Genomic DNA, 61,682 nt, shown 5'->3' on the forward strand with positions numbered 1-61,682 from the left:
AGAGCTATGTCAACTGAAAATAATTATTCAATTTGATACCGTTTTTAAATTACATATTTCCACAAAACAGACAAAATGTAAATCAAATAAAAACATTTACATGTAAAAATAATTGATACTAAACAATACAGTGGACTCAGTAACTTAAACTACAAGTTAGTTTAAAAAAAAATGCTTCCCATTTTCTTTTTGACTCCTTCCCGTTATTCTCTAAAATAAAATAACTAATTATTTTATTTCTCCTCACCAAAATATCCTGGAACAGCCAAGTTAAGCCAGTTTAAGTAACATTGATGGGTTTTTTTACACCAGCTTTTTCTTTAGCTGTTACCTAGCTAAAGCTAACATTTGCAATTAAAAAAAAATTCTGTTTTTCTGGTAACAGCAGCAAAATAATTCAAACAAAGTTAACTGCTTAACTTCATTTAAATGGTCACATCAAACCAACATTTCTCTTTGTAACATTAGTGTCTTATGGTCATGTTAATCGTGTTCACATATTAATTCCTAGATTTGCAAAGATTTTAAAGATTTAAAGGTCCATAAACTTTCAAGTCATAAACACAATGTTGTTATCACAACGACTTGGAAGTCTGAAGTTCCATCTGAAAGGAAAGAAATCTGAAATGTAATTTTACATTTACAATTACATTTTTTACTTGTAAGCTAGTTGAAAAGTAAAGTAAAATTAGCCAATTTTCAACTTTTGCTTAAAAAAAATGTTAGACTCATCTTATTAAATTCTTCTCTTTTTAAAAACAATATTCAAAAAAATGTCAATCATTATAACTGCATGTTTTCTAGGAAAGCTTGTTTCTGACTTTTTTACTATCCATAAATTAAAATTTCAGGTTAGCTTCTCGAGAGGAGTCGACATTTGGAGTTGGGTATCTTGTAATTTCAACTTAAAAGTAAATCAAAAACTTTAAATAATACCGAAATTTTAACTTACTTTTCCCTGGCTATGTTTGTTTGTTATTTGTTAAAAAAAAAAAAAAAATCAAGCAATCAATAATGTTGCTTATTATATTCTTTTTCTCAAGCTAGCTAAAAAGTAGCATTAGCTTGCTAAATTTGATGATGTTAGCGACTATTATAAAGAAGTTTTTGTTTTGATTTTTTCATTTAAAATCAGTCCTGTTAAATTAAAAACCATAATTTGGATTCATTACCACTTGATTTGCTCTTGTAAGTGATTCGTTATATTTCACGCTGTTACTGCATTAACCACAATGTTACCACAGGGGACTGGTAAACGGGATCCAGACTGCATTTAAAATGTGTACCATTAAAACTTTCAAGGGACCACAGATCATGCTTTTCCATTCAATGCTGTGACTTATGTTTTCTATATATATTTTACTTAATGTCATTTCTCAGCAAAATAGTCACCTTTTTAGACAAACTGTATAAATATGCAGCACAGAGTGAACACTGCAAACCCCAAAACAGCATCTCTAGTGTCTCACAGGAAAGCATCCAGCAATACAAACGGCAGCAGTGAGAAAGAGGCGGTCAGACATAATAATGCAACCTGCTGAATTTTCTGGCTTTGATCAAAAGCAGTGGCAGTCGCTGCCTCACAGTGGTTATGGACTGTACAGGTAACACAAAGGCAGTGTCTTCCTCCTTGTGTGGGATGCGCCCCGCAAATATGATGCTGGAAAAAAGTGCCAGAAACACCAACTTATGGCTGTATATTTCAGACGGCTCTCATTTGATTTTGAATAGAGATTTACTATCCTTCATGAAACTAGCGCTCACTCTGTCGGCCCCCAAGCTTCACAATCAGAGGATGAAACAGAAACAGAGTCAATGAGGATTTCCGGGGGTGTCAGTTGTCACGGTTTGACTGCAGTGGCAGGTTCAGGACAGGCTGGGGTGGACGCTGGTGCCGGCTGAGCCAATGTGGAGAACCAGGTGGACATGGCCGTCTTGGCGCTGGTCAAGGCTCCTCCCACTGACTGACCTGAGAGTGGAAAATAGAGAATTTCACTTTACTTTTTAGTTTTTCCTACAGTGACACCAGAACGAATTCTTACAGTAGACATTTGATTACTTAATAAGGGCAAAGTCATGGTTACAGTTAGGTCTGTTTCTACAGTTTTTTATAAAACTTCATTCAGTTTGGTATTTAAACACTTAAAAGCATGCTGTGTTTCACAGAGATCAGGTAACAGTCTCTGAAGAATACTCAATTTCTTTACCCTTTAGAAACTCTTGGGTTGCTTTTGCGGTTTGCTTTGGTTCATTATCACTTTGTACTTTACAGCTTGGTGTTTACCTTACAATATAAATTCCCTTGAGAGCTACTCTTGTGGTAATTTGGCAGTGCATAAATAAAAGCAAGCTGAAATTGAAGTGAAGCTTCCATTTCCTGGTTCCATCCCATAAGTCAGGGGTGGGGGAACTCCAGGCCTCAAGGGCCGCAGGTTTTAGATGTGTTTGATCCAACACAGCTGATTTAAATGGCTAAATTACCTCCTTAACATGTCGTGAAGCTCTCCAGAGGCCTGTTGATGAACTAATCATTTGATTCAGGTGTGTTGACCCGGGGCGATATCTAAAGGACACTGGCCCTTGAAAGCCTGGAGCTCCCCACTCCTGCCATAAGTCTTTCAAGTCTTATGTGGCGTTCCTGTTTTTGAGTGTAACTGGTGGTTTTTGTCCCTTGTTGTCAACTTTCTGTATTTATATTTGCCTTTGACAATGATACGCACACCTCCTCAAAAGTGCTTCATTTGGTTGTATTTTGTAAAAGGTTTTTCTTAACCATGGAATCTGTGATCATCCACTTCAGTGGTTTTCCAGGCCTTTTGGTGTTGCTGAGCCAGCCCGTCTGCTTTTTAGGAATGTGCCACATTGTTGGATCTCTAATAGATTTATTTTTCAGCCTTATGATGGCCTACTTCACTTGTACTGTCATCTCTTTGGGGTTCATACTGAAAGCTGAATTAAAGCTCAAAGTTTGCACTTTAATGTTAACTGGTAACAGTCTGATCTGGGTTTAACTGAGCCGCTGCCTTACCGACTGCCTTCCCAGTCTGGACTACACTGCGACTGGTTGTCATCATGGCGTTTCCGATCTTCTTCCCTCGCTCGCTGTTCTGCACCGAGCTGCAAAGAGAAAACAAAAGGTTCACGAACGCCCAGAACAAGCAGTCTCTATTTTCATCTCCCTGTCTACAATCTGACACTAAAGGAATTCTTCCTCCTTTCCAGGAAAGAAACCACATAAACGTGCTGTTGCTAAATGTTGCACAAACCTGTTAAAGAGGATTATGTAACAGCAAAGCGACTGAGCATCAGTCACAGGTGGTGAATGTGATGATCGGAGCTGACCCAACAGCGGAAACGAGACGACTAAGTTTCACAACAAATGTAGGGCTAAATGCGGCCGCGCCTAGCTTTATCTGAACAGCAGCTTGGCGCGAATCCAGCATACAACCTTTCACGCGGATCCCCGCTGACCTGACATTCAGCAGGAATCTCGCTCCTGCATCATCTGGGCAAACAGCGGCGTTGTTAAAAAAGACGATGGGGATATATGTCAGCAGCTGCAGGGAGCAGACGTCTGTCACTCAAGCCTCTAATCAGCCGTTATTTCATCTGAACACAAACTCACTGTCGAGTTTACTACACGTGAAAATCAAACCAGAGGCCCGCAACACCGAGGATGCACTTACAAGTGATGTCGGGAAACAAAGCTACCACACATGAAGATTACATCACTGGATTTCAACACACTCACATATGTTCTGTGAGCCAACAAGTCTCAATTTGTCTTATTTATGTTTATGTTAAATAAAATGCTTGAGGAAAACAAGAAAATCTTTAAGACGGAGAATTTAATGAATATGAAGGCAGGTTCTTGCTTTTATTCTCCATATTTATGGCCATATTTAACCTAAAAGACTGCGATTCAGACTATAAGTCTGCAGGGACTTATTAAAAAAGGTTTTTATAAAACTTTTCAGCCTCATATAACTGATTTTTTCCCCCAAAATGTGTGAAATCGTGACTTTCTTCCTCAATAACTTGTTACTTTTTTATGCTTCACTTGACTTCTTTCTCTTCTAAAGTTTGAGGTTTTTTTTTTAGTTTTTTTAAATTGTCAATTTATGTCTTAATAATGATAAATTTGCAGTCTGGGAATTTTTCTTGTCCATCTTTGGTTTATTTATTAACTCATTTTTAAAAGTTCAAATATGTGAGTTTCTTTTCCTCATAAATTTGTGACATTTCTGTCTCCCGGGAGCTTGTCATGTCATTGGTAATACACATCAAAGGGCAGAGAAAAGAAATTAAATCAATGCAATAACTGTGAATATTAAAGCAAACATTTAAGATTTCCACTAAGAAAAACTGCTGCCAAGATTCAGAGTGGCTCTGAGAGGCCTGCAGGATGTAAAGTCTACATATGAAACCTAAAACCAAACAGAAGATGAGACGTGTGCGTAGTGCCATCATTCCTTCAAACCACACAGAGCCAGAGTAGCATCAACGTGACACCGCTCGCCGCAGAAGCAGAGCAGAGCGTCAACTTTGCGGCATCTTGGAGTCAGACGGCTGTCCTGCTGCGCCGTCGCCTGCAAGTGGATCTGCCAAACAAGCTGCGGTTGCTAAGCCCATGTTGCTAGGATCAATAATCCAGCTTTGTGGCTGCTCATTTCCTCGGCAGGAACCTCTCCTCGCTGTGCTTCTTTTTGGCTAAAGTAGAGGATCTGCTGACGGACAATCCCAGCAGTGCAGTTGGTTCACGCAAATTAAAAAGCAACCGAATATAAGTGAGTGTAGAAGTTTCCTAAACAAATAAAATAAAATCTGTTCGTTTTATATTTTCAGCACCCCATTTGTTACCATCACCGACTCAACAGTGCCACCAGTAGTCAAATTAAAAAAAAAGAAAAATCTGCAAAGCTTGCAAAATTAGCAGCTGTCTTTAATGTTTGGATGGTTGTTGTTGTTTAATCATCTTTTGTATATGACTGTAGCAGCACATTGTTCCCGGGGTTTTTTGGAGACCATATTTAGTATAAATCTAGAAAAATAAAATATATCAGTAAGGGTAAAATATATGAGTAAGGGACAAAAGCACCATTAATTTATTTATTTATTTTGGTCTTGCAAACATGTCCCTGTTAACAAAGGCTTATCCTGATGTAAGTGTCTAACGTCCATTAGCACTGCTAACAATTCCTGTCATGTTGGATTTGAGACTATTTTAAACATTCTGACACTAAACAACCCATATGGAAAAGAAATAGTAAAAACTACATGATTTACTCATGAAAGTGGCCACTTTCTCATTACTTTCATATATTGTTTTAGTAAGTATCCAAAACATACAAGTTTCATTATATAATTTTTCAAGGGATCTTATATCTGTTTTCACTCGTTTCACACAAGACAGATACAAACTTTATAAGATTTATATATATCTTTTCCATATAGGAAAGCTTTTTTTAAAAAAAAAAAACTCCATATAATCTCCTTTATATTAATGTGGGTTAATTTACCATCACAGTCGTCTGTTGACATGTGCTGTTATGACAATTTCTTATGGTAAAAATGTGTCCGAACAATAATTTCACAACTTTTACATTCGTTTCATGTAGAGAAACTGTGGAAATATGCGGTTCCTTTGTTTTGATATTATCGGCTTTGATTTCATATTAACAAGTATTCCTGTAGAAAATATGATGTCAAATTTGAAATTTTTTTTAAAGTCTTAACCATGAAATAATTGCAAAAAATTATTTTTTCAGAACTGCGTGTTTATTGAACCTTCCGATTGGTCTTTAAAATAAATTAGATATTAATTTGCATATATGAGTGTTCATTTGTATCATATTTGCTACAGCGGGCATTTTTTGTAAGTTAATAATTACAAAATATATTGTGGAATTTATTTTGGTTTTTCAGTGGGAAAAAAGAAAACCCAGAAGACGATTTGCTTTAAAGGGTTCATTTTGAATTTGTCACTTTTTCCTTATAAAATTTGTTACTTCTTTCTCACAAATAATAAAACAAAAGAAGAAACCTGTGATTTCTTTCCTCATAAGTCTGTGGCTTTTACCTTGAGAATTTCTGGCATTTTTCTTTTTTTTTCCCTTCCAGGAAAATGTTGCAATTTTTCAGTTAAAAAAAACAACAAACAAACAAAACTTTTTTTTTAAAAAAAAGAATTTGAGAATTTGTTACTTTTTCCTTGCAAATTTGTCTTTTTTTGTTAATTTGTTCCTTGTTTGGTACACGAACAACTGAATTCCTGATAAGTCACAAGTGATCCCATCTGGATATTTTTAGCCACTGAAGCCTGGTCGCTTGAGGGTTAAGGATGGCTCTTGACACTGGTTTAGTGGTTTATGTGTATTCATTACACATGATTAAGTAAACCTACTTAAGATCTTAAAGCTCACATATGATCAGAAATACATCAAAATTAGAGGAGTATTCGTTTAATACTAATGAATACTAATGAACGAGATCCAGAATCACGGTTTTAAATGTTTTGCTCGAGATGAACAGCAACACTGGAAAAAATCTTAACTTTGAATGTGTTCAGGGGAAATCTGGGTGAAAGAATGGAAAGTTTGTGGCTCACATGTAAACCTGCCACCCAGTTTCACACTGGTTTCCAGAAAGCCCAGAGCTTCTGTGTGCACTCTCCATCGAGCTGACTGACCCAAAAAAACAGCTCCTTATATAGCAGAGCGCGGTACGCCAACAGTAATGAATCAGTGTGTGCGTGTCTCTGCAGCTCATCACATGACTCTGTTTTCTGAGAGCATCTCTGCCACCGGCTGCTTTTTGTCCAATGCTGATGATGAGGGGACATGAAAAGAGTTGGCCTTTAGTAGCCCCCTCCTGGTGCTTCAATAATACACATGCAACACAGCACATTCACAAGGAAGTCAAGCGTGGCACTGAGTCTTTCTCTTTCTTTAATCCAGTGATGAGCTGAGTGGAGTGCACAGACTCGGCCTTCTTTTAAACTTTCCCAAGCAGTGGGATACATCAGGCTCGTCACCGTCTGCCCCACTAACCCCAGTCCCCCCCTCTTCCCCAGCCGTGATGTCTCAAGTTGCAGTAAAACAGCTCTGTGTTTACCGATGCAGGGAAACACAGGGGGAGAGTTTTCTGCTGATTCTCCAGCTGATGAGAAGCACCGAGGCAGCTCTTTGGGGTCAAGAAAATGTCCCGAGACTGACGGACACCAAATAAATAAATAAAAGGTCACCGATGACACATGTTACTAAAGAAAACAACAAGCTTTCTTGGTATGATAGAACATTTTAATATGCTGTTTTATTGGCTGGTGTGACTCATAGCTGTCTTGGCCGATAGAACGCAGCAGGTTGCAAAACACTTGTGACTTCTAATCTACTGATTCATGTTTCTCAATACAAATTGTCCTCCTGGTTTTGTTTTTTTTAATCTTTTATGCCTGCACATGAATTTCCGCTTCTTATTTTTCTGACTGAGCACAATTTTTCAGCTGCACAGTCTCATATGTACTGATATATGTTCACAAAATGAATATTTTCTACAATTAAAAGGAGAAACAGGAAGTTGGGGGGATTGGGTGGTGAAGTGTTCACACGGTTCACACCAAAGACCAGAGTTTGCGTCATTTATGTCAGAGGTTTTTGCATTTCTACTTGAAGTTTCCAAGTTAAAATACTAAAATTACTAAACATCTTCATAATGCTACATTTTCTGTGGGAAAAAAGACGATTTTGAAGACTTGGTTATGTATAGAAAAAAGTACAGCGCACACTACTCATGTTAAAGCTCTGTTTTCTTGGTTGCCATGGTGATACTAAAGCATCTTGACAACATGTGTCCTGCAGACACTAAACATACTTCCTATTGGAAGACTGTTTTTATTTCACAATAAATAAATAAATATAATGACACAATATGTTCTCACAAACACAAATAATTATCCTGTTTTTTGTGACTATTTAAATTTTTTGCTTTGGCTTCTTTATACTTAATATTTTATATTGCATGTGTAAAAATACTCGTTCAGTGTTTCTATTGTGTTTGTTTTTATTTATTTTCTACTAAAAGATAACTCGCGCGTGCTTAATTCAATAACTGTAATACATCGGTGACCTTTTTCATTTAGTGCCACTTGATATTTGATTCTGATGTCTTTACGGAAATAAACAGTTGCAAAGATTTTGTTCATAGTAAACGGAGATGTTCACAAATCTAAATATAGCAGCCGTACTGGAAGCGCTCCAGAGGTTAACGGGAACGTGATCCTAATCGGGACACCTGCCAAATTTAAATCAAGTCATTTCTATGGGCCGATTACCAAAACATCTTACTGCACAGTCTAAAGTCACTGCTCCGACTGTCAAAAAGTATTTTAAAAATTATCATTTATGATTTTTTTTAAATTGTAAAATATGTTTTATTATATTTTATGAATTTAATTTGAAATTTTGCTAATTTTACATTATTTTCAATTTATAAGTTTCATAATTTAAGACATAAGACAAAGTAAATGTGCTAAAAGTGCGCGGGGGTGTCTGTTAATCTAGTAGAAGTCTCCTGATTGGACGCTGTGCAGTTACACTAATCTAACCCTGTGCTGTTTGTCTATCTGTGTGTTTGTTTACTGAAGCATTACGACAAATTTCTCAGGGGCCATGTCACCGAACACCAGAGGGTAAAGCGAGAACACTGGGTATGACAGCCAAGCAGATCCTACCATGAAGCTAAGTTAGGGACCGTGTGTGTGTGTGTGTGTGTGTGTGTGTGTGTGTGTGTGTGTGTGTGTGTGTGTGTGTGTGTGTGTGTGTGTGTGTGTGTGTGTGTGTGTGTGTGTGTGTGTGTGTGTGTGTGTGGTGGGAAGGCGTTTATCTGAAGCGTAACCCTAGACGCGGCACTCCAGCTGTGGACGGAGTCGCCTTTCATCCACACTTCCTGGAATGAAACTGGAGCCGAGGCTGAAGAAGTCTCTGGCTCCGTTTTTGAGAATGAAACTCACTCATAATTAATGACTCCGGCTGATATGAGACCCTCGCTGCCACCGCAACCCCCGACCCGAGTCGACTCTGACCGCTGAGCTGCCATCCAAGCGACGCGCTGCCTGCTGCTCCTTGTCATATACTGTATTCATAAAGTATTCACAGCTGGGGTGTTTGGGTGCACTGAGCCTGACAGCCATTGGAAATTTAATCATCAGTGGGTCTAAAAACAGACGCTAAAATTTTAAAAACACATTCTTCAGAGCTGCGAGTCTCAATCTCCCATATTTTGACTTATTTTTACTTCATTTGGCATTTTAAGGAAACACTGTTTTTTCATTTCCAGCTCCATATTTTCATCCTTTAGAGTAACAATTGCATGATTCAAAGTTCAAAATAAACTTTATTTATTGGTGCAGACTCTCATATTATTGCTCAACAGTAGAAAACACTGAAACTGCGTTTAGAGGAATCTGAAGCCTGAACCTTTGGCTCATAGGGTTTACCTACACAAACGCTGGCATTATTATTTGTAACTTTGGCCCTTTTTTAAAAATAAACTGTCAAGATTTTTACAGTATAAATATATCAACTTTTGCATGTGTTAAAAATTAGACAGCTCCTTCAAAGTAAAAGCTAGAGGATTTAGCAAAAGTGGGAAGGATACCTAAAGCGGTACCTTAGGAAAAGAAAACGTCTGGCAGGGGGAACAAACAAGGAGAAATTATCTTAAAAATGCTCAGAATGTGCCTGGGGGGGCTGGGGGGGGGGGGGGGGGGGAATCTTGTATCACATCATTGAGAAGACAAGTGGAAGAAGACCTGAAGAAGGCACATGTGAGGAGAACCACTCCTAGGCAGACCCTGATACACCCGCCCAGCATCTCAGCATATATGCATAACATAATGGACCCCTATTGATCTTGTACCTAATAACACAAGCCAAGGTGTGAAAGTGGGTGTGCGTCACAATCAGCCAAGGTTTCGTGGGACCACCCTATTATGTGACAAGGCGGGGCAAGGCGGGGCAAGGTCTCACAATGATACTCCTGCATCCTGCAGGTGTCACTTTACAAACTCTGTGTTTGGTTTAATAAAAAGGGAAAGTTCTGCAGATAGTTTTTAAGCAAGGCTTTAAAGACAGGAGCCCCATACTCTCTCTGTCTCTCTTGCTCCCTCTGCTGCTGCAGCTTTGACTTCTTCTAACCACCACTAGAGGGCAGCAACATACACGCTCTGAGCTGCAGAAAACAAGCGATGGGGTGAAGCTTCACCCTGCATCTTATCTGCTATTAAAACTAGATACAAACTCCTGATTTTTAGAAGAAAAAGAAAATAATAATAAGATAACATGAAACAGCACTCACTGCGAGAGTCGTAGCTTTACGTCGGCTACGCTGTACTGACCCTGGAACGGATGTCTACAACGAAGAAGATGGCATCGTGAAAAACAAATAAGAAACATTCAAAAGCTGCAGGTAACAGAAGTCGGTCGCTCTCCTGTCCACCTACCCTGGGGTGACGGCGGTCATGCCGGGGTGCTTGTTGCTGTACCACACCCGGTAGTTGTGGGTGATCTTCCACGCTGTGATGAAAGGTGCCCCGTAATCTGCCAGCAGCCGCTCGCTATCTGAAAGGAAGAGATGGGAAACAAAGACATCAGTTACATGCAATATGGCAGCTCCAATCCTGACTAGTAAGGCATCTAAACAGGATTTTTTAAGTTGTACTAGTTGGAAATAAAGTTAAAACCAACTATCAGATGTGGAAACAGCTGGAAATGCAGGACAGATTTATTTATCCCGCTCGTCTTGTCTCTTTCGGGGGCATTTTCACACATTACTCTGTCTGTTGTGATTTAGTTGAAGACATTAAACCTAATATAAACGCCCCGTCCATTTCTAAATGCGTACAAGTGTTTTATGGAAGCGTGTGATTGCTTGTAAGAGCCTCTCTAGGTGTTTATTTTACAGATTTATTGTGAACAGTTTTGATTGTCTCACCTTGCTGTAATGCAGAAGACAGTAAGGAGTGAAGGTAGAGGGTGAACTGGGCTCTGATCCACTCGTCTCCACCCTCCCAGCCCGTCCCGTCCAGGAAGACATCGTCGCGGTTCTCCGTCACGTGTTTCACCAAGTAGTCGGCGAAGCGCAGGTCTGCAGTGGTCAGACTCACCATCTTTCTGAGCTCGGGGTCTTGGATCTGGATACGAGCTTCTTCCACCTGAAGCAGTGAAGTATTAAAAAAATATTAAATACTTACATTTTAAAAAGTTAATACAACAGTTTTACACACACGGGACTTACTTCGACGATGGCGTCACTGAGGTGCCTCTGCTGACGGAAGAGGATGTTGGTTGCTCCGGCGACAAAGCCTCGCACCGTCACGTCTGACAGGAGGTGATGCTGCTGCAGCGCCATGTAGGGCAGGCACAGGTAACCCTGGAAACAAGAAAAGACAAAGGTGGCTGTGTTTATGACAGCCGTACACCTGCTCGTCTCCACCCAGCTGTCTGGGCTGAGATTTCACTGGTTAATTATTAACCAATATTGATAAATTATAAAGTTGTGAAGAAGACATTTCTAATCAAACAGGTGAAACAGGAACAGGTGTAATCAGGGTCACGGAGAAAACTTCAGAAAAGACTCACAAGAAGACGGCAATCGGCAAAAGTCCTCTCAGATTTAGGTCTGAGGTTTGCACCACTTCAACGGAAACAGAATTTTTAACAGATTAATCGCTGCTGTTACCTTAGTGAAGATGGCAAGTGGCAGGCCGTACTGATCCTCCTCCAGACCTGACACCAGGCCCTGGGTGACCCCTCCCTGACCGGTGACTGCCTGCGGCTGCACTGTGATCGGCGTTCCGGGTTTGGAGTCAAATGTTTCCAGGAGCTCTGGCTCAGTCTCAGAAGGTGCCTCTTGCGGTCCACCTTCGTCCAGCACGCTGGGGTCCAGAGTCTCCCACTCGCTCTCGGAGGACTCGGGAGAGATGCGTGAGGGCGGCTTGAGGTGGTGATTGTTGCCCTCTGAGCTATTCCCAGAGGATTCTGTGGCAGGCTGGGCCGTCTCCACCCCGAGGTCAAGGGCGGAGCCATCGATGTCGGTGACGGACACAGAAACAAACTCTTCGGCACCCGAGACACTCTCCACTAAACTCTGGTCCTCTGACACGCTGCTCTTAGGTCTGTAGTGGGACGAGTCCACCAGGCCGTGTTCGATCATGCCTGCACGAATGTCACAGCAAACACGTTCGATCAGTCTACTACCACAAGTGCACCACAGGCTGCAAAGCCTTTCACACTGGAAGAGCACAAAGATATTTGCAGGATAGGTTTGCATAACATGAATGTGTCAAACTGGAACAAAAATAATCAATAAAATGAAACAAGAATCCAAAACACAAAAACAACACAAACAGTTTTGTTAGAGAACTCCTGTGCCGGGTGTCACAAAGCCCTGATTCAGAAGATCAGTGTCAGATCTGTCTTCCTCTTGGAGTTACTGACCTGGAAACAGCGATAACACTGTCATCAGAGCTCCTACTAGTCTGTTGACAGGAGACACGTAGAAAAGGACCTGAAAACACGAGCAAGAAGAAAGAAAAGAGGTGAAAAAAATGGATGAGCAGACATGAAGGCAAAACAGCAGAAAAACACTGAAAAATGTTTTTAAAAACACAACTAATACACACACACACACACACAAGATCAACAATTTAACATTTCATTTAAATTGAACAGGACTTAAATGGCAGTAATGGAATCAGCCTTAAAAACGTATTAAGTCAAATAATGGAGGGTGGACTTCACAGCAACTAAGATCATTAAATATTTAAAAATGGACGAGACACACAGAATTTAACAGGAAGTGTATAAAAGACTAAAACAATTAATAAAGGAGCCAAAGGGTCATCCCATGCCAATTCACAGTGGCTAAAAGCTTCCAGCAGACATTTCTTAATAGAAACTGTGCAAAACTTCAGGTCCCTGCTGTCAAAGCAAACTGGAAAACTACCTGAGCTCGATCCTTTAAACGTTTTAGGATAGATATCCGGTATGATGGGTCTATGAATATGGATGCCTAAAAAGATTTGTAAGTCTGATCTCGGACATCAGATTTGGAGACTTTTAGAAAGAAAAATGTTGCAGGTTTAAAGTAACTTGGAAGAGGAGGAAGAGGGAAGACGTGGGTAAGACTAAGTTTAAAATATACAAAATTTTTGGAAACATTTTTCAATGTAGGCACAGGAACTTTTCTCAAAAGTCTAAAAATAGAAATAACTACAAATCAGAGACATCAGAGATGCACCAAGCTTTTTCCAACGTGAATCTGTCTCTGTGATTATCTGCCAATACTGAGCACCACTCAACTTAAAAAGCATACTGATCAATATCTGAATCCCAAGTATACATTAACATTATATGGTTATATTTAGAGCAAATATAGTGGAAATGTTTGTCTAGAAAAACTGGGTCAGGACTCTCTTATACCTGAAAGGGACTGAAAGGAGTCGTCGGGAAGCTAAAAGAGCCACATCATAGAGGCCTCGTCTTCTCTTAGAGCCAGGAAATTACCAAATTATATGAAGAAAAGGGGAAGGATGCATCAAAGTTTGAATTCTCACCTTCTTTTCCAGCAAAATGAGCTTAAAGAGGATGAGAGCCTGCAAAGATTTAAAAATAAAAAATGTAAATAAACAGGATATTTTGTGTGGATTTTAGTGCTTAAAGTAATCAGATTTTCCCCACCTTGTGTCTGAAGTGCAGGATTAGATCTCTCGGTGACATCCCTGATGGGAGAAAAACAAAATGTTTATGAAAAGGATCAATAAAAGCTGAGATTTGTTGTTAAACCCTCCTGTTATCCGACAGATCTGGCAAGTACCCAGATAAACCTGTGATCCGTCCAGAGCTGAACCCCTCAGAGAGCTGTTCATGTGGTCGTACAGTTCCTGCAGCGAAAACAGGAGGTGAGCAAGCAGCTGACCGCAAGGTACAAATACGACTACCTCACTCAGACAGGTTTAGTCTGACTGTTTTCTCACCTTCAGGATTGAGATCTGTGAGAAGTCTTTCTCCTCGAAGTAGGCGTGTGTGATGAGCTGAAGTTTGGCTTGGAGCAGACCGTAGAGAGGCTGCGAGGAAATGCAAACACACCGTACGTGAGTGAGTCATTTACAGTGACCCATAAAAATCCTGCGAGGCTAATTTCTGCTTTATATTTATTTAGCATGGGTGGGGACATCCTTTGTCTCGATGCTTTTCCTTCTGCCTCTGTTTTTCTCCCCCACTCTACAGTTGGCACTGCTAAAAGAGGGCCTGTGGTCCCCTCCCTAAAATTGTCTTGTCATAGCAACATAACCATGTGTGGAAATCACAACAGGGACAAGGGGATGCTGATACGCTTTTTCTGGGAAAAACAGTGTTTTTCCCCCTCAATGAATCCCTGTAAATGATGTTAAATAATAGAGGTGGGAATCACCATACATCCCACGATACGATATTATCACAATACTTAACGCACGATACGATATTATTGCAATTTTTTAAAATATTTTGCGATATTCAGATTCTGTACATAAAGGTAAATTTTATCAATATTCATTTTATCTAATATCAAAGTCTCACACTCAGTCTTTCTCTCATTTCAGTTTTATTGTTGACAAACTGAACGGTTTGTATTACAGTCTAGTCCAACTTATATATAACTTATATTTATAGCTATTCTGAACTATGCAATTTATGAAAACTATGCAGCCCCTTCAGCAACTGAAGAATTTGAAAGTAAATTAAAACAAAATATAATTTTACATTAAATAAAAAAGTTTTAAACTTAATTAAAATAAAACATGTCTTAAATTAAAATAAGTAAACTGTCATGTTTATTGCTGCCATAAAAAAGTTAAACACATTTGGACAGTGAAGGAATGTCAGGATTCTTGCTCAGAAAAAGGATCAACATGCTCTGAAGTCAGAGCAAAAATTTGTAACAAAATATCGATTTCTGCTGTCCCTGTATCCATACATTATTAGCAAACAAAATATCACCATGCTACACAGTATCAATTTTTTCCCCCACCCCTATTAAATAATTCATTCCTATGTATGGGGAGAAAAGGAATACCCTGGTTTGCCTCTGATTATTACCTCATAAGAAACTGAAGTTTCTTATAAAGCCAAAAGACTTAAGGGTAAAACATAAAACATTATGAATCTTAATTCTCAATGGTGACACATATATAACATTCAGACACATATAGATCAGCAGACAGTGACTTTAGAGTCTAAATGAGGAGGCCACAGTGCGGGGAAATAAAAACATCCTCTCTACACGATTTCCTTCCACTTCTCCACGTGAGCTCACAGCAACATTTTACGGCCCACTGACTTAATTTAATTTTTAGACTGAAATTAAAGCTTATTAAATTAAGTCATCCAATGACTGACTCACCACTCGACTGAGGACACAGACGCTCTTCTGAACGGTCTCCCTGGTGACATCAGCCTGCCGGACCTTTAGGGCCTGAAAGACGAGCAGGAAAAAACAATCGTGAAACAAACTTCCCTCTTTATGCTCTGCTTTAAATTGATGCTGCAGTTACAGCGCAAACGGTTTGGGTCAGTTTTACTAGACTCAATGCAAACAACAGACACAGCTTTGGGTCTGAAAAGTGAAGCAAATGCAGAAACCTAATAATGCACATTTACATCCTATAATGACAATAATAGCCAACAGGCTGCTAGGGTTAGGGTACCATGGCTACCATTATTAGGACGTACGGCTTGGAGCAGAAAGGGAAATTGAGAAGAGAGTGTGATACGATCTGGCATGGTCCACAGCTCTACCCGAATGTTTGAAGTTATTAAATGTGAAACTACAGACCTCTCATCACACTTCACGTCACCCTTTTCCTGCAAACGTAGCAGCTCTGTCTCTAGTTTTAGCCACTTGGAACTAAAACAGCTCTTTCTTTCAGGCTTTTGGGACGAGGCAATTCAATTCCACTCAATTGTATTTGTATTGTGCCAAATCACAACAACAGTCGCCTCAAAGTGTTTTATACTGTAAGGTAAAACCCTTCAATAATACAAAGAAAACAGAAATAATCAACTTTGGTGGCTATTAAAGAAATGAGGAAGTTTAAGGCACATTTCAAACCTTGCAAACACCTTTTAGCAGTAGCTGCAAATGACATCCTACCAGGCTCTTACAAAATCAGTAAAAACATTTTAAAGAATATATTTACATAAACTGCCTGGTTCTCCACCCATGTCATGGGCGTAGCTTTCTGTCATAGAGCTGCTGCACATAGGTGCCTGCTCATTAAAGTGTGCCTACTGTCGTTCATAAACTGACCTTTGCTTCTATTTGACGATAACAGGACACTCCATAGACACACTTTGTGTCTCCACTGAGAGGCGGCAGGTGAAAATACACAGTGTCTGCAAACCAACAAAAAAACACAATCACATTATTATACCACATGCTAAAGGGCAGAAAGAAAAGAATAAACAGCATGAGAAAAATCACTTGTGCAGTTAGATGAGACTGATATGCTTTTTCTTTTCTGTGGTAAACAGCAGCTTCAGCAAAGACCATCGATACAATAAAAACCAGTAAGTTTAGATGTGTGTTTGTGGAAGGCTGCAGTGACTGACAGCAGGTTTTCAAACCAGCTGCCAAACTGGATAAACTTGAAGGAAGCAAACATTTACAAGTTGCTTGATGATAGTTGGAGAAAAGAAAAGAAAAAAAAGCCGTTCTTCATGTTCAGATTAACAGCTCACGAGTCACGAGTAAGAGTTTGTGCAGTTTACACTCTGTTTAAAAATGTTTGCTTTAAGTTTTACTTTGAGTTCATCAGTTGTATTTGTCAGAAGCAACGTTTAAGAAATTCAGAACCGGCTTTACAAGACAGACACCTGCACATAGCCCATCAGCCAATCACATGGCAGCATGAGGACACAGTTGAGACAACCAGCAGAAGTTCAAACTGAACATCGGAAAGAGGAAGAAAGGCGATTCGAGTGGCACTGGATGTGGCATTGTATGCAAAAGAGCATCTCTGATGATGTGCACACAAAAACAGCAGCAGAAGCCCACAGTGGGTGTGACTCCTGACAGCTAACAACATGAAACTGAAGCTACAAAAGCTCACAGGCTCATCAAAACGAGACACTAAGAGATTGGAAAAACATGGCTGCATCTGATGGGTCTCAATTTCTGCTCCAAGATTCAGAGAGTCGTATCAGAGGGCACAACAGTCATTTTAATATTTCAATAATCAGTTAACGCCATTCTTGCAAGAGGAAAAAAAGCATATTAGACGTAAATGCTTATTAATTGTGCTGCGTTTTGTGTTGGGGGTTTTTCAAACACAATTTTTGTTGCAGTATTTTGCAGAGTATGTTGTACATTGGATGGATTTCCTGCCATCTAATTGGACACCACAGAATGAAACTCAAGGCAGCAGATTAGGCACGGCTCTAACACTGAAGATTACATTGAGAGCACGTTGATAATTGTTTTATTAAACAACAATCAATAAACATTTTAGGGCTACTGAGAGCTGAGTATCAACAAGTTTTGGAATCAGCAATTTTTTAATGACCAGAAACAATAAATGAAGGATGACTGCATTTGAGAGTCATGTTGAACTATTTCGGTGCATTCAGGGACACTCTGGACATTTGAATAAATAAAATCTTTGCTGCACTAGACGTCCAAATTCACATCATCCTTTTAAGCATTTTAAAACTTGTTTGAAGCAGAGCAGCTACGGAGGCATTTACATAAACCATCTGCGCCCCCTGGTGAGGTCTTCATTGGATCCGCTGCAGTTTGCTTACCAGCCAGGCATTGGGGTGGAGGACGCCATCATCTACCTCCTGCACCGAGCTCTGACTCACCGGGAGAAGCCTGGAAGCACTGTGAGGATCATGTTCTTTGATTTCTCCAGTGCTTTCAACACCATCCAGCCACGACTTCTGAGAGACAAGCTGGAGCTATCGGGAGTGGACCAACACATGTCCCAGTGGATACTGGACTACCTCACAGGATGCCCACAGTATGTGAGGACACAGGGCTGTGTCTCTGACACGCTGGTCTGCAGTACGGGGGCCCCACAGGGAACTGTGCTGGCACCGTTCCTCTTCACTGCAGACTTCTCCATCAACTCCCCACGCTGCCACCTACAGAAGTTCTCTGACGACTCTGCCATAGTCGGCCTCATCACAGGTGAGGACGACTCAGAGTACAGACAGTGGACTCTGGACTTTGTTGACTGGCGTCAGCAGAACCACCTGCTGATCAACGCCGGGAAAACCAAGGAGTTGGTGGTGGACTTCTGGAGACGCAGACCCACCACACTGACACCGGTGAACATCCAGGGAGTGGACATTGAGATAGTGGACTCTTATAGGTACCTGTGTGTTCACCTGAATAATAAACTGGACTGGAGCCACAACACTGATGCTCTTTACAGGAAGGGTCAGAGCAGACTCTACCTGCTGAGGCGGCTGAGGTCATTTGGAGTCCAGGGAGCGCTTTTAAAGACCTTCTATGACTCTGTGGTGGCATCTGTCATTTTTTACAGTGGTATGTTGGAGCAGCAGTTTATCGGCAGCTGAGAGGAAGAGGTTGGATGAACTCATCAGGAAGGCCAGCTCTGTTCTGGGATGCACCCTGGACCCAGTGCAGGTGGTGGGAGACAGAAGGACTCTGACCAAAATAACATCTCTGATGGACAGAGTCTCCCACCCCATGCATGTAGATGTTGCTGAACTGCAGAGCTCCTTAGTGACAGACTGCTGCGTCCTCGATGCATGAAGGAGCGTTTCTGCAGGTCCTTCCTCCCTGCAGCTGTCAGACTGTACAATCAGAACTGCTCCCAACAAACATGTTTACATCTGCGCTGTAACTGCAATAATTTAATCAACCGATTCGCACTGCAAACTGGTTTGCCTCTTACCTGTAATTATTTTTATTTAATTTAATAACTGTACAGTACTCTCTGTTTATAGTAACTATTGTCCTTAATGTAAATATGTAAGAAAAATTGTGTATGTTTCTGTTCTGTGTCCTGTGTACTGTTTGTTTGTATATTTGTCTTTTTGGCTGCTGTTACAACCAAATTTCCCCTTGTGGGACAATTAAAGGATTATTCTATTCTATCTCAAGCCTTTTGCTTCCCAAAAAACACATTTAAAAAAATGATTTTCAAAATTAGCATAAGAGAACTTCAAAAACACATAAATTCACCCAAAAAAAACTCCAAGATAAATCATTATGATTATGGTTTATAAGGAATTCAAAAGGAGAAATTCTCATTACTGAGAGGTTTGGACTGGGAGTCCAACTTAAGGTTGAAAAATCATGTGCTTTACAACCTGATTCCTCTTCTACACTCACTGGGAGATATTTACCAATATAGAAACAACGTCAGTCATCAATCAAAAGCACAAAGATTAGAAACTGCAGCGACACGACAGCTGTCCTCTGTCATTAAGAAGATGATGGGGAAAGGAAGAGACTCCAATAAAACTTCAGGGCTCAACCGTTCATTCAGTCTGAGGAGGATTTCACAACGTGACTAGTATTTCCTCTGAACAAGACGACAGTGGGGTCACAGAGGTTAGACTGTGGACGTCACAGATTAAAGAAGAGGCAACGGCGGGGGCATCTGTGCAGAGGCCACACTCTCCGTACGTCAAACCCAACCAAGCAGCTCTGATATGCCAGGATCCAGCTCTCATGTCTCTGCTCAACACAGCAGATTCTGCTGCACTAGATCACCATCTTTCTTTTTTACTGACTGGATCTCCTGTGCGAGGATGCGACAGCTTAAGAAAGCTGCTTTGAAATAGTTTTATGAGACTGGTGATTTTCCCGTGCCAAACATGTGCAGGAGACTCTGTTTGCTTTTAGTGTTTCACAGAAGCAGCTGCTGTTGTTTCTTAATCAGTTCACAACACGCTGGAGGCAACAAAGGAAACGATCCACAGAGATTTCTCTACAGTGAAAACTGTGCGAGTGGAGCTCAGGCTGATATGTATTCAAGGGAGACTTTTTAGACTCGGGGAGACAGCAGGGGGGCTCACAGGAAGTCAGAATAATTGATCAGACGTAGCACCAGTGTAAACTGTCAAAGCTCATGCAGCAATGAGCCCTCCTGCATTAGTTACTCATTATGCAGCTGCATGTACATTATTACTGGATAATACTTATTGATTCATTAAAGCTGCAGCTGGAGATGATTGTAATTACTTTAGATACTGCTGGGCAGTTTAGGAAAGCCAAATGTAATCATGCATTCATCCATTATTTATTACACGCCTTTGGACTGCGGGAGGATGTCAGAGTACGTGGAGAAAACATTCAGGGCTCCAGTCAGGAACCTCCTGACTGTGATGCATCAGTGCTGACTACTGACCACTACACCACTGTAAACTGAATGGTACAGAGTACAAATTACAGTATTTGCTTTAATAATGTAGTAGAAAAAAGTAGAAGATGAAATAATAAGAAAGAAAAACATCAAAAGTATATTAAAGCTGTACTTCAGTAAAGCAGAAAGTACTTTGGGCTTAGCAGAGGCCAACACCCGCATGTTTGATGAAGCACAAATGCCTTTCTGATACAACTCACCCATTTATTTGGGCTTGGGCCTGGCACCACCCTTTGAGCCCTGAGGTTGTGTTTGTGTCTCCTCCCAGTCGCAAACTGGGGATTTTTCACATGTAAGTCACATGTGTAACACGCCGCATGACAAATCTGAGTAAATACACCCAGTTATGTTGCAGCAATGGTCCCAACCCAGTGACATTTGTTGGGGATAGGCCAGTGGCACTCTGCAGATATCTGCATACTACTTAAAATTTTATTTTATTAAACATATTTCAAAGAGGATGCGCCTCCCCAGGCCCTGCTCTTCTGGACACAGCTCTCGACTTGGGAAAAAACAACAATTTTTTTTATCCAGACCATATTTTAATAAACCTAACAAAGCAGTTTCTAATGATATTTAATATTAAAGTAAAGCAAGTGACCCCAGAATCCAAATCTGGGTTTTTCAGCCCTTTAAAAGTGATGAAAACTGAAGTCCAGAAACATAACTCACTAAATTAAATGTATTATTTCAAGCTGTTCCTTAATATCCTGGATACTTTTACCAATCAGTCTCGTTGTGTAACAGCAGTCTCTGTTACACGAAGCGCTCGTTTTTTCACTGCTGAATCACCGAGCTGACCAACAAACAGCTGACGGCTCTGAGCAGGAAGTGAGAACTCTCCATGCTGATGAGTGTAGTTTTTGAAGTTGAAACTACAGATTCTTGGCTCGGTTCCTGCTATTTGCCTTCACAGGTCAGCACGGGCCCGTCACATGACCGCAGCCACAACAGGCGAGCCACTCACTATCGCTCACACCCACCTCTCTGTTTACAGAAGTGACGCCAGCCTTTTAAAATCACCGGAGGACAATCATGATTTTATCACCTCTGTGAGAAGCACCTGCTGACTCATTCCCACACTTTGGAAATTCAATAACAAACTTCAATAACAGTGATTTAAACCCTGTTTTATTGGCATAATAACCAGCAGGTATCTGAAGCCTCCAATTATTCATGTTTTAGCACTTTATTCACACAAAATCTTGTCAGTAATTTGATGCCTTTTGATGAATATTACGGCCTGCTTCGTGGTACAGCCCGTCCGACAAACAGAGGACTGACACAAAGAGATAAACAACTATTCGTGTTCACATTCACATAACCAGTGACTGTAACACACGTCTTTGGGCTGTGCTAGGAAGCTCGAGAACATGAAAACTCTACACAGGCCCGTAAGCAAAGCTTCAAGCTTCAAAAGCACGTTTGAAGTCTCATCAGAAAAATGCTCCATTTGTAAACAATCTGTCAGCACTCTGCAAATGAAGTAACACCGGGATCTTTGTAAGACTTCATAAGACTTAATTACAAAGTGAGTTTGTGCCGTACCCTCCTGGTAGTTGTGTGCTCCGTCAGGAAGAGCCAGGAACGGGAGGTACTTCCACTCTTCTGGGAGCAGGTTGCTGTCATGACCCTCGTCTGGCATCAGTGGCGGGTAAGAGAATTCGACCTGAGGAAAGAACGGAGAAAGAATAACACCTCATTTAGACTGTTTTAGCTCACGCAGGTAATCTGCGAACAGACTGAATACAAATGAGGACGTTTGTCAGTTTGAAGTCATGGAAAATTTCCATCACTTGCACTGAATGACCTCACGTGTGTTTTCCTAATCATTTTACCCTCACCTCAAATGAAAACTTAATGAGGTGCAGGAGGTGCAGTTTGCCACGTCTTCTTACTCTGATGTTTTGTGCCGGACGTTTAGCTTCACTCAGGTATTTTAGTGACTGTAATCATCATAAATTTATACAGGGATGCTTCTCTAACGGCTCTAATTCTGTTTATCATAGTTATACTGTTTCCTGTATCTGGGACACATATTCTAAAATCTAATATCACTAATTATGAGCCGTTTGTGTATTAAGTACCTGTTTTAAGGCCTCTAAAGTAATAAATCTTCCTACGCCACATCTGTTTGGAGGGGTAAAGGTGGACAATGTGGTAAAAAACATCACTTTACGACAGCAGTTGGAGTTAAAAAGAAAGACGTGGCTTTCAAAGTGCTTCACAAAAGGAAAATAATTTATAGAAACCAGATTTTATTGTCATAGTGTAACATCTGTAGTTTGCATGTGGGCTTAAAATGAAAATCTAAAGTTACAAATGCATCTGCCTATTAGAAAGTTATGGTATGCAGCAGCAGCCATTTACATAATGTTGATCATTAATTTTCCTGTTTAGTTGGACGGTGCATGCTATTACCGTCTTTCCGTTAATAAAAGACACTTCAGTGTCTCTTCTGCTATAGGAGTTATTAGTAATGTGAGAATTCAGACAGCTGCTATAATGGCTCGATCATTTCACTCAGACAGGAAACCGTCCGAAGCAAAACTCAACCACAACTGTAGTGTCAGAGGCCGCCTAGAACATCATCCCAATGAAACTGATGGTGCAGAGGAATAGCCTAGAAACAGGCCTGCAAAGCAAATACCATGCACATCCTGGAAGCAGAGGATTTATGAGCAATCACTCTCCTCAAGCCAACTTGGTTTCACTGGAGTGGCAAAAAGAGATCCAACTAAATCAGAGAAGGCTTTGGATTAAGAGTAGACTCATGGGGGCAGTCAATAACAAAACAACAACAACTCAATGTGAAGAACACTGAAGACCCGATAAATGTAAAAGAAAGTTCGAAACAGATGTTTCTCACACCTTTTCAAATATTTTTGTCCAAACTTTTTGTCCAATTATTCCAAAATCTGGCCAAATGTGGTATTCAGGATAATTGAGTTTATTCCAACAACACTTTCCAGGTGATTTACTGGTCGGTCAACATTCACACCCTCACCAGCAGCCACAAGCTGTGAGTAGAGACCGAAAGAGTGTAGAGCTGTTCCTCCACATCAGGAGGATATATGACATGCAGGCATTTGACCCAGATGCCTCCAAGGTGAGCCGTTTCAGGTATGTGAGGAGACCTCGGGGGAGGAGCTCAAAACCAGCTCCTAGCATCACTTCGCACTGCCGCACACAGAAACAGCAGTGCTATCAGGTAATCAAAGTTAATTCTAATGACAAGAGAAAGAGAACTGCATGTCTCCAGCTCGTTTAATCAGCTTTGCTTCTTGCTCTACTGAGTCAGGTCCTAATTGAGGTCCCATATGTGAAAGCACTTGAAATAATTACTAACGCTCAGCAACAGTGACTTAAGTGTACCTTAGAAAGTTTCATATACACATCACATTTCCTTACTCGTGAAGTAATGAGAGAGAAGTAAAGTAATTTAACTACAAAGAATGAGTTCATTCAAATGCAATTGAATAACAAAAACAGCGGACCTGCACAAGTGGAACAGAAAACTGCTTAAAGATTAAAGTTAGATTACAGTTATAGTTTTCACACAGCTGAATAAACGACACACAGACAACTGATTGAGCAGAAGTGTGACATGTCCTGTTATATCTTAGATATCAAGGTAGCAGACGGCTGAGTTTATTATTAAACTTCACTGAGACAATCTGCAGATTTCATTAACAGTTTAATAAACTATCATCTTGTCTTTATTTTTAGTTAGCACAGACCTTAAACACTTCAAGCTGTAAGCTAATCATAGTTATATAAGAGCAGATGCTGCTGCTGCAATAAGCTGTACGTTTTACGTCCAATGGATGATGATCTGATTAGTCGACTAATCGCAAAAATAATTGATGACTAGTCGACTATCAAAATAATCGTTTGTGTCTATGGATGAAATGTCTAGTTTTGTCCCATCTCACAGTGGACCGAGCCCCACATTTTGTGGCATTTTCATGCAAATCTGTCCAAGAATTACTATGTAATCCTCCAAACAAACAAAGCCAACTGCAAAACATGTTAGGGTGCAGATTTTTAATGTATGTGCCAATGTTACTTAATGTACTGTTAAAAATAAACTTTGCAGATGTAAGGAATTAAAAAACTTTCAATGCCTTTATCAGGCTCATTTGTGCATTTTTATTTGTGTTTACATGCTTAAAAGTAAGTGGGAAAACATAAGTAAACATATTTCTGTGTGATGGATGTTCCTGCTGCATCACTAATTAAGGTTTCCAATAAAAAATACATGTAAAAGGCCTCGAAATCCTGCCAGGCAAGCAGATGGACAGCAGGTGAATAAGAGGAGGAGGGCGGTTGTGAAAGAGACGCTGAGAAACGGATTAAAGAGCCAGGAACCCAATCTTGTGCCGCCCAGCAGGAGATCGCTGACCCTTATCCGATAACCTCCACCACCTCCATCCCCGAGTGCAGGCCCATTAAAGGCAACAAAGACTGCACACTGGGTGCTTTATCGGGGCTCTGGTCTCATCTTTACATCAGGAAAACTGCTGTTTTATCTTTGTGCTTGAGCAGCAGCTGTTTGCAAAACCGCAGAAAGAAAAACAGATGGAGAGCGGAGACAACAACACCACCACTGAGGAGGAGGAGGAGGAGGAAGTTCAGTGTGTAACTGCACATTTAATGAAATTTGAATCAGCAGCAGAAGAAGAGGAACAAAACAACAATGAGAGAAAATTAGAATGAGTAAAGCGGGGGTGTTAAGCTCACTTTACATTAACGGCCACACAGAGTTTGGTCTTAGGTGATGATTTGTCAGACAAATTATTTTCACAATTAAACAACTGCTACAAATGTGAAATATTGTAAACCTCCCTGTTGGAGGGCCAAAGTTTCATATGTAGTAAAAATCCTTAAAAAGATAAAAATAAAATAAAAAGGTAAACACTGAGTGCTACTGCCCCTCAGCAAGCTTCTGGAAGTTAGCCAATCAAGAGACAGCAGGCTTAAACGGAAGGGGCTCTTTAAAGAGAGACTTTGTTTCAGGCAGAGAATAAACTGACAAGTCCTGTAAAGGGCCAGTGCAAGATCGAGCAGGAGTTTTTAAAACTTTTTAGCATGTAAATCCGCTCAAGTGCAGTCCTAGAATAATGAGTCAGTAATGCCTTCTGTCTGTCTTGTCAGCTGGGTACAAAACATATTTTTCACTTTTAAACAACAACTCCTATAATTGTGACAGTTTCAAGTGTCTTCTTTTGACCAAAAAGGCCCTAAATATTAAGTAAACAATGACATGAAACCTGAACTGATTGATTAATCGGCTTGTTGCTCCATTTTTGTGCATACCCAGATACAAGCAGGGTCCAGGAGCAGCGATGATGAGTATGCTGCAGCCTGTGATGAAAACACTGAACTGTTGGCAGCAGGGCTCGTGTTATATAACCCTGTGAGCCCACAGCAAACAGCTGATCTTAACCCCTCTTCACTGACAGGGAAGCCAGGCAGTGAGAAGTCTGTAGTTTTTACTGTTTTTATGTTTAGAAATGTCCGCATTACTGCAGGACTGTGCATGCGCTGTTTAAAAAACAAGGGCATAACAGACACGTAAGCTGACACTCGTACCGTACAGAAGTTTAGTGAAAATGCACCTTTACGTCAACTCGATGTGAGGACTCGGTTAGCAGTTAGCCGATGTTAGCTGGGAGCATGGGTTCACGTACCTGGCAGCCTTTTTTGTGGTGAAATCCAACCACCACGATGTGCAGCACCGGCCCCTTCCCTTCGTCTCTGCCCTGAGGCTCCATCCCCGCTGCTGTACCCGCAGTCTAGCGTTGTTTTAGCTCCGGAATTGGATGTAAACACAGCTAACCGAGGCCGACTTTTCTGTCTGTATCTCCCTGAATATGTGACACAGACAGACAGCAGCACAGCAGTGATGATTTTCTCTTCCGCTTAGTCCCCATTGGCCAAATGGGCAAGAGCATTCCCCGCAGCGCACTTCCGTTTTCGCTTAGCGAAATTTAAGTTTTAATTCGCTGTTGACCAATATAACATAATATAATTAGATAACAGTTAACAATTATATTGAGTGTATTTTTTTTTGTCTTAAGCAGGACAGAATGAGTTTAAAGGCTTTAAATGCAATCAGGCTAAAGTTCTTGTGGAAAAAGTAATGAGTTGACTAACATTTCCTTCATATTTTCCTTCATTTCAATCTGGAATTTCATTGATATTATCAGACAGCTTGCCCTAGAATAATGTCCGGATAATCTGCATTTAAAAAATAGATAGTTAGCTTAGTCTCTTGTGTTTCCCGCTCAACGACAACGTGTATGTCACCTTAAATTCCACCTGTCAAGGAAAGATAAAGCATAACTATCCGCGGTCAGATTTTACAGGGGTGAATTATCTTGATCTCTGTTCTGTTCTCTTTTTTAAACACAAAAATGATGTCATGTGTTCCTCGACACAATTTGCGCCATCGTGTGGAGATATACAGAATAATTTAATATCACCCTCAGGTGTGTGTGTGTTTTGTTTGAATTTTTAAAAAGTGTATTATATTTGGTTGCAACATTGAATGTTTGAATTTCTTAAAAAGGAGACTCTTTTGTTTCCCCAGAGACAAAATTCTTCTGGATTGATTGATCTTGTCTGGCTGCCCCACTACTGTTCGTCTGTCGATTACTTCTGGCTTTGTGGAGGGAAGTCTCTTGATTGAACATGTCGGCTACAAACCCGTCGCAGCTGCTCCCGCTCGGTTTGTAAAATCTCTATGATGCTGTGTTTTGTTCCTGACGTCTGTGGATTTAAATGGGGCTGTTCCGAGTCAGCGTGCGACGGCCGTAGTTTGAGCCGCGGCTCACTGAAAATCATTTTGTAGGCAGATGTTTGCTAGTTAGCATTAGCATCACGCCGGTAGGGAGCTAACGTTGCGGCTCTACTCTCTACAAAATGCTTCTTATTTGGTTTAGTTTATTAGCTGAAAATTTACAGATTACTGGATTATCGTCTATTACCCTATTGGCATCTTCAAAATAAATTTAAAAATTACATTGTCGGCTTTTTTATTCAATTTAGTTATAGATTATACCTTTTAAAATATGTGGTTGCATATTTGTAATCCAGTCAGACGCCTATATTGTTTTGATTTTTGGGGGGGATCGGTTTAATGTTACATCATGTGACTAGGAAGCTACTATTAAAACTTTATAGTATTTCAAAGGATTAACTGTTGAGTTCTTAACAAAGATAGATACCCGTTAATAAAGTAGGTAGGTAAGTGAAGTGTAAAAAGTAGAAACACTGACCTGAATTATAGGATGTGTAATTTCTCTGTATGTTTCCTTTTGCAGAGCTTGTGGACAAATGCATCGGCTCCCGAATTCACATCGTCATGAAAACTGACAAAGAAATTGTCGGCACCTTGCTGGGCTTCGATGACTTCGTCAGTATCTTTTAATTAAAACGTGTCCAGATAAGCGAGTTAGTGCACACCTAAACACCAACAATGTACAAAGTCTTACTGATCTTACTGTATTGTGCTGTACACACCATCGACTGTTTGAAGTCATCCATGCTGTGAGGTGGAGCCGATGCGATGAGAGGCAGTATGAGAACTATTGTGTTACTTTTTGTTTCTGTTTTATTTAGAAATGTGAGAGAGGACAGTTGCAGAAACCATTGGAATAAAAAGTGTGTAGATCTGTACAAACAAGGGACGAATAGACTGATCAAAAAATTTAAGGAAACAGTCAGTCATCACACTACAACACAGTTCAACTTCAGGCATGTCAATCTATCCAGGTAGGAGTAATAAACCATGGTAAATCTATTTCAGCCAAATTGGTGCAAATTAAAGTAACAACAGGTGTAGCAGATGGTGGCCACAGACCATTTCCCTCTGCTGTCAGATCTCATTCTGGTGCAGTGGGGCCTGGGTTCCTCCTGCTGTAGGGCTTCTTTCATTTTTACTCTTAAAAGTCTGATGGGGTATTATCATCACCTCAGTGGGCACCTTGGAAACCCAAGTTTGTGAATCCGATAACTTAAGAGGGAAGTCAGCTAGGATTTTCAAATGGATAACATTGTTGCATCTTCTAAAAATCTTGGAGTTTGAATCTGGGTGACCTTGTCCTCAAGGTCAGAGTAAGTTCTGTGAAATTCTTGTGAATGCAATAACTTGAGAATGAGGGGACATAGGATTTTGAATTGATACCTCCGTTGTGTCTACTAGGATGAGGAGTACGGCTGGTGGCCGCCAGTTAATTCATTAATTAGTTAATTAACTATTAGAGATTAATAGGAAGTAGAAAGGCTTCTGTGGATGGGCGCTGGTGCTGCTCACGTCCACGTCTCCACATCCTCCTGCTCGTTTGTGTAAAGCTTTTAGCTGCACTTTGATGTCTCTTTACTGTTTATTGTTGCACAGTTTGTCTTTAACTGTGTGTGTCAGACATGGTCCTGGAGGATGTGACAGAATTGTAAGTACTCCTGTTACATTTTTACTCTAACTACACCTTTTCTCGGGTTCACCGCTGACTATATTTATAAACAAATGTGTTGCAGTGAAATAACACCAGAGGGGAGGAGGATAACCAAGCTCGACCAGATCCTCCTCAATGGCAATAACATCACCATGGTAAACAAACAAACGCCTGATCGTGTCCCATAATCTCCCCCGGTGTTTTAAACCTTCACAGGCTGATATATGGCTGCATATTTTCTCTTCTGCAGCTCATCCCCGGTGGAGAAGGACCAGAAGTGTAAATGCCCGGAGGCCGGTTAACCTTCCTGTGTTGCTGTTCCTGACTTTATTATATAATTATTATTGTTGATGTCTTGTTTTTTCTTTGGGTTTTTCCTCCTGATCCTGAATGAGAAAGATATTTTTGTAATAAGATTCCTCACTGATGAGAGGTGCACATGCTGAAAAGTTTTTCTTTGTTAAAAATAAATCCGAGGATGTCACACAGTCTGAAAAACACTTTTCTTTATTCATTCTTTACCACACAACTTAAAATTTAGTGCAAATCTTGGTATAAAACCAAAGTGTTACCATGAAACAGCAGAACTAAAAAAAACCATCCAGTTGTTTATGTATTTATTTTAAATGTTTATCAAACAAAGAGCCGGATACTTGATTGATATTGAGTTTAGCAGGTGATCAATGCAGCTGAAGGTTGTTTAAATTCATCCCAGTGGCTTTTCCCGTTCCCCGGGAGCCTCAGTACATCGAGGGCTTCTCCTCTCCTTTTGGGTTGGTCACCTTCTCCAGGTTTTTGCTGATGATGTCATAAAGCTCGGCCTGAGGAGAATAAGCAGAGATGCAGATTAATAATTGACTTACAGCAGCTAAAAATACATCGTTAATGATTAAAAAACTGATTTTCAAACAGTTTAATCTTAGAAAAACTCATATTTTATTTAAGATCCATTTTTTCCCATGGTTTAAAGTATTTGGGGGGAAATATAAATGTAGGCTTCTTACGTAGAAGCCGCGGATGTCGAGGACGATCACTCTGATATCCGAGTAGATGGCCTCGTCCTTCTCGTGTACGAGTGAGCGGTAGTCCATCTGAGGGCAGAAGAAAAAGAGTTAAAGGCATTTTTCATATTTTTGTGTCATAAACTTCAAGGCTCGAGGCTTGTTGGGATGTTCAGTGATGAAAAAGACTAAAACCAGCTAGTGTTCATCCATCTCTGAGATCTTTGTGTCTTCTCTCAGGCTTAAAGCTCATATTCAGCGTATTTACCTTTGCAGCTCTCATCCACACACGTATTCAGTCTTGCTTTTACTGACTTTAATCCATTTTGAATGGAGTTATCTGACTAATGTAACTTGCTGTGTGTAACAGACAAGAAGTCTGTGATCGGGTTTTGGTGCATGTCTGGACAAAAGGGTGGCCAAAAACTAACAGTGGTGGCCAAAATGTTAAAAGTGAGACTTCAAACTGCTGCTATCATCCACCTTTTATACTGTTCAAATCTGATACTTGAAAGAAAATTTCCCAAAACTCATCCAGCATCACTTCCTCTGCTCCATGTGGTGCTCAGGATGCACAATATTAGAAAACTATGGGAACCGCTGCTCCAGCTATTATCTGAGAAAGACTTTTAAGGGCGTTTTTTACACCTATACTTTGTTATAACTTCGGTCCGAATCATTTGATGAGTTTGCAAACTTGTAGCTTTTTTCCTGTGATTTGGCTTCTTTCACCCAGAAAAGAATCCAAGTGAACTCCAAACAAACCAAAGCGCATGATTACAAAAACGTGAGCACATCCAGTCCCCGTATTGGCCAGATGTGCCTGAGGTGGGAGCGACAAAAGTACAAACAGGAACAAGGTGCTGTGTTCTGGAGGATTAGGTCCATTTCATAGCTAGTTGCTAACCAGTAAAGACCTTTGTCTACCTTGTCCACATCCCAGAATGCAAACCACATGTAGGTACAGGGAGATGTTCAGCTTATCTAGCAACGTACACTTAGCAGTTTAGTTTAAGGTCAGAGTGCATTCACAACATAAATGAACCATACAGGAAGAAGACTACCTCCTCCAAAGGCTCTTTATTACTGTGCTCACATGTGCACAAAAGAAACGCAACGGGGTGCAAATTAAACCAGAGTTCAATTTGAATGAACTAAACACAGCAGGTGTGAAAGCACCCTAAGTGTGTTTGAACTCTGGCGCGATGTTTGCAGCCTTCGTTCGAATGCAGAAAGGCCGAGATCATCACTCACCACATGAGTTTCCTTAGAAGCTTTGGCCACAGCGTCCCCCCTCTCTGTGAAGTACCTGAGGATTTAAACAGCAGTGATGAAAGGCTCCACTCTCAGTAAAATGACTCTGAAGTTGACACAAAGGCAGCTGCCGCGCTTTAAAGGAGGATTTACGTCCAACTTACTTGTTGATGTTGGTCTGAAAACCGTCGACTTTGGTTCTCACTGCAGCGATTCTCTCCAAGATTTTCTCCTGTGGTTTAAACAAAAACAAAAAACCTTAAAGATCAACGTATTTCTTTATCACATTAAGTTAAAATCAGTGGCTTTATATTCAATTAAAATGAACGAGCAGCCAATTAAACAGACGACGTATACCTGGATGGCGACTCCGAAGTCATTTCCATCCTCTATCTTTGGGATGAGGTGCTGAATCCAGCAGGTGACCTGCAGTTTGAACCCAGAGCATTAAATCATTCTCATATTGTTCCTGTCTTAGAGCATCAATCAGCCCTCAGAGCAGTGATTCACTCACAGTGATGATGGTCTCTCTAAAAGCGACTATCTCTGGTTTCACTCTCTCTAGCACCAGCGTGATCTTCTCGTTCCCCTTGATGAAGCCACACTTTGGGGCTGAAGAGCAGAGAGAACAGATGAAGCTTTTGTTCCCCGTCCCCACAGACATCACACGCTACCTTTCAGTTTTCACATGTGTGGCTACAAAAATGCCTTACGCTTCTTCTTCTTCTTCTCGTCGTCTTCATTCTTGTCGGTCTCCATCTCCTGAGAGAGACATTTTTTTACAGAGTGAGAAAAGATCGGCTTTACCGGGCGTCTTAAATCAATTAAAAATGTGAAAAATCAGATGTCACAGTTTGTGCACAGCCTCCTTCTTTTATAATCCTATCTGTGACCCCACAGCAACATGGCAGGGTGGGGTCATTTTCTGATAATCATAGCACATGTTTTGATGTCTCCATAGGTGCTTTACCCCTTTTTCCTCCTGCAAGTGAGGAAGCTGAATATTTGCACTCACATTAAACCAGTTAAAATTCATTCAGAGCCAATAAAGACACATTCAAAGGTCAAAGCAGAGAGATGTGAGTGTGTTGGTCGACTCTGCGTCAATTAATGCACTAGTGAAGAGAACGCCAGAAAAGTAACTTTCAGTATATTAAAAAATATAACTGAGATTTGTGGAATGCAAAGCTTCTGGTCTCTAATGTCAAAAGTTTTCTCAGAAAATTTGAGCTTAATTTTTGTGAAACTGTTCCCTTGATTTCAACAGTTTTCAGGAATATTATGTGCCTTGTATATGACAAGCTGCAAACCAAATATCAGTCCTCTACCTGCAAAGCGGGGTCTTTACAGGCCTCCAAATCTGCTGTCAGAGATCAGACTTTAAGCTTCTGTCACTATGTTATCCCGAACTTCACCCTGAGGTTTTATTTTAATTTGATAAACAGAGATGAAATGAACCAAAAGTTACCGACCTTCACTTACCCCAACTTCTGACCATAACTGACCTTTTCTTATTCCTTCTGTATGATATTACAAGATAAGGTGTTATAATAATGTAATTAGTAGCGTCGTCCTGAATCTTATCTGGATGTCCGGCTCATTATAGTTCACGAGCCTCAATTAAAGTTGTTCAAACCAACCCAGATTTATTTTAACATGTGTTGGTGCAGCCCAAGTTAAATAATATGTCTTATTACATGTGCATTTCAAATCACAGTGATTGTGTAAAGCTCCAGAAATATTAACTTCCACGCCTGTGTAGTAAAGTGAGGATATTAGAAACTCCATGGCACTTTTCATAGCTGTGCTGACAGCAGTCTACTAATCAAAAGGTCGGTGGTTCGATCCCCGCCTCCTCAAGTCTACCTGTTGAAGCGTCCTTGCGTGAGAGGCACTTGTGTCAGTGTATGGGTCAATTAGGGTTGCCGAATGACCCAGTTTTTCAAAGTAAAAGCCTTCTCACCGTTTTAGTGGACTGAAGCACATTCATATAGAGAGTGATCTCAAACACATTCATGTTGGTCATGTTCAGTGAAAGATGAAGCTAAAAGCGTGACAGGCTGCTGCGCTCTCACCTCGTCCTCGGGGGAAGGAGGGTCTGGTATGGGGATGTCCAGAGGAGCCCTAAGGGAAGCTGTTTCTGTGATGCTGAAGACCTCATCCTGACAAAACAATCAAATAAAAGACAAACACAAGGACAAGAGTGAAGAGCAGTTTTCCCAGGTCAAAGGTCACAGAAGCTGTCAGTTAAAATGCTTCACCTTGAGCAGAGAGTCCAGCTTTGTGATCTTCAGAGGGATGAAGTCAGAGAAGAGAGTTTCTGCCTGGAAACACACACACACACAAAGGGGGCCTCAAGTCATTATTAAGTCACAAAAGGTGGTTTATTTCAATATTTTACTAATTTAACGCAATCAACGTGTCAACTGACCTCCCGATACAGAGCCTGGCGGAAGTTGTCCACCTGTGGAGAAAAGGTGAGCAGACTAAATGAATCAAATAAAACACGGTTCAAGTGCTGACTCACGTTTGTGAAAAGCTTTACTTTCGTTTTCCTGCGGGGGACTTTCCGCTGCTTTTCAACTATAACCGACTGCTTTCAAACACACCGGGGCTCAACACTCACACCAAGTCCGCTTTAAAGTCACTGCAGGCCGCCGGGAAGCCGTTTAGCTCCTTTACCTCGCAACCTGCCCTCCTCAGAGAGCGCTTTCTCCCAAAAAGCTAAAGCTCACCGACTTACCTTCCCCGCAGTCGTGCGGCTTATTTTCAGAGTCGCTGCCTTTGACATGACTAAAGAAACTTTTTTCAGGAATATATTATCATAAATATACCCGCTGGAGCGGTTTAAATGAAGTCCGACGGCTGCAGCACAGGACAATATGTCTGTCTTGTGGATTTTTTTATTTCCTCATTCACTTTGCTTTCGATTTGATATCGGATGCGCCTCCTACTGACTCCCTCCTCCTCTCCTGGCACAGCCTCAGCTTTCAAACTTGAATATCCTGTACATGGCAACCCAGTACTTACGCTACAGATATCGAGAGGCGTTTACGGGATTCTTTAAGATGAAGGCGGTTGTCTGATCAGAAATAAATACACAGGCTAAATAAATAAATGCAGAGCAGAATAGTGATTTTATAATAAATACATTTTTAAATCAATTTCCAAAGAGTTTAAGAATTTAAATATATACTGTCAATTTAAAAATGGCCTCTTTTAATCTTCTGTACAGTGTAAACCTGTAGAATAAACAGTATAAAGCTGATTTCCCTCTTGATGATTTCTTTCACACCCCTAAATGACTTTTGACAAAAGAAACTGAAAAAGAAAATGAAACTGAGCCAATGAAAAAAAGTCATGTGGTTTAAACAAAATGTAATTACTTATTATGATCTTCATCGCCTCGTCCTGAACTCGTCTTTTGTCTTGTATTTGTATGAAGGAGCTTAATCTGCTGATGGAGTTCAAGGAGTCAACAATTCATCAGAGTTAGAGCAAAATTAATGAATGACGTTGGATGTAATATATATACTTCTTCTAGAAGATTGTGCTAAAATGAACGTGACTTTGCACAGTAGCTTCTTGTTTGATTGGTCAAGAAACTTGAGAAACATTAAATATATAAAACAAAGGTTTTTATGAGCTGACACATTTCTTTTAAGTCAAATAAAATAAAACTATACTTTAGAAAAAAGAAAAATAAATGGGAAATTATTTACTCACTTAAAATGAACCTAAATAAAAATGTGGCTGTACCTAATAAAGTGGCACTCACTGGTAGTACCAAGTTAGACCTTCTTTTGCCTTCAGATCTGTGGCATATCTGCTTCAAGGTTCGATGTGCTGTGCGTTCAGAGATGATCTTCTGCATGCCTTGATTTTAATGAGAAGTTATTTGATTTACTGTTGCCCTGTTAGCAACTTTAAACAGTCTGGCCATTCTTCACTGACCTCTGGCATAAACTCAACATTTTCACCCAGAGAACTGACTTTCACGGGATGTTTTCTGTTTTCCAGACCATTCTCTGTAAACCTTAGAGATGATTTTGTAGGGGAATCCCAGTTGATCAGCAGTTTCTTAAACCAGCTTATCTGGCAACATCAACCATGACGTAGTCACTGAAATCACCTTTTACACTATTCTCATGCTCAGTTCGAGTTGCTGCCATATGATTGCAATAACTAATGCAAAATACAAATTTGCATCACTGATGATTGTTTTTCAAAGATAGTAAAGATAATAAAATACCAGACTCAGACACATTTTTGTCTAAAAAGCTGGTAAAATGTGTCACAACAAACAAAAATTTAAATATAAGATAAGATAAGATAAGATAACCTTTATTAGTCCCACACGTGGGAAATTTGTTTTGTCACAGCAGGAAGTGGACAGTGCAAAAGTTATGAAGCAAAAATTAGAATACAATAAGAATAAATACAGTACACAACTGTACAGAATAGAATAAATAAAATACTATATACAGTAGAATAAAATATACAATAAGATAAAAATAGAATACAAATGCTATATACAACTGAGTAAAAAATACAACGATGCCAGAAAAGATTATTGCACATTTGTGGATGTGTTTGATCAGTTAAAGTCTTTATTGTGGAGTCTGACAGCAGTGGGGAGGAAAGACCTGCGAAATCTTTCCGTCCCACACCGTGGGTGCCGCAGTCTCTAATATGAAATATTTACAAAATTAATTAAATAATTAATTAATAATTTGGTCGCTGGTCATAATTAATTAAATATTTAAACAAAATGTAGGTATGATACAATTGGGAGCTTAATAAATAAATAAATAAATAAATAAATAAATACATACATACATACATAGTAAAGTTCATCATTTTCATGACCACTGTTACTGGTATAGGTATGGAAATTCCGCTTTTATTTTGAAAAGATCACAATCAGACCGGAAGTATGGAGGAGTTCCGCGTTTAAAGCATAAAGCTAGCTTCAGACAGACTGAAGCAGCTCACTGTTGGAGAGGGTCTAACCGCTGGCTTGAAATCTAAAACATGCTGACTTTACTGGCGGAAACGTAAATACTTTATTCGGAGAAGAAGCGACAGAAATAACCGTTAAAAGAAGGCCAGAACAGCTGAGGCGGTAAGTTAACTGATCAGATATGAAGCTAAGTTATGCAGCTGTGTTAAAGTTTCTGTTTTTAGAGTTTCGTTTTCAGCTGCTGTGAATTGTTATTGCTGAGACTTCAAGACGGTAAAAGTGACAAAAAAATCCACCGTCGGGTCCAGGTAATTTGATGTTTTACTGCACAGAAAGTAGCAGGGAGCGGATTTAAAGTGGCGACTGTGATGTGATACTGAACTGTTTACCTCTGAAACTATGATTAGCCTGGACTTTCCCATCAGATCACATGATTTATTAAAAGTGAAATTATCAATTATAAAGGTCACCGATGACTGTTTGATTTACCTGAATGTTGATCCTTCCTGTTGTTATCCTTCCTCTGCCACTCGTGTCCTTTTTCACTGTGGATTGGCCATTTTTGGATTGATTTTTAAAAGAATAAACAAGGTTGCAATTTTTGCACCTAGCTATTTTATTTATTTAAAGGTTGTGGTCAGGCGTTAATAATATGTAGTTGAAGAACGTCTAAAAATCAGGTGGTAACTCAGGTAATCACTGTTATGAAACCATTGTGTTTGCCTTCTGTGTATTGGGTCATTTCATCAAATTCCTTTTACTTGACCAGCTCACATAAAAAAATAAAATAAAAAAGAAACTATGGAGAGATGTCCTTCATAATAGGAGTTATGGGAAAGGTCCCTGCTGTTATTATACTTCTCAAAAATCATTTCTCAAGTGAAGACGAGGGCTGAACTTTTTTAGATGTTTTTATAGCATCATTTTTTGAGTCAATTTAAAATTTGTTATGTAGAAAACTACTTGACCTCGGTCCTACAGATGTTTTAGAGTAAATACCTGTTTTTGTGGCTCTGAGGTATGGAGTCTTGTTTTGCCACCATAATAAAGATTTCTACTTACTATCTCAAAATTTCAATACCTAACCCAAATTTTTGACTTACAAGTGGGTTTTTTTGTTTGTTTGTTTTTTTACACTGGCAGAAACAACTTTCCGCTCTTATTCCTGATTTAGTTTTCTGTGGGGAACCTTTGTAGAGCTTTTGTATAATTTCAGTAATCTGCTGACATTTTTGGGTCCTTATATTGATGCTGTGGTAATGATTTATATATTATCTTTATTTATCCTGATTGTTATTGTTAAATACAAAACAATGGCATCTAAACTACATGACTGAACTTTGACATAGTAGACACACCAATAAGCCGGACATCTTTAAACCTGCAGGAAAGCAGGGTAAGATAGACAGGAAACAGCCTGAGGCCTCAAACGTCCCTGCATAACAACGTGGAACGAGGCGTGGCTGGAACCAGCAGGGGACCTGCTTTCCACCTGCAGACAGCCACACCTGCAAAGCTTTATTACAGTAGTTTACAGATCAAGATCAAGACCAAGAGTGTCTTGGTCATCTTAACAAAACGCTATCAGAATTTTGAGGTTTAATGTATTTTGAAATTTGGAGGTTACACTGTGAGTTTATCAGCAATGTAAAAGTTCTCATTTCTTAAGAATGTATTAATTAATAGCAGTAAATGTCTGTTATTATTATTAAATGTTGAATAAGTGACTGATGGAAAGCTTACTTTTTTTTAGCTTTTTGATCTCCTCGGCAGTCTTTGCTAAGTCTTGCTGCACTTTAATGTGACTTATAGATTTTCCTCTAATCAGTTATTTCTTTTACAAAAACCAGTCTCACAGACCGAAAATAACAGCGAATTTGCAGTGATTTTCCAAACCAAATAAATCAGCTGATCCTCGATTTTGAAGCTCTGGAACGACCTCTAAAAAGTTCTCTTCTCTTTCTAACAGCAATGAGCAGCAGTCCTGCGTCCGTCCAGATGGACGAGGCCAGGGGAAGAGCCCAGTCTCTCCTTTCGTCCTCGGGTTCAGCTCAGGAAGTGAAGGCCGACGTTCAGACGATGGCCGCTATCGAGCTGCCTCTGTCGGAGAAGTACCGCCACGTCTCAGCTGAGGTTATGCTGAAGGAGAACTCGGCAGGTCGCAACAAACAGGAGGTAATCTTTTCTCTTAAACGATCGTTTTAGTGCAGTTTGATGTAACATTTCTGTCTGTTTGATCCCTAAAGGTCTACTCAGTTTTTTTTATTAAGGAAAAAAAGATTTTGTGACACTTCTCTTTGATTTTTCTGGATGAAAACAAAGATGAAGATATCCCCAGGGGAGTGAAGAATTATCTTCAGCACTGTGGCTTCTGTTAGTGAATTTGTTCCAATCTTAAACTCTGCTACAGTAGCTTTGCATTATTCATTATTCAAAATAATCCTTATGCATTTTACACTGGGACTTGACAGTTCATCGTCTGTCTGAAACGAGCTGTTAGCCCCTCCCCATTTATGTCAGCTTGTTTCTGTTTGGTTACCCCTCTTTAAAAGATTTTGAGAAGGCCAAATAGGGATTTCCCTCTCTATGATGTCACACAGAACCAGGAGCTTAAAAGAAAGTCAGTGTTTAGAGCATTTTTCTTTTCTAAAATCAAGTTTGAGTATCGATATCATGGGATATAGCACAGCTTCAGCAGCAAAACTGCATCACTTCAATGTCTATGACACAGAGAAACAGAAACAAGTATTAGTATCCTGGATGCTTGTATTGTATTGCATAGTAATTCACAGGAGATATGAACAGGATAGGATGTGAAAGCTCGTTTATAACCTACATTTGATACCAGCCTCATCTGCTAGCTGTGATTAAAGTTTTCTCACGGTGTCTTATTCAAAAGGCTATGACGGGGGTAACATCATTGTTGTTAACTAAATCATCACAAATAATTCCTTTGGATGGAATAAAGGAGGCAAACTGACAAACATCAATACTAATTTTTCCTCTCAAAAGGTCCTGGAGTCTTTGAATCGATTCATCAAAGCCTTGAGCATCCTGGAGAAGTATGGCTGTAACCTGACCTCTCCCACCAGACCCAGATACTGGAGGAGTGTCAAGCACAACAATCCTGTTTTCAGGACTACAGTGGATGCCATCAAAGTGAGGAAAAAAACTCCATTGTGTCCAAAGATTGTGCAGAAACTTTGACTGAGAACCTTTCGGGTTTGTTTAAAAGATAAGGATTGAAATGTGGGTTTTGGTCCACAGGGAGGCCGCAGAGTCCTCTATCTCTACGGTTACACTAACCAGCAGGTCGACGGCCTCAGCTTTCCCGACGAAGTCGAGGATCCGGATACTGAAAAAGTCGCAGCGGTGACGCTGGAGGTCATGACGCTACGCACGGAAGTGGATCTGATAGTAAAGGTTTGTATCGACTCCTAAGCAGATCTGATCATCGGTAACATGTGCATGCAGTTTTGATGTTCCATTTCCTTATGTTTGTTTGTTCAGGGCACTCATCCTCACCTAGAACACTTCAAAGAAATCATCCCATTCGTCATCCCAAAGGTGTGTACACGTTTCAAAAGGCCCGAAAAGTTCATTTAAGTTCATTAAAGATAAAAACAGGCTGAATTAAGATAATCTGTTGTTTAATATTTGTCCTTTTTCAGACTTCATTCATTTTGTTTGTCATGCTGATATTTATTTATTTATTTTTGTTAAGGCTCAGTTGGTGACTGACTCTGTGGCTAAGCTTCCCGTAGAGGAAAAGAAGCAGCAGCAGCAGGGGGACAAACCTCTGATCCTGCCTCTTCCTCCTAAACCTGCTCTGGTGCCAAAACCATCAACAGGTCAGCTACTGCCACACCTGATGGCCTGGGAGTTTTTATTTTATTTCTTTTTTCATTCCAGCAGTTTTTCTTCTTCATTTGATGCCACAAAGTTAAGAAGCTTTTTAGAAACTTTGATGTGCTCCTAAGCAATTTATAAACTTTGTATAGCATTGGGAGATCGTGGCTCAAGAGTTGGGAGTTTGCCTTGTAATCGGAAGGTTGCCGGTTCGAGCCCCGGCTTGGACAGTCTCGGTCGTTGTGTCCTTGGGCAAGACACTTCACCCGTTGCCTACTGGTGGTGGTCAGAGGGCCCGGTGGCGCCAGTGTGTCAGTGCGCCCCAGGGTGGCTGTGGCTACAATGTAGCTTGCCATCACCAGTGTGTGAATGGATGGATGACTGGATATGTAAAGCGCTTTGGGGTCCTTAGGGACTAGTAAAGCGCTATATAAATACAAGCCATTTACCATTTTGAAAACACACAGTTATGGTAAAATAAAAGTACACCCTCTTTCATTGTGGAAACTTTATCACAATCTAAAGTTTCCGTATCACAATATACTAAAAAAAAAGGAATCATCTGGTCCTTGTGCGGTGACGTATTACACTGCATCATTACGTTAAGAACAAAAACGAGTATTGCTTATTTAGAAGGGTTGCCAGGAGAAAGCCTCTTCTCTTTAAGAAGAACATGTCTTAACAAACCACAGAACTCCTGGAACAATGTCCTTTGGACAGAGTGGGCCAAACTCAGCATATCAGCACAAACACCTCATGACAACTACCGGGCACAGTGGTGGAGACACTGAGTAAACCATGAACTCTTCAGTATGCCAAAGTATTCTAGAGTCAAATGTAAGGCCATCTGTCCGGCAGCTTGGCCCAAACTGGCAATGACCCCAAGCACAGCAACAAATCTGCTGTTGCAACGTCCCAGTCAACGCCCAGACCTCAACCTGAATAAAACTCGCAGTAATGGGGCCTTAAGAGAGCTGTGGATAAGCAAATGATTGCAAGCCTCAATTGCAAAGTGGATTGGAGCAAAATTCCTCCATGATGATGTGAGACACTGATAAAGTCATAAAGAAAACTTTTTATTTGTTTTAATACACAGTGTGATATGTTGTGATGTTGTTTATCTGAGGATGTATTTAAATTTTGTGAAAAATGGCAACGATCTGATACATTTTAAAACTTTGGTGTGTTTCCTGTTTGTCTCCAGGCTCCGCTGCAGTGAGCGAGTGCAGTTTGTGCGGTGGAGACGCGTCTCTGTTTTGCTCGTCATGTGACAATCCACATTTCTGCGACGCATGCGATGACCTCTTCCACCGACACCCCAACAGAGCCAGTCACAAGAGGGACAAATTACAGCAAACCAAACAAAGTAGGCCGAAAACAAAAGTCAAACCTCGGCTCTGCTTGTTTTTTGTTGCTTACTGTTTTAACTCTTCGTCTGTTTCTTGCAGACACCTGCACCATCTGTGGAATTTCTGCTGTCCATGCTCGTTGCGCCACATGCCTCCAGAGGTTGTGTCTGAAGTGCGACAAGCTGTACCACTCCCACCCTGATCGTAAAGGGCACAACAGGACCATTACTACACCTGCTAAAACATCCAGGTGAGAAGAGAAACCCACATTCAGCTCTTTATTTGGCAGCAGATCAAAGCCAGGAAGGACACAGGCTGGATTTGTTCACCATCTCCTTTGTTACAATAAAGGATCAACTTTGTTTGATCAAAACTCCAAAAGTTTTTGCTGAGAATCAAACACCAGGGTCTCTAGAGATCCCTGAAATGTCTTAACAATGTATTTTATCACATCTGGGGATCTGCAGCTGTGGAGGAAATGAAGATTAGCTGAAGACGTGTTCTTGTTAGGAGCTGAAAAAAAATGTGTCCTTCTCTGCTGCCTTTCAGCCCGTCTCTGTCCCCGTGGGAGTGCTCTCACTGCACTACAGTGAACGAGATGCGAGCCGTTCTCTGCACGACCTGCGAACGGCCTCGACTCGCCACAGCTGTGTCCACTGTTCAGGAAAGCACCATGTCACTTCCTGCATCGCCGAATGCAGGTAAGAGCAAAGGTTTACACACACAGCAGGTTACAGGGTGTCTGTGAATTAACACATTTGCTTATAAAAGGTCCTATAGAGTTTAAAATTCACTTGCTTATCCACCCTCTTTGTTATTTTAGAAAAATGGGAAGATCCAAGTGTAAGAAAAAATGGTTGGAAATTATTATTTATTATTATTGTTCTGTGGTTGAAACCAATTCCTAGAACTTCCCACTAAGGAAAGGAATCCCTGTTTTGAGGATGGATGAAACTTAAGATATAGCTTAAGATAAACAGTATTTTTTGACTTATTTGCCCATAATAGTAATAGTAAATTTCTGTATTTTAAAAGAGCTGAAACCTTTCAAAATTAACTAAAGCTTTCAAGAGAATAACATCAAACACTATGCGTTTGTGGTTAAAGAATTCATGCACTGCACTGCATGTAATACCAGGTTCTATCACTAGGGGGTGCCAAGGGTCAAGGTCACCTTTCTTTTAAACTAGGGAGGTCATTAAGGTCACATCAGAGGAAATCTCTTAAATATGAGTGGGCAGCTGAAAAGAGATGCACGCTGGTAACCGGTGCCCCCTGGTGGTGAAAGGAATAGTTCAAGCTCAGGAAGTTTTGTCTTAAATTTTATTTAAGGTGCCATTAAGATTGACTTAAAGGCTTAAGTTTAATTTTCAGACGCCCTGTGCCCTCGAGTTAAAGTAGAAATGCTTTTAACTTATTAAAAGCGCCAAACTTTAACTTATTATGGAGGAAACATTTGTTTTTACGTAAATATTCTGCGTAATAAGTTTGAAAACTGTTTGATTTGAACTGAACTGTGTTGGTGCTCGTTCTCTCAGAGTGGCAGTGTAAGAGCTGCACTGTGATGAATCAAGGCAGCAGCATCCTCTGCGAGGTGTGTGAGCGCCCCCGTCTGGCCACTCGCCCTCCGGTCTCCTCTGACATGTCCAACCTCAGATCTCTGTCTGACGCAAAGGTTTGTCTCCTGCTGCTGATAACGCTACTAACCTGTTTATTATTTTCTCCGTCTTTACTGTGCTGAGCGTTGGCACAGACAGAAACCTTTTCTGTTAGTCTTAGCTCTGCGGGGAACACATTTATCTACAGTCACTTGTTGTTGGGTTGTTCAGTGAAGTAGAGAATTCATAAGAAGACCGATGAATGAAAAACATTAATTTCCTGTTAAATCATTCTGCTGATTAGATGTTTCTGAGATATTTTTGGCTAACTCATGTTGTTGTTTCATCGTATGTACAATATACTTAGGTTTGACCTTGTTTGTAAGACACTCTACATCAGCGACCCCCAACCCCCGGGCCACAGACCGTTTGGGCCCGGGTGTGAAATTTATGTTTCAGGGTTTTTATCGTTAACTCAGTTTCCCTGGGTCTTTTCCCGTGTTGTAGTTGTGCGTCTTATTTTGAAAGAAATATCTACATATTACCATAGCGACCAGAGAGGAGGGGCAGAGAGGAGGATGTTACTCTCAATGTTGTTGGCACATTTTAGGAAGACGCTGCTAATAAAGTTACACAATTACACAGTGAATCCGCATTTATTATTATATTTACAAAATACCACAGTTTTTGTCTTGGCCGTAAATATTGTCTGACATTAAACCGGTCTGTGGCGCAGAAAACGTTGGGGATCGCTGTTTTACATGGCAGCCTCTGTGTTACACCTACTGCTCCTTAACAGCTGTACCTATCTCTAGATATAGTCAGTATTTCTTGTATTAGCCAATAGACCAGGATCCATATCATCATCATCATGGTCAGGATCATTGTGACGTACTGAATCACCACCTACCAATCAGATATCTAGACCTTGTCCACAGATAGTAGGAGGACCCAATCCTTTTTTATAGCATTACAGTCAAGTTCAAGCTACACATGAAAATATTACCATAATGTTAGGGCTGCACGATTTTGCATAAAATGAGAATCACGATTTGTTTGCTTAGAATTGAGATCACGATTCTCTCACGATTTTCTTTTCCAGTATAAATATTTATTGCGCTTATTAAGTGCACATCAACTTCGTAACAGTTGAGACTGAACATAAAAACAACAAATGTCTCACATTTTGTTGTTGCCGCAAAATGTTGTACTGCTTGAAATTCCGTCTCCACCGTTGCTCGACGCTGCGTGTATAGAGCAGGTAGTGCAACATTTTTAAAATAGTTGCGGGACGGCACTGTGTAGCGTTTGTCTAGGATGTTGATCATTCTCCTAAATCCCTCGTTTTGCACAGTGTTGATGGAGCCATATCTTTGGTCAGGTGATAAGTAACAGCCTCCGTAATTTCTTTGTGCCTGCGGGAGGTCGACGGGTATAGGGAAGCGCTGTATAAGGTTCCCGTTATTGATGTTTGGGTGGTTGACGGGGACGGGTTTTCTCCTGTCACTTTCTTGGCCTTTACAGCTTCGTCATATTGCACTTTATGGTGACGTTTGAGGTGGTTATACAGATTTGTAGTGTTAGCTTGCGGTGCTGCTACTATGGCAACCACAGCTTGCAAATGATATTTTTTTGACTCTCATCGTCTTCTTTGAAGGCAAAAAACTTTCACGCGGAGGAATGAGAACCTTTTCTTGGAAGTAATTTTACAGTCATTCTCACCGCCATCAGGAAACGTTTCCTCTGCGCTCATTGTGTTTTCTCCCCTCGGGCAGTTTCACGCGCTCTCCGTTGTTTTTTTCCTGCCAGCTGGCTTCTGTATCACGTGGTATAAGGCTCCGCCCTTGTCATTTGTTGAGCAGGAAGCGTGAGCGCTTGTTTTCATGCAGATTACGTCCCGGATCAAAATGCGGTACAATCGTCATCGTTTTTTTTTTTGTTTTTTTTTTAATCGTTGTCATTTGGAAATGAGATCGCACATAAATAGAAAATCGTGATCTCGATTCATAACGATTAATCGTGCAGCCCTACATAATGTCACACATAACTTAAAGCATCAATGCCATTCTCACTTGGAATACACTCAGGTTAGTTTAAGTGAGGATGGAGGTGTCCCAGCAAAGCCTTTGAAGTCATCAGTTTTTGTTAGTGTTTGCTTTACATGCTTTTCTTTCTTCTTCTAGCAGTGGACGTGCCAATTCTGCACCTTCGCTAACACCAAGGCCTCCACAGTGTGTGAGATGTGCAACATGTCCCCTAAAGATTCTGGTGGACTTTCTCTGCCCCAGTCTCTCCAGCAGACGCCGTGCGGACCTAAGGACCGGCCACAGCCGAAGCCCCGAGTCAACCTGGAGGTGAAGAGGCAGAAGATGATGAAAGAAGACGGGCTCGCTCTTGTCCGTCACATCAGAGTATGGCAAACGTTTCACACAGACTCGCCTCAAAACATTTAAATGACATTTTTCAAAACAAATTACAATATTATAGTATTGAAACGCTGGAAAAGAGAAGATGCATTCCATTTCTCATTCACAGGAAGCAGAAAAGCGAGGCATTAGTCCAGAGGAGGTGTACGCCGCTCTGGGCGCGTGCGGTGGCAGCAACATTAACCCCTGTGACTGGCTGACCTCAGAGCTGCCTCACCTGCTGGATGAAATCTGCGCCATGGCCGCCTCCGTCCAACTGAACTACAAAACGGGGAGTGTTGGGACGCAGCCCGTGCCGGAGAGAGACGGAGGCGAGTCCGAGAAGAGCGGTCCGACCTCCATAGGTGACGGCATGAAGCTGTCCAGAGCTGAGGCCAAGCTGGCGTGGCTGAAAACAGGAGGAGAAACCGACAAAGCCGTGAGAGAGCTGCTGAGAGACCGCAAAGAAAAGGTGGGACAATTAAAAGCACATTAAAGTTTTAAATCATTTATTGTTAAAAGAAAGTATGAACTTTTTTTTCCTTCTATCTCAAAAACGACTCTTTTTATTTTTAACCTTCATACTGCAAATATTTTGTGAATTATGACAGAAAATTGTTTCTTTTGATTTAAGAAAATCATTTGACACACCTCAAGATCCAAAAACGTCCGTTTGCTTTTCTCCACAACATGTGGTTGGTTATAACTTAAACTTCACAGGGATTAAAATGAAAATGTAAAAAATCCAAGTTGTTGCTGGGAACTTCCCAGTTTTCCCTACACTGCTGGAACCTCTCACCTGTTGTTTGGTGAGATTCAAACCTCTTTACTGGTGAATCAGCAGTGTAAATACTCTTGATGTGAGTCTTTTATGTTCACTGCAGCCATTTAAAGTGATTTCTTTGTTTCATTGTTTTGTTTCTGTTGTTCCCGCTGGGTGAAGATGAAGGAGCTTCACTCTCTGGGCTTCCAAGATGCGGCCCAATGCGAGGAGGCCCTGCGGCAGAGTGGAGGTGAGATGCAGGGGGCTTTGTCTCTGCTTCAGCGCCCCCTGCTGGAAGCTTTCCACCAGCGGATCTGGACAGCCCAGCCCGAGCCGCCGATTGATCCCACACACCCAGATAAACAGGTTTGACTAGAAAGAGATTTTGTTTTTACGTTTTCATTTTAACATAAACCTCTGTGCTGACCTGGCTTGCTTCCTTCAGAGGACGTGCAGGCGGCTGCTGGCATTGTATGACCTGCCCAGCTGGGGGCGCTGCGAACTCGTCCTGTCGCTGCTCCAAGAACCAGGTGTCAGCTACTCCCTGGAGGACGTGGTGCAAGCCGTGAAGGAGTCACATGACAGAGATTTCATCAGGCGTCTCCTCAACAACGAGTGCCCCATCTGTCTGAGCATCTTCCCCCGCAGCAAGGTGGGTCATCGGGGAGAGCGATCTGTTTCCGCAGCAACCACCACGCGATTCAATAGCTATGTTTAATGCACAGCTCTTAAAGTCTCTTTCTTTTCCCCTTGGTACTGCAGATGCAGTCTCTAACGTCCTGTCAGTGCTCGGTGTGCTTCGAATGCTTCAAGGCCCACTTTACCATCGCCGTGAGAGACAAACACATCCGAGACATGGTGTGTCCCAGCTGCTGCGAACCCGACATCAACGACCCAGAGAAGCTGGACAGCTACTTCTCCACGCTGGATATACAGGTGAACTCAGAGGAAATGTGCCGGAAACGTTAATGTGAAGAGTCCTAAATAGGAGTTTTAACAAGAGACACCAGATGCATCTTTAAACTGGTCATTTATTTTTGTTACAAATACGTGACACAGAGCATATTTAAAGAAATAAAAGGCATTTCTGAGCAACACTTTAGCTCAGTGGATGAGCAGGAGACCACGTGCCACATGGCAGTAGTGCAGCAGTCCAGAATAAACCCCACCACCACCACGCCTGTGAAAAGCTGTTTTCACACGTTCACTGAGCCCTGAACTCTTCTCGATATTTCCTGTTGGAGGTGCATGTGATATCATATCACATAATAAACACTTTGACCTGCAGTCTCTCTGCTACAAGGTCTGTGCCGTGTCCTTTTGTGTTGATGTGAGAGAAGCACAGCTGATAATGGCCGCTTGAATTCGTAGTAAAGTGGGTTTCCTGCCTCTCTCAGCTCCAGCTGCCTTTGCCTAAACCTCAGAGTATTTCCACAGACGACAACATGACTGATGCGAATTATCTCCTGCTACATGTGAGAAAGATCAGCTGATAATAAACAACTCATAAACAGCTGTATAAACAGATTAAGCGTTCTATAATTATTTACTCATGAACTGCAGCTTGAACGTCTTTTCCTGACTGTCTGCAAGGCTGTGGGGAACACTTCAGGGGCTTTTAGTGTCGTCTGCAGATAAAAGGGCCAAGATTTCAGTTTGCATCTGATTCTCCATGTGATCATAAATACTTATGAAGAAATTATGAAACTGGGGTCATTTGTGGGTTTGATGGGAGAATGGAGCTTTGTTTCAGCTATGAAGACAGAATTTGATCTGTAAACAGAATTTTTTTAGTTCTTTAAGATATTCTTAGAAGATGCTGTGGATTGTAATCATGCATGATAATTGCATTTATCTCAACGTAGTCATTTTTAAACAGGGTAAAGTGCTCAGAGGGGGAAGATGTTTTGTTTAAAGTGCACAAAATTACATTAAACTAGTATCAAAACACATCAGATTGTAGATGGGTGTGAAAATAACCTGCAGCTGTTTTTCGTCTTATAATAACGAAGCGGCGACGCCTCCTGTCGTGTTTTGTTTTCCAGCTGAGGGACTGCCTGGAGCCTGAGGTGTACGACTTGTTCCACAAAAAGCTGACCGAGCACGCTCTCATGAAAGACCCGAAGTTCATGTGGTGCTGTCATGTGAGTTCACTGTGACGCAGTCTGCTTGTTCGTCCCTGTCGTTTAATCTTTTTAACAATCAGATTTCCACCCTGTAATTTGCATTCCATAGTTTTCATACAACACATAATTTGGGTTATTTTAAGCTCCGTCTTTGAAGCCTGGATTTTATCGACAGTGTAAGCAGACAATGACAGACAATCCTTGAACGCACCTCAGAGTCAAAATAATCTCGTTTTATCCTGTAGTTGTAGCAGTTGTTTGAAATTCATATATGGAGTTAGATTAAGTAAAGAAACAAAATAATTTTCTTGAAAACATTAAAAGAATAAGGGATTAGGAACTTTGGATGTTAGTGCTGTAGATTACAGTTGGGGTTTTTTTTGTTGTCGTTTTAGAAAATAACTATCGGCCTGTTAACTTACATGAAGTGTGGAGGGAAAAGATGAACATCCACAAACGCTTTGTGTTATTTCAGCCTTTGTAGGTACTTTAGTTTTATGATACAAGTTTAAAAAACGCAGCCAGTCCTGGTACAGCTGTATTCTGTTTTCTGGATGAGCACATTATTGAAATGGATAAAACACCACATATGATTTCATTTAGAAAGTCAAAGAGTCTCCTGAGTCCACTCAAATCAGCGGTCTAGTAATGGACTGACATCAGGTGTATAGAAACATCTCTTCCTTCTCTCTCTTTAAGTCCAAACTCAAAACCCACTTGTACAAAATAGCTTATCCCACATAACCTTTTTTATTTGTTTATGTCTTATGCTTTTATGATTCTGTAAACTTCTTGCTTTTATGTTGCTTTTATTCTACTGTGTACAGCGACCTTGAGTGTTTTGAAAGGCGCTTTCAAATAAAATGTATTATTATTGTTATTGGGGGGGAATCGAAATCTTATCCTGTTAAGTAGGGCTGCTCAATTAATCGAATTTTAATCTAAATTACGATCTGGGCTTTCAACGATCATTAAAAATGACTGAGCCGATTATTAGCCCCTCCCTCGTGCTTTACTGTCGCGCTGCTCCGTGTGGCAAATCGAGCGCACCTCTCTGCCTTTCGAACACGTGTCACAACAATTAAGAGGACCCGAGGGAAGCTCGGAAAGCTAAGCAGAAGTTATTTGGAGAGGAGAGTGACTGTTGTTGGTTGAAAAGAGAGGTAAAAAAACTTCAGTGTTGTAGAAACATTATGGGTTCGTGGAGTCAGACGTGGATCAAGTAGACACAGTGTGTAAACTTTGCTACAGTGTCGTAGCTGCACCACAGAGCAACACTGCAAAGTTCACTAAACATAGATGTTTACATTTTTCATTTATTTTTTATATTGCAAACATTTGCACTGTTATCAGTATTTGCACACTATTTTATATTATTTTTTGACAATCTTTAAAGTCATTATTCAACACATTGTTATTGTTAAATAAATATCGCCAAATAATCGAGATCTCAATTTCAGTGAAAATAATCGTGATTATCATTTTTGCCATAATCGAGCAGCCCTACTGTTGAGTAAATAAATTTTTAAAAATTCACATCAGCTCAGATTTCTGCAAATTGTGGGAGAGAAAATCAGAGCCTCTGCCAGACTGGGCACACTGCACGACTTTTTATTTACTTATTTTTTTTCAGGCAGGTTTGTTACACTGTCTCTTTGACGCCTGTCACATGTGCTCAGTGTGAACCTGCTGTCATCAATGAGAAGAACGGGCTGCTAATGGCTGTTTTCCCTTCATTTTCTGCAGCCGTGTATTTACTGATTATTTAAAACCAAGCAGAGATCTTTTAGCCTTTTCTAATAGGGATTTTTAGCTATATTGAATTTCTCTTTCCTGTCTTTCTCAGTGCACGTCTGGGTTTATCAACGATGGAGACCAACTGAAGGTCACATGCCTGTCTTGCCACAAGAGTTTTTGTGCTCAGTGCAAGAAACCTGTGAGTATAATCTGAAATATTTTCCATTGTGCATGGGAGCTGTCTGTCTTATCTTACATTTGATTAAAAATAAAGAAGAGGTCTCAGAAGTTTCCACATGCAACCTTGAAACTTTGCCAGCCCTTCAGTACAGGAAGCACTCAAATCATTAACCCCTTCTCTGGTCACAGTGGGAACCTCAGCACCAGGATGTGTCCTGCGAGCAGTTCCAACTGTGGAAGAGGGAGAATGACCCGGAATACCAGAGACAGGGACTGGCTGGCTATCTGAGAGACAACGGAATTAGTAAGGCTTCCCAGAGACTCGACCTAAAACCACAACCACAAGTTTCATTTCAGTGTTTGGCTCCTCTGTTTGTACATCAGTCAGCTTCCCTCACCACACACAGTTTGAATGTGTGCTTTCATCTGTGCCAATGGTTCCTGTTTTCGCTCTTATCTCATCTTCCCGCAGCATGTCCTCACTGCAGGTTCCAGTACGCTCTGACGAAGGGCGGCTGCATGCACTTCAGCTGCTCGCAATGCAGGTACCAGTTCTGCAGTGGCTGCAACAACCCCTACTACAAGGTGAGGGTGAATTATAGGATGAATGTTTGTATGGTAGACAACCCCCTTTTTCTTTGTCATATCAGTGTTTGGCATGTAGGCTTGAGCTCCAATTCCCCATAATATCAAAGCTCTAGAAAGAGGGCTGAGCCTGTTGGGAGGATGTGCTTTGTATGAGACAAGCTGCAGGTTACAGTCCCATTTGTTTCAGGACACATCCTCTGGTTCATTCTTGATCTTCTAATGTCTGGAAAATTCACACAATTTGGTTTAAGACTAATATATTTAGACAAATATTACACATCTTAAAGTGTTGCAATTTTTAGTTAAAAGTGTAACATTTTCTTTAACCTGACTAAAACCTGCTGCTCCTTTTTTTGCAGACTAAATGTAAGCCTGACTGCCCTCTCAATTGCTTGCACGCTCATCACCCTCGAGACTGCCTCTTCTATCTTAGAGACTGGGAGCCTCCCAGACTACAGACGCTTCTACAGGTGAGACGGTCACGTATGTATGTTTCTTTGCATTGTTTGCGTTGCTGATTGTTGTACAGCAAGCTGCAGCCGACTGATGTGGATTACATATCAGCTGACAGCTGTGCCGCTGAATCCACCTGGCTCCACTCTCTAAAATATCCTGCTCCACCTGTCCTCTCACAGCTGAGCTAAAAACCACAAACCACACAAGTATTTTCTTCTACTGTTCACCCAGAAAGTTGTTTTTATTTTAAACTGTTGCTTTCCGTGAGGGATGGTTCAGTTCCTGTGTTACCTGAAGCAGATGGCAGTAGCGAGCGAGAAATGTTTGTTTGTACTGACAGGAATCACAGAGCGCTTTACAGGAAATAATCTGAGACAATGCAGAGTTTAAAGAATTGAAATGCATTGCAGAAACTTATAGTAAGGGAAACCGAATCAAAATGCAGAGTATGAACTGCAGAAAAGCAGAAAGTGTCACAAAACATGTGACTTAGCTGACCTTTAGGAGGCCTCAGGGTCAGCTGACCTCAGGTGAATATTTTAAATTTCACTTTTTTAAAGCTGCACTGGAACAGGAAGCCGGCGAGTGGTGGATCTGGTGTGAGACCCAGTAGTGAGCCTAGCAGCAGCATATTAAATGACCTGCAGGTGATCCAGGGCAGATTAACCAGAAAAAACTGGAATGGAATATAAAAGCCATCTGAGGTGTTCGTTGGCAGGGGTGACACGACGCCACTGTTATGAATGAAACTTGTCACAGTCTAATAACTCCAGCTGTACTCATCCTGTCTGTTTAACATTTTATTGCACTTCATCACTCGTATTTGTTGTTCCACACTTCTCTTTATCCAACGTCACTCATCACAACAGCGCAGCTGTTTGCTTATTCTGACCAATAACACCGGGCGCTAATTACATGTGTCTACCCTAACCTCCTAAGACCTGAACTCTTCCACGACATGCTTTTTTAATCTCTCTTTGATATTTGGTCACATTGGGGCCCGATGAATGTAAAAACAAAGAATTACCAGATTTTTTTTTACCTTATTTTTGTTTTTAAGATAAATCAGAGCCACATATGAGGATATTCGTTTAAAATTTTGATAGAACAGTATCGGTATGATGTCCTCGTAAGTGGATATCAGGCCCATGTAGAGCAAAATTGAGTATTTTGGTCTAAATAACCCAAAATGTGATGTTCACATATGTGGACGGCAGGTCCTAGGAGGTTGGATACAGTCCCATGAACACACCATACTATAAAGTGACCCTTAGTAGCACACATAAAGCAACAACACAAAAAATGTGTCCCACAACAAGATTTAAACATTTCTCGTGTTTTTTTTTACCCTGACTCCATCTCATATCTCACTACCAGTGGGATTTAAGTCAAGTCGAGCAGCGTCTTTCATACAGATGCTGAAAGTAAAGCTTAATAGATGATGAATGTTATCAAAGAAATCATGAGGAGAAGAAGTGAATAAACAAAAGGACAGGTGAGGAAATGCTTCGTCTTGGGCTCTTGCGATGATCAGGAGAAAGAAGTTTTGGAATAGTTAAGTTTGTGTCATTGCGACTTTGTGTCGGTCCCACAGATCCACAGATAGTTTTCTGGCTTCAAAGAGGTCCGTTTTCTTTTTAGTGTGCTCTCCCCGCAAACCAGCTCACACCTTTACAGCTGAATTATTACTAATTGTTTGAGCAGCTCTGTGTACTCTGTCAATGTAAATCACATTATCCAATTTTCTAGATGTATTTCTAATATATTTCACTTTGACAAAATAATGTAATATCAGCTGTTTTGTAGAGTTGGAATGAAGATATTTAAGGTCATCTGGAGGATAAACTGACTGGCAGTGAAAAACAGGGAAAATGATTTGATTGTAAAGGATAAAACAAAATGTCCTTGTGTTTATACAGTCCACTGTGCCAGAATAGTAAATAGAGCCTATGTCCTGTTGTAAATAGAACTTTGTTTGTGCTTGGTGTGTCCCCTCCCCTTTGAGTCACCAGGGAATTGGCCTTTTGACAAATAACACAAGTTTTATTTTGTGATTTATCCTCATTAATAACTCGTCTCTTTGTGGCTCTATTATAATCATAAGTAAGAGGTGGATGGTATGTGAGGGTTTGTTTAAATCTGATGAGCTCGTCCCCCGATCTAAATGTAAACAGCGTGTTTATTGATTTGTTTTTTAGAGGAGCGGTGTGGAGTTCAACACGGATCCCTCTAATGGAGCTCAGACCGGTAAAGCAGTTTTTTGTGTTAATGGGAATCCTGGCATGACTGAACAATTTCTGAAAATTAAGTGGTCGGATTTGCTTTTCAGGATGTTTAGAGAAGCCGATGCTGAGCATTTTATTTCTCATTTGTGCAAAACAAAAACAAACTTTGGCATTAAAAGAAAAATAAATTCATTCACCTTTATTCATGCATCTCCAGTTCACAACAATAGTTGTGAGGGAGTGTTTTATATTTTACCATAGACTTCACGATATTAGAGAGTCAATCAGAACAATCAGAAGATCCTCTTTGAGCAGCATTTAGCGACAGCGGGGAGGAAGAATATTCTTTAAACAGGAAGACGCAGTGCAGGGCAGCCATCTGCTGCAACCATAGAGAAAAGAAATTCAGTGACATGCAGCTATAGCATCAGTGCATTGTGGGAAGTCCCTAGCACCCTGAGCCTATAAACAGCCTAAGGGAGGGTTCAAGGTCACCTGATTCAGCCCTTATTATAAGCTTTATCATAAAGAAAAGAGTCCAGTCTTAAAAGTAGAGAGGGTGTCTGTCTCTTAGATCTTTGAAAAGCGATAGCAGTGTGTTTGTTTATGATAATATCTGTAAATTGAGCTCTGTAAATAAATACTGCACTACATGGATAACAGTACTGGGCCTGCTCTACACCAAACAGGAGCTGTTATGAAGCTGCTGGTGCACAGCGTTTGTGCTGCTGTTAATGTCAGGGGAGGTTTGCAGCTCTGCAGCTATGCATCAGCACTTGGTGTTATCTCTTTAACGGTCAGGCCCGACACCGGGCCGAGTCGCTGAGGTTCCTAAATGCTTCCTCTTCAATCTGATTGTGTAATATTTCAGAGGGAAGACATTTCACAAACAGACTTGCTGCTGTGGTGGCATCCTGTTGCACTACCACACTCAAGCTCCTCAGAGCGACCCATTCCTTCCTAAGCGTTTGTAAAGGCAGACTACATGGTGAAGGGTTTGATTTTACACACCTGTGGCTCAATACTTTTGTCCATATGGTGTTTCATCACCCTCACAGTAATGATGCTCATATTCAGTAAATAAGGAGTTTGGACATAAGAAATATTTAAATGAATTCAAAAAAGGTTACAGCTGATGTTTAGGAATGATGTAATATGACAGTGATGTTGTTCTAGTGTCCATGTGTAGGAATGCAGGTGGTATTTAATAAATGAGCTCTAGCATGAATTCACTGACTTTTTGTTGTTGTTTTGTTGTTTTTATATACATTTTAATTGACTTTGTGTTTTTGGTGCAGATGAATGCGGTGTGATGGAGCAGAAGGATGAAGGCGGTCAGCAGGTGGATTCACCGTGTGGCGTCAAAACACAGCCGGGACAAGCTGGACTCTGCGAGTGAGTGAATCTGTGTTGCCACGTCCACTTCCTTTTACAGTTTTTCATGCATCTCAATTGCTTCGATGGAAGTTTCAAATTACCGCCACTCGCAGCGCTCTTAATCGAATATCTTGAAACAGGAATTAGCCTTTCTCTATGTTTGTGCGCGCTGCTGTTGTTTCTACACATGAAGATGTTTTGTCATTGTTGTGGTTGCGGTTCTCATGTGATTTTCACAGCTCATCAAAACCTGTATACTGTCCTGCGTTGACCTGTTGTGTTCAAAGAGTAAAAGCCTGTCAGTGGTGACGGTGAAGCTTCCCATCAAATGGAAACATGTGCTCTCAGTCTTGTGTCACATGTGCATGTTATAGCACTGCTAATTACACATAATTGTATACTGCACATATATGGAGTATGGTTTTATTGTACTAGGCAGTTGTTGGTGTGTATTTTTTCTTTGTCCCTATCCTTTTTTTAATTTTTTTTTTTTTTTTTGCCTGTCCCATTTGGTTCTTTAGCCGTCAGAATTGTTGTCTGAAGACCAACAAGGATACCCAATGGATTCATTTTGCCAAATGGATCATCATGGCATTGCCGTATTGGTCCATTTGATCGACCTTTGTTGTTATTGTTTATTTTATTTTATTTTCAGTTGTTACAGACGGGACAGACATGACTGAGGGATAGGAAAGGGAGAAAGAAAGAGGAAGGAAAAGAAAAACAGAAGGGAAGAGGGACAGTGAGAAAGGGAAAAAAAATCTCCTGGATCACCTGTTGAGAGAGAAAGAATAGAAAACGAGCAAAAAAAACCCCAAAGCAACATACTAAACACAACACCATCGCATTAATCTAGCTAAGTGTAAACAGCAGTAAATACTAAATTTTGAATGTTGTTGTGCAGCACGCAGGACAGACAGCGCACAATGTGCTTTGAAGTAGCAGCCAAGAAAGGTGTAATTTAACTCTATGAACAGTGAACACCCGTGTGCACACCTGTGTGGATCAGCACGCTTGTATTCAAATGGTGTAATGGTCTGCAAGAGGATGTAGAGAGCCATAGCCCCGCCCCCAGGGAATGAAGCAGGCATGGAGGAGATCCTCTTTGTCCGTATCCTGAAGCTTGTAGCATCACAGAGGGAAGTGATCGAGATACTTAAATGGGAGTTTTGATGACTGAGGGCCAGCATAAACATAAAGGTTTCTGCCTTTAAAAAAATCAATCAGCACTAAAGATTTATATATATTTTGTCATGCGTAGAGATAAGCATCACATTGAATCGGGTGTATTTTTTCTATCTCCAGCACAAAGGCAGCGGCTCTTATTTCCCTTCATGCCCAGTTTGCTGTTTGTAAGGATGATGCTGTGATTTCACTTCTGTGCTGGTTTATAGTTTTTCATTTAGCACTGCAGTATGTTAGCATGAACGAGGCTGAATAAGATGTCGTTTCTTTGTTTGTAGCCAGCAGGGACACATTGAGAGTTTAATAAAACTTGAAGACTCCCTCGTCGTGTAACCTCTGACACTCTTCAAGTCCCAGTTTGTCCAAATTGGGGTTTTTTTCTGGTGGTTGTTTTTTTTTTCACTCCTGTCGAATCTTCTTTTTAAACCAGCAGTTTGCACGTCCAAATCTTTGGGGCGGGAGAGACGCCAGTAATGTTTGCTTTTGCTCCCACTGTGATCTGTCTGACCTCATGATAGAAATATGTGACTCTTCAGTGGCTCCATTATGTTCAGCTGTGCCTCTGTCTGGTGTTGTGTTGTGACATCACCAGACAGAACAGCTGCCTGCTGCAGCAGAAACATCCCTCCAAGAGTGATGACATGGAGCTAAACAATGTCCCTAAAAAGCTTCCAATTCAACTTCTAGTTCAAGTTGAGGTTCAACCGTAAAAGAAGTTTTAATGTTGTTTTGTGGAAACGGTCTGCGACATTTGAAACGACGATAAATCATACACACAGGTGCAGAAACGTCTCAACTTCTGTCAGAGATTATCAGGGTTCACATTCAAGAAATCCAGCAGATCCGGAAAGACAGGATGATGCTGGAATTTCTTTTTTTGCATTATTCAGTCACTTCAGCCTCTTCAGATAAACCACTACGTATGCAGGTCCTCCCAACACTGAAACATTTTACAAATTCCAATACATACCAAAGTTTAAAGAGAAACAAAATGAGATGTAAAGCCTGGAGCGACTGATTTACTGTAATCTCATCGGAAGACGGTAAACTGAGACGAGTTCGGGAACAAAGACGCTGTAAAAGAATTCATCACCACACCGGGTGTCTGCTCAGAGCTGCCAGGAACTGGCTAACATCAGCTTTTTCCTTTTAAAACCCGGAGTGTGATTCAGACAGTAAATCAGGTCAGGCAAGAAGACACACCAGTTTGACGTTTACTGTTTAGGTTCACTGTCACGGCAACATTTGTGGCAGCAGTTTCCAAAGAAAAGGGCGACTCTGCACTGCCTGCTCCAGCAGACTCAGCTGAACGGCAGCTTGTGAGTAAAGTGGTGGTCGGATAGTTTCCTCACATGTTGGTCGAGGCCCAACACAGAGTCAGTACTGGGATTGTTCAGGTTGTAGCTGAGTGAAGTTTCCAACACACCGCCTAAAAATAAAAATCAAATATTGCAGGTGAATCTGTGCCTCCTTTGATGAAGGTAATGTCTGAGATTCAGGTGTGTGTTTGTTCCCACAGTAAGCACTACAGGGAGTACCTGGTGAGCCTGATAAACGCTCACTCTCTGGACCCGGCTCTGATCTACGACCTCAACGAGGTGATTCGGGCCTGTGAGAGGCACCAGGTGGACGTACAGCGAGGAGAGGGCGAGGAGGACAACGCTTACCAAGCTCGACTGCTCAAGGTGGGACGCCGATGAATGTATTCATGCACACAGACAAAGAGTTCAGTAGGACTGGGCACTTTGGATAATTCAGGGGAAAATAAAGAAATGATGACCAAACCAAAAAATGACCTATAATTACTCTGAGAATGTCAATAAATGCAATAACAACTAAAAGAAAAGAGAAAAAGGGGATTTAAAATAAGAATCTCTACCCTAACCTACGGTCATTATCTCTGGGTAGTGACTGAAAGAATGAGGAGCTCTGTTTGAGCATGCCCTACCAGGAGGACGCCCCAGGGCCAGACCCAGGACCAGCTGCACAGATTATCTCTGTTGGCTAAGTCCGGTTGGATGGAAAGTAAAGATAGTATAAATACAGTGTGAGCACATATGATTAAATATAAAGTATATATGTAATGCAATGCTAGATAAACATAGCTGATTTGAAAATAGCTTATAAGAGAACCAGAAAAAATACATCAAACTTAACTTATAATTCATATAAAAAATACATCAAATAAATAGATGAATGAATATGAGTGAATGAGGCTAAAATCAAGAGAAACTAAAAATAAATCAAATTTCTAAACTGTTCACAGTAAAATAAAATTACAGATAACCAAGAAAAATTAAAATCAGCTACAATAATAAAACATCCAGCATTACTTTATGTATTTAAAACATATTGATTAACCAATTAAAATTACTACAATCATCTTTAAGTACACTAACAGTGTGAAAAACATTAGGAGCCACTAAAAATATAAAAAATAAATCTCGAAAAAGTATATTAAAAAACCAAAACATGATAAAATAGAATTCAAAGGTACAATACGCTTTACCAAGTAAAAACAAAACACCGGAATAAAAATATGACTCATAAAAATTCAAAACAAACTCCAACACGGACACAAAGTTACTAAAAATATGCGATCATGGGGAGTCACACGGCATCTGTCCTCCAAGAAAGCAGAAATGAATTTAAGGAAACTGCCTGTCAAAGCAAGTCATGTTTCTTCTGCTGTTCGAAGGCCACTCTCCACAGTAACAAATAATTACTCTTTCTTAATTGGTTGAGATCATGTAGCTGATTTCTGTTCTCCCCACAGAAACTGATGGAGGTTCCTCTTGGAGAAAAAGTTCCTCGAAACAAATGAAGACTTCCAGACGTTTTTCCACACAGATCCACATCAGAGGAGTGTACTATGAAGCAAGCTCAACACAGCCGGGCTTTCTTCGCTTTAGCTGGCTTGACAAAACCTAAAATCCCAGTCAGAGATTACTGCTGCTTCTCATCTTTCTCTGTTAATGGAAGCTTTCTGGTCTGGGCTCACGTTAAAGGTGGTGTTTGACGCATTATTTCACAAGATGATTGAATGCCATTTACGTCAGTCAGAGGAGGTCACTGAGAGAGATGAATGAAATATTTCTAAAGAAAATGAAGCCAAAGATGAGTGCCACAGAAAGCTTTTAACCTTGCCTAGAAAACCTCAATTTTAACGTGACAGTAGCAGATGAGAGCTTCTTCTCGAATGATCAAACCAGACAGTTTGTAGCGTGTGACCGATCGCAGACTGAAAACTGGCAGCACAGCAGCTGATCATACGAAGGAAACTAAAGCTGTAATCTTAGAGAAATATGAGCAGGTTAAACACAGAAAACAGACTCAGTAATGCTCCATGCTCCACCTGACATGATTACAGCTAAATATTCCATTAATTCAACAGGCTTTGTCGTTTAATTCAGACTGAATACAGAATAATAAAACTGCTGTAAAACTCCAGGAAACAGAGAAAAAAAAACTACAAATAAAGTTTCTCCTAAAAATCTGCATTTAATGATTGATGCTTATTATTTAAACTGTCACTAAAAACGCTGAGCTCCACGGGGAATGGATGCACTGTTTCAGGTGATTTCATATGTGCTTTGGTGTAGCTGCAGCGTAAATTACCATGGCGATGTAGCCCTGGAATAAGCCGAGTCCTGCTTTTCATAGAACAGGACCAGGTTGCCTTAAGCATTAGTTACCATGGTGATCTAGCAGGTTAAACTGAGCCTGTGGTCACTGAGGTAGAGCAGGTAGGGGTGTGTGTGTGTGTGTGTGTGTGTGTGTGTGTGTGTGTGTGTGTGTGTGTGTGTGTGTGTGTGTGTGTGTGTGTGTGTGTGTGTGTGTGGAATAAAAGCGCTGTATGAATGTGTGTGCTTGAAGTGAATGAGGCTTGTAGTAAAAAGCACTTTGAGGGTTCACGTTCATTTAACAGATCCGCCTTCATCACAGTGAAAACTCTGACTTAAAGCTCGCCATGCCCAACTAACCAGTTTATCTCTCTTTGTAGTACACCTCTCTAGATTCAGACTGTTTTTAATTAGCATGTTTATTTTATTTTATTTTAAATGTATTTGAAATTTGTTGTTTTATTTTGAAGGAGATCAACCTTTGGAATGGGTTTTTAAAAAATCATTCATTTGTGACTTTCTTTTGCTCTCACGTTTGGTGCCTTTTAGGTAGCAGTGATGCACAAATTTTAAGATTTGAAAGGAAATAATTTGTGGTGTGGAGCTGGCTCTTGATGTAATAAACTCTCAGTTTGATTTATCCAGTTAAAAAAATGGAAACGTCTGTTTCAGAATAAATGTACATTTATTAACCAAAATGTCTTTTTTTGTTGTTGTTTTTTTTTCAATCTTTAACATTTTGTCTGAGAGTTTCTAGTTTTTTCTGATTTATAACCGATGGGTGGATATGAGGTTGAAAATCATCTCAATAAACAGAATGATTATTTTAACAAAAGTGGAGTTACTGATGTCCTTTTATGTTTTGACAGATGTTGTGGTGTTTTCATTAATACATTCTTCTGAAGTTAATTTAGCCAAATGTGACTTTTAAAGTGTTGTTTTTAATGAGAATTTAAACGTTACATTTGTAAACAACAAGATTACAGGTTACAGTGTAAAGAAATGATACAAACTTGTGTAAGGAGATGAGATTTCCTCTTTTTCCTGAATGCATCAGCACTGCTACTTAGAAACCCTGTAGGCGAAAGCAAAACTGTTATATAAATAAATCATTTAATTAATTCTGTATCAAAGAAAAAAGTCCAAGCTAAGACTTAAAGTTCACACAAAAAATAACTTTTTAAATTTAAGATGTAAAGTACATCTTATGTTAGTTATTATTCTGTGATTGTATTTCAGTGAGATTCATTTGTTTTACTTTAAGGATAACCATTCAGAGGGTTTAAAGAATATTTACTTGAATTTAAACACACTACAGTGAATTGATTGTTTGGAGATTTGGTATTTTCTTATTAAAAGTACCTAAAAGTAAGGGGAAAAGGCACAAGAATAAAGAATAAATGAATCATTCAGTCAAAAAAACATCATTGAACGTTTATATTATCTCTGCTGTTAGTATATATGTATTGATCAGGTGTAACATTATGATCACCTGCTTAATATTGTGTTGGTCCCCATGTTGCTGCCAACTGTTCACTCCATGGATCGGACTTGTTTGTCCAGCACGTCCCACAGATACCTGATTGGATCGAGATCCGGGAAATTTGGAAGTCGAGTCAACACCTGATGTGAAACTCCTGTTCCACCACATACCAAAGTTGCTCTAATGGACTGAGGTCTGGTGCATGTGGAGGTCACTGGGTAAAGTGAACTCATTGTCATGTTCAAGAAACCAGCTTGAGATGATCTGACATTTGTGACATTGTATGTTACGTCTGTCATAAACATAACATTTTCATCCAGATAACTGCCACCCACTGGATTTTTTCCTATCTTTGGATCATTTTCTGTAAGCACTAGAGATGGTTATGTGATAAAATCCCATCACATGAGCAGTTTCTGAAATACTCAAGCTAACAATCATGCCACATTCAAAGTCACTTAAATCACCTTTCTTTATTGATCTTTTGCTTGGTTTGAACTTCAGCAGGTTGTCTTGGCTGTGTCCACATGCCCAAATGAACCGAGCTGCTGCCACGTGATTGGCTGATTGGATATTTGCGTGTTCCTGGCTGGTTAGTTCATTTCCAGCTCATATATCTGCTTTATT

General features: G+C 40.5%; 4 protein-coding genes across 5 annotated transcripts; 2 read left to right on the forward strand and 2 right to left on the reverse strand.

The window, feature by feature from the left end:
• Positions 1 to 988: 988 nt before the first annotated feature.
• avl9 (AVL9 cell migration associated) lies at positions 989 to 26,346 on the reverse strand. Its single transcript, XM_087846318.1, has 16 exons — positions 26,128 to 26,346; positions 21,983 to 22,103; positions 16,345 to 16,430; positions 15,439 to 15,510; positions 14,033 to 14,122; positions 13,873 to 13,939; positions 13,737 to 13,777; positions 13,613 to 13,651; positions 12,495 to 12,564; positions 11,737 to 12,212; positions 11,293 to 11,427; positions 10,990 to 11,209; positions 10,499 to 10,616; positions 10,354 to 10,407; positions 3,029 to 3,117; positions 989 to 1,969 (listed from the first exon to the last, which is right to left on the reverse strand). The coding sequence occupies exons 1-16, from the start codon at positions 26,209 to 26,211 to the stop codon at positions 1,842 to 1,844; spliced, it is 1,890 nt and encodes a 629-aa protein (XP_087702444.1). The 5' UTR covers positions 26,212 to 26,346; the 3' UTR covers positions 989 to 1,841.
• A 501-nt stretch (positions 26,347 to 26,847) lies between these two features.
• Positions 26,848 to 29,381, forward strand: lsm5 (LSM5 homolog, U6 small nuclear RNA and mRNA degradation associated). Its single transcript, XM_087846320.1, has 6 exons — positions 26,848 to 26,928; positions 27,030 to 27,167; positions 27,763 to 27,858; positions 28,863 to 28,890; positions 28,976 to 29,048; positions 29,144 to 29,381. Exons 2-6 carry the CDS (start codon positions 27,131 to 27,133, stop codon positions 29,174 to 29,176), a joined length of 267 nt encoding a protein of 88 aa, XP_087702446.1. The 5' UTR covers positions 26,848 to 26,928; positions 27,030 to 27,130; the 3' UTR covers positions 29,177 to 29,381.
• Positions 29,382 to 29,493: 112 nt separating this feature from the next.
• Positions 29,494 to 34,092, reverse strand: psme2 (proteasome activator subunit 2). The gene is made up of 11 exons (XM_087846319.1): positions 33,892 to 34,092; positions 33,580 to 33,612; positions 33,410 to 33,472; positions 33,224 to 33,310; positions 31,862 to 31,910; positions 31,663 to 31,760; positions 31,506 to 31,574; positions 31,313 to 31,380; positions 31,149 to 31,203; positions 29,898 to 29,984; positions 29,494 to 29,714 (listed from the first exon to the last, which is right to left on the reverse strand). Exons 1-11 carry the CDS (start codon positions 33,937 to 33,939, stop codon positions 29,634 to 29,636), a joined length of 738 nt encoding a protein of 245 aa, XP_087702445.1. The 5' UTR covers positions 33,940 to 34,092; the 3' UTR covers positions 29,494 to 29,633.
• Positions 34,093 to 36,094: 2,002 nt separating this feature from the next.
• LOC102777408 (E3 ubiquitin-protein ligase RNF31-like) lies at positions 36,095 to 60,358 on the forward strand. 2 transcript variants are annotated; one of them, XM_087846321.1, is made up of 24 exons: positions 36,095 to 36,273; positions 38,081 to 38,286; positions 39,124 to 39,270; positions 39,379 to 39,534; positions 39,622 to 39,678; positions 39,836 to 39,962; positions 41,165 to 41,326; positions 41,409 to 41,559; positions 41,859 to 42,010; positions 42,848 to 42,984; positions 45,091 to 45,318; positions 45,443 to 45,784; positions 46,256 to 46,441; positions 46,521 to 46,727; positions 46,838 to 47,011; positions 48,121 to 48,219; positions 50,048 to 50,137; positions 50,308 to 50,422; positions 50,591 to 50,703; positions 51,066 to 51,176; positions 53,361 to 53,409; positions 54,686 to 54,782; positions 57,469 to 57,634; positions 58,726 to 60,358. In XM_087846321.1, the coding sequence occupies exons 2-24, from the start codon at positions 38,083 to 38,085 to the stop codon at positions 58,771 to 58,773; spliced, it is 3,318 nt and encodes a 1,105-aa protein (XP_087702447.1). In that variant the 5' UTR covers positions 36,095 to 36,273; positions 38,081 to 38,082; the 3' UTR covers positions 58,774 to 60,358. The 2 variants fall into 2 exon arrangements, with proteins under 2 accessions (XP_087702447.1, XP_087702448.1); XM_087846322.1 differs by having other exon boundaries at positions 45,094 to 45,318.
• The last annotated feature ends 1,324 nt before the right edge of the window (positions 60,359 to 61,682 follow it).

This window comes from Neolamprologus brichardi, chromosome 9 (assembly GCF_056152115.1).
Source record: "Neolamprologus brichardi isolate AB-2024 chromosome 9, ASM5615211v1, whole genome shotgun sequence".
Taxonomy (NCBI): Eukaryota; Metazoa; Chordata; class Actinopteri; order Cichliformes; family Cichlidae; genus Neolamprologus; species Neolamprologus brichardi.

What these genes read in the sequence shown, in the direction of transcription:
- avl9 (XM_087846318.1), bottom strand. Translation starts at nt 26,211, where the DNA reads ATGGAGCCTCAGGGCAGAGACGAAGGGAAGGGGCCGGTGCTGCACATC. An exon ending in AGTGTTATCGCTGTTTCCAG is followed by an intron (nt 12,213 to 12,494) that starts GTCAGTAACTCC and finishes ACATTCGTGCAG; the next exon opens with GCATGATCGAACACGGCCTG. An exon ending in CCAGACTGGGAAGGCAGTCG is followed by an intron (nt 1,970 to 3,028) that starts GTAAGGCAGCGG and finishes TTCCACTCTCAG; the next exon opens with GTCAGTCAGTGGGAGGAGCC.
- LOC102777408 (XM_087846321.1), top strand. Translation starts at nt 38,083, where the DNA reads ATGAGCAGCAGTCCTGCGTCCGTCCAGATGGACGAGGCCAGGGGAAGA. An exon ending in ACACCTGCTAAAACATCCAG is followed by an intron (nt 41,560 to 41,858) that starts GTGAGAAGAGAA and finishes GCTGCCTTTCAG; the next exon opens with CCCGTCTCTGTCCCCGTGGG. An exon ending in TCCTGCATCGCCGAATGCAG is followed by an intron (nt 42,011 to 42,847) that starts GTAAGAGCAAAG and finishes TCGTTCTCTCAG; the next exon opens with AGTGGCAGTGTAAGAGCTGC.
- lsm5 (XM_087846320.1), top strand. Translation starts at nt 27,131, where the DNA reads ATGTCGGCTACAAACCCGTCGCAGCTGCTCCCGCTCG. An exon ending in GTCGCAGCTGCTCCCGCTCG is followed by an intron (nt 27,168 to 27,762) that starts GTTTGTAAAATC and finishes TTCCTTTTGCAG; the next exon opens with AGCTTGTGGACAAATGCATC. An exon ending in GGGCTTCGATGACTTCGTCA is followed by an intron (nt 27,859 to 28,862) that starts GTATCTTTTAAT and finishes TGTGTGTGTCAG; the next exon opens with ACATGGTCCTGGAGGATGTG.
- psme2 (XM_087846319.1), bottom strand. Translation starts at nt 33,939, where the DNA reads ATGTCAAAGGCAGCGACTCTGAAAATAAGCCGCACGACTGCGGGGAAG. An exon ending in GCCGCACGACTGCGGGGAAG is followed by an intron (nt 33,613 to 33,891) that starts GTAAGTCGGTGA and finishes TTTTCTCCACAG; the next exon opens with GTGGACAACTTCCGCCAGGC. An exon ending in GCCAGGCTCTGTATCGGGAG is followed by an intron (nt 33,473 to 33,579) that starts GTCAGTTGACAC and finishes GTGTGTTTCCAG; the next exon opens with GCAGAAACTCTCTTCTCTGA.